At 33.3% G+C, this 71,458-nt stretch overlaps 8 protein-coding genes across 9 annotated transcripts; 2 read left to right on the forward strand and 6 right to left on the reverse strand.

The window, feature by feature from the left end:
- Nucleotides 1–2,790: 2,790 nt before the first annotated feature.
- Nucleotides 2,791–9,184, reverse strand: LOC120267495 (folate-biopterin transporter 1, chloroplastic). 2 transcript variants are annotated; one of them, XM_039275169.1, is made up of 10 exons: nt 8,879–9,184; nt 7,431–7,696; nt 7,009–7,073; nt 6,753–6,915; nt 4,809–4,957; nt 4,478–4,729; nt 3,844–4,012; nt 3,659–3,751; nt 2,935–3,252; nt 2,791–2,847 (listed from the first exon to the last, which is right to left on the reverse strand). In XM_039275169.1, exons 1-9 carry the CDS (start codon nt 9,165–9,167, stop codon nt 2,959–2,961), a joined length of 1,740 nt encoding a protein of 579 aa, XP_039131103.1. In that variant the 5' UTR covers nt 9,168–9,184; the 3' UTR covers nt 2,791–2,847; nt 2,935–2,958. The 2 variants fall into 2 exon arrangements, with proteins under 2 accessions (XP_039131103.1, XP_039131102.1); XM_039275168.1 differs by having other exon boundaries at nt 2,791–3,252.
- Nucleotides 9,185–19,708: 10,524 nt separating this feature from the next.
- LOC120266430 (FCS-Like Zinc finger 8-like) lies at nt 19,709–21,427 on the forward strand. Its single transcript, XM_039274055.1, has 2 exons — nt 19,709–20,802; nt 21,164–21,427. Exons 1-2 carry the CDS (start codon nt 20,156–20,158, stop codon nt 21,255–21,257), a joined length of 741 nt encoding a protein of 246 aa, XP_039129989.1. The 5' UTR covers nt 19,709–20,155; the 3' UTR covers nt 21,258–21,427.
- Nucleotides 21,428–23,751: 2,324 nt separating this feature from the next.
- Nucleotides 23,752–25,883, reverse strand: LOC120266877 (vicilin Jug r 6.0101-like). The gene is given in 6 exon segments (XM_039274526.1): nt 23,752–23,948; nt 24,223–24,348; nt 24,351–24,555; nt 24,653–24,940; nt 25,204–25,388; nt 25,508–25,883. Coding segments are annotated over 6 exon segments (1,377 nt in total).
- A 1,520-nt stretch (nt 25,884–27,403) lies between these two features.
- On the forward strand, nt 27,404–29,307 carry LOC120267145 (63 kDa globulin-like protein). Its single transcript, XM_039274850.1, is given in 6 exon segments — nt 27,404–27,824; nt 27,901–28,076; nt 28,189–28,263; nt 28,369–28,656; nt 28,767–28,969; nt 28,971–29,307. Coding segments are annotated over 6 exon segments (1,500 nt in total).
- A 2,275-nt stretch (nt 29,308–31,582) lies between these two features.
- On the reverse strand, nt 31,583–33,443 carry LOC120267146 (63 kDa globulin-like protein). Its single transcript, XM_039274851.1, has 5 exons — nt 33,023–33,443; nt 32,769–32,944; nt 32,590–32,664; nt 32,197–32,484; nt 31,583–32,083 (listed from the first exon to the last, which is right to left on the reverse strand). Exons 1-5 carry the CDS (start codon nt 33,441–33,443, stop codon nt 31,583–31,585), a joined length of 1,461 nt encoding a protein of 486 aa, XP_039130785.1.
- Nucleotides 33,444–34,094: 651 nt separating this feature from the next.
- Nucleotides 34,095–51,076, reverse strand: LOC120267147 (small subunit processome component 20 homolog). The gene is given in 31 exon segments (XM_039274852.1): nt 34,095–34,517; nt 34,852–34,984; nt 35,121–35,660; nt 36,309–36,539; nt 37,329–37,608; nt 37,693–39,467; nt 40,126–40,191; nt 40,276–40,401; nt 40,481–40,915; nt 41,028–41,209; nt 41,403–41,539; nt 43,107–43,573; nt 44,140–44,574; nt 44,678–44,939; nt 45,099–45,239; nt 45,342–45,522; nt 45,713–46,049; nt 46,130–46,376; nt 46,472–46,664; nt 46,737–47,086; nt 47,172–47,246; nt 47,420–47,624; nt 48,947–49,016; nt 49,018–49,130; nt 49,471–49,577; nt 49,725–49,798; nt 49,883–49,961; nt 50,243–50,266; nt 50,538–50,695; nt 50,785–50,907; nt 51,011–51,076. Coding segments are annotated over 31 exon segments (7,869 nt in total). The 3' UTR covers nt 34,095–34,260.
- Nucleotides 51,077–52,263: 1,187 nt separating this feature from the next.
- On the reverse strand, nt 52,264–56,682 carry LOC120267604 (type IV inositol polyphosphate 5-phosphatase 7-like). Its single transcript, XM_039275280.1, has 14 exons — nt 56,426–56,682; nt 56,190–56,334; nt 55,978–56,065; nt 55,620–55,655; nt 55,453–55,540; nt 55,225–55,329; nt 54,637–55,143; nt 54,395–54,530; nt 54,016–54,209; nt 53,795–53,903; nt 53,522–53,670; nt 53,127–53,450; nt 52,897–53,002; nt 52,264–52,668 (listed from the first exon to the last, which is right to left on the reverse strand). The coding sequence occupies exons 2-12, from the start codon at nt 56,217–56,219 to the stop codon at nt 53,219–53,221; spliced, it is 1,674 nt and encodes a 557-aa protein (XP_039131214.1). The 5' UTR covers nt 56,220–56,334; nt 56,426–56,682; the 3' UTR covers nt 52,264–52,668; nt 52,897–53,002; nt 53,127–53,218.
- Nucleotides 56,683–63,346: 6,664 nt separating this feature from the next.
- Nucleotides 63,347–70,262, reverse strand: LOC120267068 (nuclear pore complex protein NUP88). Its single transcript, XM_039274751.1, has 9 exons — nt 69,969–70,262; nt 68,382–68,533; nt 68,052–68,174; nt 67,052–67,196; nt 66,812–66,873; nt 65,879–66,095; nt 64,840–65,769; nt 63,956–64,205; nt 63,347–63,859 (listed from the first exon to the last, which is right to left on the reverse strand). Exons 1-9 carry the CDS (start codon nt 70,227–70,229, stop codon nt 63,600–63,602), a joined length of 2,400 nt encoding a protein of 799 aa, XP_039130685.1. The 5' UTR covers nt 70,230–70,262; the 3' UTR covers nt 63,347–63,599.
- Nucleotides 70,263–71,458: the final 1,196 nt, after the last annotated feature.

The raw sequence follows: 71,458 nt of genomic DNA on the forward strand, positions 1-71,458 counted from the left end.
TATTATCTTTTCATTTTTTTGTTATTTATTAGGGCTTAGGCCATCATCTCTTTAGAATTAATGGTTCTTCCTAGGTATTCTATTTTGTTCTCTCATTTAATGATAGATTTAGCTTCACATTCAGAGTCTATGGATCAATGATTTGCCAAATGGGACAAATGGGACTTAATTAAAGAAATTATATATATATATATATAAAAGAGATAAAGAGGAGGGAGGGTTTTGTAATGTTTGGCAGTGATTAGTCTATGCATGGGGGCACATGCACCTCCACATGCATTTGTTCTTTTCAAACAACAACCACTTAGTACCAAACCTTTGCTTGTTTCCTCACCTCAATCATGTTCTCAACCCACACTTTGAGAAATCTTTGTCATATAATTCATGAAAACACCAAGAATTTAATTGAGGTTTCATACACCTTATACTTTAGTTTGTCTTAAACACATTCATATCATGATCTCAAATCTTCCTGTTTTCTCAAATTAACACCATTTTGTGTTAGTGTAACTAATATTTAACATTTGTTAATTTAAAAAATATAAATTTAAATATATAAGCTTGAATTTCACGTCTTTTCAGCTGAACTTGTTTTAGTTTGCTTGTAATGCGGCTAATTAAAATATATCAATATGCATTAATGAGACATGTTAGACCAATTACTAATCCCCCGCTTAAAAAAAATATGATGTGTCTCTTATTCTATCATCTTAAATTTTTGGGTTGGAGTTTAATTTGCACCAATACATTTAAGTTTAAGTTTTTTTATCGTAATGTAAATTATATATATATATATATATATATATAATACAGACAAACTATCCCACACACTCTAAATTTGACTATTTGATATGTTTTTGATTTTTATGATTTAAATTATATATTTATTTGCATGAAATAATAATTTTTTTAACTTTTGTTTTAATGTCACCCCTTAATAGGATAGTTGGTTACTCTGTTGCCTCCCAACTCAAAGTTGAAATACTACAAATGGCCTATCCACAATTTTTAATAATAATAAATAAATAAATAAATAAATGGATAATCTACACAAGCAACACTATGTGTGTTTTGAGAATGAAAAAGGTAGAATTGTGTGGAGAGAGAGAGAGAGAGATTGCCAAAGAAGCATTTGCAGTTTACTGAGCTATCTGAAGCAACAGAAGCACATCATGAGTTTATGTCTCAGAAAAGCAACATAAAATGAAATGTATGATTTTGGTTGTCAAATATAACTTAGCCAAAACATGGCCCTGCATGTTGCATATCAACTCACAGGACTAGTGTTCTCATGTGTTTAACTCAAGAACTTGTCTTTGTTCCAAGATATTGTGACAATTTAAACATCTAGTTAGACATGAAAATAACTTGTGTTGAAGAGACATGGAGATGATGATGTCTTCTTTAAACATTAAAAAAATTATTTTCTTTTTTTTTTTAAAGAAAAAAAAACATATGGTTTACCATAATGTTGATGTTTGATCAAAGAAACTTGTGGCAGCTTCCATTTATTATATTCAACACACACCACTCATATATTAAATTTCTTAAATGCAATTAGAAATCCTGTCCAGTAAATTCTGGAACATGTTTTTTTTAAAAAATATATATATATGATTTTATAAGTATAATTTTTATTTATTTATTTTTAAATGAGTATATCCGGATAGACAGATCTAATCCCTGCCCCTTAATGGATATATATACAATACTCTAACAATTAAGAACTAATTAGAAGAGTCTAGTTAATTTTCACAAAGTGAACAAATACTTTTAATTATGTTAAAATATGAGAGGATAATATACTCAAGTAATTAAATTATATTATAATAGATTTTCACACTTTTAGACTATTATTATATAAATTCATAAGATACTATATATAAAATAAAATAAAACATTAAAATTACATAATAATAATTACAATTTTCTAAATTATACATATACTCCATTAAAAAAAAGTAGACTCCAAATATTATTCCAGTAAATGATAAAAGATAAAATAAAATAATAATCAACTAAGAAAATATAAGATAATACCCCAACAACATTTCTAACAAATAAGACTGTTAACTTAGACTCACCAAATATATCACAATCACAAATAACCCAGAGAAAATTAAAAAGTTTATTTTAGATAAAACTGAAAAATCTTGAACTTTAATCACAGGCAGTTGCAAACCCTTTCACACAAAAATAAATAAATAAATAAAAATAATAACAAGCAATTTATACTGCTTTAAAACTACTTCAATCCAAACAAAATAATGCAAAATTGAGATAATCATGGGTAGCTATTTTCATCTAATCATATGGATTAACATCACTCATAAGTCATAATCAAACATTCCAGCAAAAATTTTGAGTGTTGTTGCATGAAATAATAACAATATCCAAAATTTTTGCTTGAATGTTTGATTATGAGTGATGTTAATCCATATGCATGAAATAATAACAATTTCTTTCTAAAAAAACAATTTCAATAAGCTTTGCCTTTATGTTTTTTAGAGCACAAAATGCTCGCATTAAAAGATACTGTACAACATTAGGTTCAAGTTTTGGTCTGATAACAACCCCAAAATAAAAACTAAAGAAAGAAAAGACCAGAAAGACAACACTTACTTTTAGAACTGTTTATCATTTAATTAGTTGGAATTTATCAAATACCTTCTGTTCCTGTGACAAAGAAAGTTCCAAACAGCATCTTATGTTAAAGTCAAAGGCTAAGTTTTTTTTTACCTGATCTACAAAGTGGCTGGAGTGGAAGCTAGAGCCTGATATGAAGCTGTATACTGGTGAATTGAAAGCTGATATCTCCTCTGGTTTGTGCCGATGTGCCGATCATCTCTAGGAGTGAAACCAATAACCGAAATGAGTTCATAAGCGAAGAATGGATACTGGAATTCATCGAAAATGGTGACTAGAACCATCAACCTCTCAGTATTGGACTCTCATGCTTTAGCTTGACTTTACATCTTCAATATCTGTGCTCTTGGCATCTGGGATATCCTCAGGAAGTAGGCCAAGAAGGGGCAGTGGAAGTAAGGAGCTGAGATTGCATATGATTAACAAGGGAGCTAAATTGTTGAAGGTGTCCTTGGTAACACCAAGAAGTTGAGTCAAGCCAGCGCCCAACAGACCGCCAGTGACACCTCCCCCGTTTGAAATAGACATTAAGGTTGCAAACAGAGTGGCTTCAACACCAGGAGGACATATTCTTGCAGCTAGCACCAATACAGGCATGAATGAAGCCTGCAAAAATGTTGGGGATAAGAAGGTAGAAAATAGGTACTGCTTTCTGATTATTCAATAAGGCAAGTCTTACAGCTGCTGCAAGTGATCAGCTAACGTGTTTTACTAATAAATCATGCTTCCTATTGATTCTAATGCAGTGCAATGTCTCATGTGCAGCAGGCAAATATTTACCTCGCATATGATGATCATAGGATGCACACTTTTGGTGTGTAAGAAAATGGTAGAAATTTTAAAAAGACAACGTAGGAAGGAGTTATGTCCGAACAGATTCTGTCTTCTTTATTCTTTATCACAGCACAGAATTGGTGATTTAAGTTATTAATACTGCAGAATAGATATATAGACAGATATATCAAAAACTGATCAATTGCCATCACAAGTAGGTAGACTAATTAAAAGTTACCTGCCCAAGAACTGTCAGGATCAGAGAATCTCCAATTGAAAACCACTCATCACTTATGCCAAATTGTCGGTTCAATCCAGTTACAAGAAAGACCTGGAAATGATCTTCAGATATATCAGATTATATTTGCAAAAGAAATAAGGAGTCGTGGTAAGTAAGAAACTGAAAAACTGTTTGGTATGCACCTGAGTCATTCCGAGGGCTGAACCAGTTATTGTTGTCAACAGAAAAATTTTCCTCAGTGGAACTTTTTTCAGAAATGTATTATACACTGCAACACCAATAAGTGAAGCCACAGAGGTAACAAGTTTGACACGACCGAGAAATTCCGGGGTGAAACCAAGTTTGTTTGTGCTGAAATCCAAAGAGATAAAATGGGGGTTAATAATGCTTCAAAGTTCATATGTTCAAGTCAGGCAAGTGGGCAAAGTAATAGATGGAGGATGATGAAGTTCATTTATATAAACAGGTCCATATAAGCACACAAAATATAAGTTCCCTTCAATTATGCCAACATTTTTGGTAATTATTTTAATAGACAACAAACATTCTTATGCAACCATCTTTGTATATTAAAGTGTCATTTTAATATAAATTCTATAGATTCCACCATGTTAAAGCCTGCCAAACCATTAGCGATAATGCAGTTGGATATAAGAACTAAGAACTGGGTAAAGAATCATTTCTGAACCTCAGCATCTAACAAATCCCAGGTAAAGAAGACTGTCAAGCGTCTATAAAATTCTATAGATTGCAGTTGGTATTATTTTGAATCCATGATAGAAAGAGAAAATGATTAGGGATGGAGGGATAACATACAGAAAGTAGAACATTGCGGAGTCAGACTGTGGTGTTGCTTGCCACAAGAATATGAACAAGGTTGGTAGAAAAATTTCACGCTGCTTGACAGCAGTCCACAATTGCAGGATATGCTGCTTTGAACTCTCTAGCAGCATCGGAGTGGAAATTGATGGGTTATATACTTTGCTAGAAGCCACAGCCTGCTCCTTTACAAGAACAGCAACTGCTGATGTCATCAGTGGAAGAAAAGCCGTCACACCAAAAACAAATCTATAATTGAAAGGATAAATTAGTGATAGTGTACACAACCACATGAAATGTTCATGCAAACTCTAACAGATCAACTCACCTGACACCATAAGCATCTACAAGAGAACCACTGAAGTAAGCGCTCACAATACCTCCAATGGCTGAAGATCCCCAACATAAAGATTGAAGTGATCCAGACATGCTTTGTGACTCACCCCGCGCTCGTTCAACTACCATGGAATCTACAACCTATGCAATGCATTTCAGTTTTTGAACAAAACTTGCAGTACGATGGTACATGAAGGAGGAAAATGCCTCAATAAGGTGTTGATGAGTATAATTTGCACTCAATATATAGACCTTCTTTAACTCATAATGAATTAAATTGAATTATTTTAAACCAATTTTACTCCTAATCTTATTGTTATTTCATAATAGGAAAGAAAGAGAATGATTTGAAGGAAGAACATATAAAAAACACAAAATTGGAGAAAAGAAGAGCAAAGTTTCAACAAAAAAGGAACAAGCAAAAAAAAAAATCTAGCACCTAGGCGCTACAACATTAAGAGGTGCAAAACAGAAAGTGTAGAGCCTAGGCGCTACTCCGAATTCAAGTTATAAAAAGGGCTAGGAGTTGAGACTAAAAGGAGGAGAATTTCAGAGATCAAAAGGCCGAGAGCGAAGATTCGACGTGCATTCATTGTCAAGCTTTAGTTTTTTTTTTGTTTATTTGATTATGAACCTTGTTAATATATCAAGCTTTGCAATTATTATGTTCTAAACAACTTTTTCTAGGGCTACGATGTAGTCAGACTATGAAAACATGTTTGTTTAATTTAATTGATGCTAGTTTCAATACTATGTTGGATATTTTAATCTATGCTTAATGCTTGTGATTGCTTGATCACCAATTGCATGATTAGTAATTTGATTTGAGACCAAGAGGTGATAATTAAATTAAATCTTGGTTGAAATATCTTACAATCATCATAAGATAGAGATATTTATGAGATTATATGCATCATTATAAATTTCTAAAGTTTAATGAATTCCATAGGTTCACAGTTATCCCAGAGATGATGTTAACTTATCTAATGGAATATGCTTTTGATGCTTGAAAAAGATCAATATGTAATTTAGGGAAATTTGATGACAAAATAAGAAACAAACATTGATTGATTAAACTAGATGATCTAGGTGGAATTAGTCTAGGTGAACTTGGAAACCCTAGAATCTCTTGACATTGATTTCTTCTCATCTAACTATCTTTCTCTAGTCCTTGAATTAGATTTTCTAAATTAAATCTCTTCAATCTCATTAGTCATGTAGAATTAGGGTTAGTAATTTTGATAATTAATAAACTCAATCCTTGTGGAACATCATTATATTACTTGTTTGTGATAGCGTATACTTGCGTTATAAAAATCACACCAACAGGTGCAAGTATTGACATTAAAATACAATGCATCAAAAAAACACCTCACTAAAATAATGAGTATCAAATATTTGAAACATTGACTTCAAGTGTTCAGTTCAACTGACTGACTAATCTAGACAATTCAATGGAATTCTCATCCAAAATATTAATGAATGATCAAACCAAGCTATCAAGATACATCATAAGGTTATTATTTATACTTTCTTTTACAATAATAGTCCATTTAAACAGGATCAGACCAGCCAAGATCTTTAAAGTATCCACAATGTTCAAAGATCAACAAACCACATGCTCACAAAGTAAAACAAGATTGCCAATTTGTGAGAACTCCTTTGAAAGGGCTTATCAAGAATCCTCTAAACTAGCATGTTTTTATCAACACTTACGATAGTTCAATCTCGAAACTTCTAAAACATTCATCAATGAGGTTAACTAATGGCAAGAACATATGAAGCAGTATGTAAAACAATAATAGCAGGAAACATGCAAATTATCTCTTCAATAATACTTGCCACTCTGGAAATGCAACAGAGATAGATCCAAGGCAGCTGTAAATTAAGTACTAATAACAAGAAACACACAAATTATCTCATAAATAAGACTTACAACATCTGAAAATGCAACAGAGAGAGATCCAAGAAGAATGCAGAATGCTGCACCATACTTGCTGTCCACAAAGGTGGCCATTAAGCTCCATGAAAGGGCTCCAAGAAGCCCTGACAGAAATAGATATGACCTTCTCCGGTATCCAAAAAGAGGGATAGAATCACTGCAATTGGGGGAAAAAAGGTTCCAGGCAATAAGAAGGCAAGACAGGATGGAGGATTTTAAGCTACAATAGATGAGAAAGACTAATACAAACCTGATAAACCCATAAAGAGGCTTGACCAGCCATGGTAAAGCAGACACACCAGATACAACTGCTGTCTAAATCAGAAATGATAAGATATCAATCACTAGGACAAGAGCAACATCTATGGCTTCATAGTTTACTGGGTAACATTCTCATGTCAAGGACACAAGTGTGCATTGTGCATGCACACGCACACACAAAACAAAAATAGCAATAAAAAGGAGAGAAAAAAAAAAGGAAACCTTTGCTACATAATATAGGCATAAGCAAAAATGTAACTGTTATATGTAAAATACATCTTAAGTTTTTAAAGAAAAACACAAGAATTAACAATTAGCACAGGGAAAATCAAATGAAGCAAATAAGTTGGATCAACAGAAACAAATCAATATTGAAAAGAAGTTATCAGATGATGTAAACAGATATAATACCTCGGCAGGATCTAGATGAAGGTCATCCTTCAAGTAAAAGCTTACAGCAAGCCTGGCAAGGCCTAAAACTCCTTGTACAAAATATACTATAGCAACTGCAATGTTGTCAGGAGACAAGTCCACTCCAAAACATTTTAAATCGTTCAAATAAGACCTTTTCTTCTGAGGAGGAATTTTTATGCTAGATTGGTACATGTCTCCCCCAACATCTCTTGAACGCATGTCTCTGTTATCTGATGCAAACTGATCCCTGGATGTTGAATATCCTACACCACGGTATGCAGTAAAACTGAAAGTTTGATCTTGGTATTTAATTTACTATTCTCACATCCCAAAAACATTTTTAACAGTTTTACTAGTCTGAATTCATAAAGAAAAATAAAATAGAGGACAGTATCAATAACTATGTCAATTGTGAAATTCTCACAAAATTAACAGTATTTTGTGTTGACGCAATGCATTTTTGTTTTTTATTTATTTTAAAATTTACATACTACCAATTCTCCAGAACCAGGCAACAATGTCTCACTATCATGAGTTCTTATTGCAACAAATCAAGAAGAACTAACTGATGCAAAGGGCTCGTAGAAGTGTCATAGGAATATTTTCCAGCATGATTTATACAGTCAATATATCAAATAAGTTGGATAAAGAGACCAACATATACAGACATATACTTATTTATTTTTTATAAATAAGAGTCTTATTTAGTCTTAAACCATGGAGATCAACACTGGAGAAGAGATTAACAAGGTCAAGCACTCCAGAAGTGATTTATCTATTAGATGTGTGTCTTGGGACAACAATTTGACCCTAAATTAGATGAAAGGCATTCAGCTGAATATCAGAAGTTTGAAAAACCTTGAAAAACTTCAAGAGCTTTGTCAGCAAATTGTGAACTTTATGATTCACATACAAACCAAAAATTGCAGTGCATACTGGACCAGTTAGTACCCGGAGGTAACATCAAGAAAGCCATTCATGATGTTGATTGAGAAACAAGTTTCCAATAAAACTAAATCATGAGGATACTCCAAGATAAAAATCAATCTCAAGAAAGTTATTTTTAGGTTTTCCAAGACCTCTTCAACACGGAGACCACCAAACACTCCATGAATATTATCATGAATTACAAAAGCCCACTATTTAAATTCAAAACTGCTAGGAATATCAGGTTGAACGATTTAAACACCAATTTGATACATTTGACAACACTTCCGTCACTTATTACTTTCCCAAAATATACTAATCTAACAATAAACAATTTCCATTCTGATTAACAAAAAAGTCATAAAACCCCCATATTCGCACTAAAAATCAGCATAAAAAACACAAGAATCTAAAAATCAGGCAAATCATCAATCAAAATCACAAAATTCGGCAAGCTCCCGCCACAGGACAAGATTAGATTTACTTCTAACTAAAAAAAACCCAAAACTCACACTCACCCCCAGTAAAATCCGGGAAGGAGAGCTCGATCTCATGTGAATCCACTGTCGGAGCCCTCAAAGCGTTCTCCTCATCATCGTCCCGAGCCCCGCCATCATCCCACCTAGTAGACGGCGCCATGACCTTCTCCTCCGGCGAGGCACGGCGGCGTCTCCGGCGAATGCTGGCTAGCTCGGGCTTAAGGAAGGGAGTTCGAGGGAAACGGGAAACGCCGGGAGAGGGAAACGAGGTAACGGGAGATGGCGAAGAGAAGAAGACGAGAGGATATAATAATGATGACGTGGCCATAACCACTGAAAATGAAGAAGCTTGTATGAAGTCTCATTTAAATTTTAAAAAATTAATTATTTCTTTAAATTTTTTTATTTAAATTTTATTTATTTATTTATTTATTTATTTATTTGGAAATTTATGTGAATCAGTTGTTTAGGAGTGGTTGAGAATATAATTGATGTGGATTTAAAAAATTCATAGAATTTGTTATTATTATTATTAAAAATTAGATTTTTCATTTTTGAAGGGTTTTGGGCATGTGCAAAGAGAAATACGTCTTCTATTTAAAAGTATGTGAGAAATTGTTTTGGAGATTTTATTTAGGGTATTGAAATAAATTACTTGAATTTAATTTGGTTTGGAGTGTGTAATAAATTTCCAAATGGATATTTTAAATCAAGCGCATGAATTGTAATAAAATGCAGTACATAAGCCAAACTTTATGATTTACTAAATTTCTAAAATATTTTTTATTATTTATTTTATCTAGTATTCAAGTAATTAATGTATCACAAATTATCACATAATTCTTAGCCAATAAAATTGACTCTATTACAAAAATATGTGGTATGAAATTTTTAAGAGTCCCGAGTTCAAATCACACAGACGTATGTTGTTATAACTAATCTCAGTGTGGTATCAACTTGCAACCCAAAATCTAGTGTCACTGAATAAAATATATCTTCCACTTTATATAACAAAATATAATATAAAAACAAACTTTAAAAAAACCACATAAACTATATTTTAATAGCTATAATAGTCCTTAACTAAGCCAATATTAAAGTGCATAAGTAAAATTCTTAATTTATTTATCACCTTTACCTATGTAAAGTTAAATTAGATATTAAAGCCACAGTTAATATCATAATGGAGTTATGTACAAAATGGGTAGGATAAAATAATATCAAAACCTTGAAGTTATTGGACATGTATTAATATCTTTGAGCTCATAAATTTGTACTCTCAAAGCCCAGCCCATAAAAGAAGTTGTTGAACATAATCACGAAGTCTTGAAATTCTTTTTAAATTTTATTATCTTTCTATAGCCAAATTGTTGTTCCATTTATTCACAAAGTTAAAGTGTTGAATTCTGTTAAATTTTTAATAATTAATAATTCTTCTCACTGTAAATAAACAATAAAAGAGAGAAATTATATTATTAAATAAAATTTGTAAAAAAAACACATTCCTCTTTTTTTCATATGTAAACTTTAATAAAAATTAAGTTAAAAACAAGAGTTAAAATCATTGTAAGTTCTCCAAAATAAGTGACATAAGAAAATAAATAAATAAATAAATAAATAAAGTGGCCACTCTTCCGTTTCAATTAATCTACATTTTATATTTATCAATTTTTTTAAAAAAAATTAAGTTTGGTTGACATCAGTGGTGTAATTCCAAACTTTAGTTTAGTGTGTTATTTTTCATTAGAAGCTCTAGAGTATTTTCATCTTTTTGTTTCTTCTTTCTAATTAATTTTTGTGTGTATATATGCACAATTTTTTTAACATATTATTATTATTAAAAAAATATGGACAAGCCATGGAATATGTAATACTAGTTTTTGTACCTCTCTTAAAATGTTGGATCAAATATAAACTTTCATTAGATATATTAAAGTCGACAAGTAATAAAGCAAAAGATAAACGAGTAAGAAGATGCACCAATTACGATAGTTTGACTGACTTCATAGGATAAACCCTCCATGCAACTATGGAGGCAATAACGAGATGTAATTCTCACATAGTCACAGAAGACCCAGAAAGTGAATTGTAATTTGAGAGGCTCAACTCGAGACCTTTCAATTATAGGCACGAGTAGTTATCTTTATTAGAACTCCCAGTGGATTTTGTTGGACGATAATTTTGTAATTTATAATGTTGTCATTTGAAAATATTTTTATGATCAACAATCAAGCTCCAAAATTAGAAATACAATTTAATTGATGTCTATAAAAAATATTTTATTTAAAACTTCTTTATGATTAACAAAGTTAAGCATGTACTTGAACTTTTAGAAACTTTAGTTATTTTTTGGTTAATCACAAATATTAACAAGAGTTTATCCAAGTTGAATGTACACTAAGTTGATAAAATCCAATTGTTTATGCTTCTCTTTAAAATCATATTAAAATAAGTTATAATCATTACATCTCAACCTCTTCAAATAAAATATTAGGAAGAAAAATGATTGATCGAGTAGTACACTAATTAAAATTTTAGCCATTAGACTAACTAATCAACTTGTTGTTTGCTTTTTCACTGCTCTCATAATCACATTCAGAAAGTGACTTTAGCACTAAATCTTCATAATATACTTGAAGAATAAAAAATTAAAGCAATAAGTGGTGAGGCCAAGAGAAATTGACATATCTCTTACCACCCCCTCTTTCATATATAGATTATTGATGCAAACTAAGTTGGGTATCCAGTTTCTGAATGATTTTTGCTTTTATTGTTTTTTATTTTATTTCTTATTTGTTAAGATATTTTGTATTTTTAGTGTTTGCATTGCCATAAAAATAGTTATAACTATTAGTTCATATAGTGAATAAAATTTTTCAAATTTCTCTTTTCAATCCATCCTTGGATCCACTGTGTCTTATATATAAATATATATACACTTACTGTATAAGATGATCATATGCATTTTTTTAATTAAGTTGTTTGCCCAAGTTGGAATGGTAGAGGGATTCATTCAAGTCCTAAAATGAACTACAAGCCAAAAGCATGCTTACAAAACCACTATAAACAAATAAACATTGTTGTTGGGTTTGTGGGGTTTGTGGGGTTTGTAGGGAAGGGTTGAATAAATTATAAATTATAAATATATATATATATATATGAAGTACAACATAAGTTATTAGCTAGGTTTTTCTTAGTCCTTGCTACTTGTTTTCAAATTCTTAAATTAATTTGTTTATACTTTAATATGTCAGCATTGAATTTAATATAGTGCATTTTAAATTAACTTATTGGCTATGCTTGGCATAGATTAGGACACCACATTATTTAATAGCTTCACTATCTTAAATTTTTAACCACCATTTGCTTGATTTATTTGATGAAAGCTATGTAGAATTATTAGATTAATTATTATTGAAAATTCCCAAAAAGTTAAATATATTGCACTAAGTCTAGTCTAGGTACATCGTTGGGTATTCTAATGTTTTTTGGGATTATAATAAGTGAATTAAAGAATGGGAATAAGGCAAAGAATCAAATGACATCTTGACTTTTTTTTGTACATATGTGTAGCATTTTGAAACCAACGGATGTTCAATGTATATATATATATTGAAAAAGGTATGTTCAATAATATCATGATGTATTTTGAACAAAGTAAATATATATATATAATCTTTTATTTAACATAGTTTTATTTTTTTATAAAAATATCAGGAGTTTTGCACGCGATACCTAAGTTCTGCTTTCTCATTAAGTTTAAAAACTTGTATAAAAGTTTGGATTCAATTACTATATATTAAATAGCAGAGAGAAGATTCTATATAGATCAAATTTAAAAATTCTCATAAGCTATGAGTCAAATAATTATATTATGTGTGACTCTAATATATTAATCATTATATATGAAAAAAATAAATAATATTGCAGATGAGGTAAAAGTTAAAACCATAATAATCAAAAATCACTTTTTTTTCTTTCAACCAATATCTTGATATCATGTTTATAAATAAGTCTCTCATCACCCTAGATAGCTATAAACTACCATAAATTGTATTTTATTAATTTGAGAAATATCAGAAAAAATAGAGAGAGAGAGAGAGAGAGAGAAATCAAGTTTCTTTAGAACAATACATACAACATATCAATGCAAAAAAACTAAAAACTAGAAAAAAAAAATGGAAAACCAAAACAAATAGAAAGGAATAGAGACCTAATAACAAACTCTCCTTTTATAGTTGAAACACCAATCTTATAAGTAGAGATGGCAGATTTGTCATCTACTCGACGGATATCTCAAGTAGCAGTCTCCGGTCAAAGAGGGTATTACCCTCTTTGACCGGAATGCAGTGAAAATGTACTACCCGATTAGTTTTTTTGAGCGAGTGCGGGTCGGGAGTGAGTATGCCCTCTACCCCTACCCTGCACCTTTACCCTTACCCTACTCCTTACTCGTTGAAGAGGGTGCAGGTGAAAACCCTGCACTGCATCCTTACCCTTTCATATATATATATATATATATAATTTTTATTAAACTAAACATTTACTTCAATATCTATTTTCATGGTGATTAATTTGAAAATAATACTTTCAAATTTTCTCTTAATATATTATTTTTAAATTTTATTTAATTTCTATATTTATATTTGATAATATTATCAAAAATTGAATTTTAGATATATATTAAAAATCATAATTAAATTTAAAAATAAACAAATATAAAAAAATAATGTTATAATAATTTATTCTATAAATTATAAAAACATCCCCGAAAAAAATAAGATCTTAATAAAAAAATCGATTGGATATAACTTATGAGAATTACATATAATATTTTTTTATATTCAAAATCTTACTAGATATTTATAAAAATTTGAAAGATATATAAAAATATAAATAGTAGATATATGAAAAAAATTTAAAAGCAAAAACCAAGATAGTTAAACATGAAACAAGACAAAAGGTAGAGTTACTAATTTGAGCTTTAAATAAATGTCATTTTTATGTGATTATATAATTTAAGATAAACAAATATATATCAACTCGTAATTTTTGAATTTATGGACATGTGTTTAAAAGATTAGTAATATAATGTATAATTAATTTATTTTTATTATTATTTAAATTTAATTCGATAATTTTGAACAATGGGTAACAACGGGTAGCGAGTCACTGCTCGGGTATCCCCAGTACCTGCGGGTAAGGAGTAAGGAGTATGATTTTTTCTGCGAGAGAGTGCGGGTAAGAGTGCGGGTATGGGGTAGGGGGTTACGGAGTGCAGGGTAAAGGTTTTTGGCATCACTCCCATCACTCCCCGTTGCCATCCCTACTTATAAGAGAGCAAGTCATGGCCAACCATAAATGTTCATCATGATCATCACCCAAATTCCAAGCTTAGACAAGAGGCACTAATCACTATGATAAAGATCATATATAATTATAATCTAAGGGCCTATCCATGTTCACCATCATGGAGCATGACCTCATTCATGTCCAATGGGGCCTATAATAATAAAACAAATATACATAATAAAAAAAACAAGAAAAAAAGAAAAAAGAAAAAGAATAAAAGCTTATAAGATGCTTTGCTTCCAAATAGAGCTTTATTTCATGTCATCCAAATAGAAAGGATATGATCAGAGTACCATGCATGGCTAGGACCAACCAATGAGATCTTGACACATGGCAAGCTTGACTACCAACCTAACCCATTATATCACTATACTCCATCAAAGTGAGGTACTTGCCAAATGGAAATGGAGTTATTAAAGTGATTATCTAGTTGAACAAGATGATCAAAAGTTCATGCTTGAGAGTTTTAGACATGATTGAACCCCAAAGAAGTAAAGGTCTCTAATGAGGTTGATTAGGGTGCAATAATATATGCTTTCCTTTGAGGATGGTCACCACCTATTCACCTAACCATACTAGTGATTACAAAAGACAAAAGATATAGATAAATAATAGCAATCAATTTATTGTGCAAACATGTTGCATATATAGACTATTAGGGTGTTTTTATATTAAAATAAATTAAAATAATTATAGGTTATGTAAAACTAATGAGCTTTGGATACAAATAATGGGGACCTATATATATATATATATATATATAAAGGGTTTCTGTCCTCTTATTTGATGCACCATTCATTAGCTAGGGTTTGATGAGGAAGTGGGGACCTTGACTTTTTCCTAATTTGAACCCAATTGGTTGTGAGATTTACCCACCAATGATTGGTGCATTTAATTATTTTTATTATCACAAATATGCTAGTTGAGAAAGTAGATATTTTTTTTTATTTGTTTGAAAATGTTGATTAATTTTAATTAATTATTGTCAAACAAATTAATTTTATCTCTTCTTAATTAAATTGTGAGTAAAAATTGTTGTGACCCACTATTTAATTCAATTATGAATCTTCTCAAAGTCTAGAACAAGAAATAAACACACTCAAACTAATTAATAATTTTTTCAACTCAAACAATGTGATTAGTCACTTACTTCAAACTAGGGTTAGGGTTAGCGACACAAAGACATTGAGCCATGATGAGGACAAAATGTGTTGTAGCTTTTGACTCTAACCTTTGGAGCACTTCATTCCTCCTCTCCAAATATTGTAGTTAATTAAGATGCTGTCATTCTAGTTCCTTGCATACCCTTCAAGTGTATTAGTTTATTCATGCATGTTGTCATGGTTCTTCTAGGGTTAGGGTTAGGGTTCAAATCCCCTTGCTTCAATTCTTGTTTATGGGACCTACTTCTTAGAAGTAAACAAAAAGAAGAAAGGAAAAAGGGCTAGTTGATGATGAAGAGTGATTTGATATGTGCTCACTTATCTTGAATACCATATCTTAAATTGACCAACTTCCATTGAATTCCATACTAATTAAGTAGTGTATCTTTTTATGATTTTGATGCACAATTTTCATTTTTTTTTTATCTTAGTTTATTAGATTAGGTTGGTTGAATGATTGTTAACCACCTTCTATTTATTTATGATCATAGCTAATTTTCTATGTATGGATTAAGAAAACACCAAGTGAATACTACTTTGTTTAATAGTACTCTAGTGAATGAGCTATACCTTGAACCCACAGACTTTTTAATTTGGCTTTTTTTTTTTCATGGAATGAATAAATGTTTTAAACTTAGCGATTTTTTTTTTAATAAGATTCAAAAGGTTGTTATTTAGTCTTGACGTATATTTGAGCGTTCATAAAAAATTAGTTTTTTTATAAATAAAAAAAAACTAATAAAATTTCATATCTGAGATAAGTATGCATATATAATGTGTGTAACGTATATTAGAACATTCACAAATTTTTTTTATAAATAAAAAAAAAACAATAAGATATCATATCTGAGATATGTATGCATATATAATGTGTGAACAGTTCAATATTATTCTATTTTTAACATTTTTTTTTATTTTTCTTATTGTACAACTCATACTATACAGTGCAATACTTAGATAATCAATTTTTATTGTTCATGGACCCAATTGATAAAATGATTTAATACAAAGATCAATCATGTATTTTCATATATGTATATATGGGGTTGGATGCAATGTTTTATTTTTATAAGATAAGGTCATACTTGATGGAAATGAATGGAGAGAGTTTCGCTATATTAACCTCAACCAAACCCAATATCCTCATAATTTAAAAATCCTTAAAGTTTTCTTACGCTTATGATGTTGCCATCCTCCAAAGTTTCATTTTTTGGATATAATTAATGATCCAAATAAAATCAACTTCTCATTTCTTATTATATATATTATATACACAAAAAATTTGCCCATTTTATATAAAAGCATTGAATGCTTTTATATAATTGTGGATGAGGTCACGAAGCATGATAGAGTCAAAGAAACAATGAAATGTTGGTGGACCTTCATGGACATCATCAATGTCCCTACATGTAAATGTGTGTTTTATTATTTATTTATTTATTTTAAAAAATAGATAAACTATTTAAATTTAAAAAATTACAAAACCAAAGTCACTTGGTTCAAATTGTTAGCTGCTGTAAAAATAAATTTCTCGTATGATGTAGACAGACACTTGTCATTATTTAAAAAAAAATACAAGGATATAATATGTGATAACTATATATATCATATATCTCCTAGTAATAAATATATCAAATTACAAAAGACTAATAAAATAAAAATAAAATAAAATAAAATATATGAATACTCATAGGAGGAGATGAGATGTGGTTGGGAAAAAAATATTAAAAGTTTATAAAAATATGAAAAATAAGATAAATAAATAATTATATTTTGAGAATTATATAGAAATTAAAAGGGTTATGGTTGTGACCTTGATGGTTAACCAAATTTATAGAAAGCAATGATGAGCAAAAATAGACAAGGGAAGTTAAAAACTTTGGGTCCACTTCACATTCATGTCCTTATTTATGGTATTATTTGAGAGGTCATGATCATTGGACAAGCTTAAAACCCCCCAAAATATAACTCCTCCATCGTCATTCCCCCCTTCCTTTCATTTTGCTTGATATAACATTTACTTTCATCCCATTCAATAAAATCAGTTCATTCCTATCAAATCCATTTAAACTTTTACCCATTGTGTTTAGACTTGAGTTGTTTTACCCCAAAAAAAAAAAAAATAAAAATAAAAATTTGAAAGTTTAAATATTTATGTATAGAAAAAATTTTCGTTGAAAAATATATACCTCTGTAAAAGACTTATAACACGTCACTCAGACAACGACCCAAAAAATTATTTTAACTTTAATATTTATTGTCAAACTAAAACTTTAGGGTTCATACACTTTTTTTTTTCTAATTAATATCATTTGAGTTTTTTTTTAAGATCAGATATATCCACATAAATATGATTTTGATGAGGATATATAAATATTACTTTATTTGTGATATATACAATTTCCTAATTTTATTGTTATTTTTTTTTAAAGAAAACCAATAAAATTCAAAGGTAATTTGGTATTTTCACTGCATTTTAATCTTAATTAAAGTAAATTAGGCTGATTGAAAAGGTCATGGCAATGATAAAGGCATACATAAGTAATTTTAATGTGCTTTGCATAACCACTTACGAAAAGAAAGCAACACGCAGTGGTTTTGACCCCCTAATAGTGGGTCTAATAAAGTTATGACAAAATTATATATCAGCCTTTAATTTTCATTAAATGAATCTACATTAAAAGTAGTTTTCATTAATAAATGATTCTACGTTAAATAATAACAACCACTTTATCCAGTGTAGTGCAATGTTGCATGAATGATTATTAGACAGACTTATAATCGAATCCTTAAGTCAATAACATTATTACAGTACTATTATACACAATAGAATGCTATATAATTACATTACGTGAATAATTAATTGACAGACTTATAATCGAATCCCTAAGTCAATAATATTATTATAGTACTATATATACACAATAGAATGCTATATAATAATATACTAGTATGATTTTATTCAATGTCTATGATTTTATGTGGGAGGATGTTATTTTTTTTTCCTTATAGAGTTAATAGAGAAATTTATTAATTCAGTTTGGTTCATAAAATATCTTCTAAGTATATATGTGTTAGGACTCTAATAATCATATATGACATCTAACCGAGTTAATAAATTTATAAAAGTTATTAAGTCATTATAATTGGTGCACTACTGTAACTGCATATTGTTTGACAGTCTCTACTAGATTGGTGTTGGTCTTTCTTTGTAAATAATAATAAAAATAAAAAATGAACATTCTCAATAATATTAAATGATTACTAATATGTAATGAAAAGGAATTTACTATTAAGTCATTTCAGTCTTTTGACGGCAAAGAGTGAAAAGTGGGGGACCATGCCCCCACGCTCGGCAGCGCTCGGGGGACACGCTGCTGCCCTACACGTGTACGGTTGGATGGCCGTTTCTTTATGGGGAACAACGCCACTCGAATCTCGGCCTTTAAATATCGCCACGTGTCACACGATGCTTGTTCTCTGGGACGCGCGTGGGTGCTAGCCGAGACAAGCGAAAAGAGAACAAGTGGCACGCCTTCCTATTCTCACGCCGGATATTCCTTCACGATACGCCGACGTTCAACCTCATCCGTCCGATCAACTGGTCCATCTCTTCTTAGTCGTTGATTTTGTCGATCCTTAAAAAACGGGCGTACGAAATCGAAATCCAGAGTAAAATGGGTGAAATCCAAACGGCCTCGGGATCCTCGAGAAAGTTACAGTCTGGGCTGGGGCCAAAAAGTAAAAGTTAATATGGGGCCCTCTTTTGGCGTCAGCATCATGTGAATTTCTCGAATAACCCTTCCAAATTTCAGTTATGCACAATCAGATCAGTGGAGTAAAAACTAAAGAGTAGAGAGAGGTGAGTGGAGGGGTAACTTTGGGTTTTGGGGTGGGACCCGAAATGCGGTAAAAAAGAGTGGAAGTTTAAACTGGGACCCGCTTTGGATTAAGAGTTACAGTACATGTGTACGGGCATACAGGAAAAATTCGTGATATATTGTTTTCTTTCTTTTTTTTTTCTTTTCATTTTTTGTCATTTCGGTTCTCTAACTCGGTTCACTCGGACCGGACCGGTTGTCAAAATTGGACCGAATTTACTCGGTCTAATCTCTGACCGTTCATATCAATATAGTTTTTATTATATATATTTATATAAATAATTTTATTGAAAATTTTACTATTGAAGTAAAAGAGACGTTTCCAGTCATCATCAATTAGGCACTCGCCTTTTCTTAGAAAAGGAAAGCTAACCCGGTTTATAATGCGATTCAAGAGAAAAAAACGGTGAAAAAAAAACCGAACCGGGATCATTTCTCTGATCTTTTTAAATAAGAGTCCCTTGCATCGCATCAAACACTCTATACGCTCACTTCCAAATTGTTTTCAGATCTCCTTTTGATGTTTTTCTTTGCCATTTTCTGAATTTTCTCTGCTTTTCTCTACCATTTGTTTGTTTTTTTATACTTGTGTTGATGGATTACTGACAAACAACCAAACCGTAGTGTTTGTTTCTTTTCTGTATTATTACCAACAAGAACGGATTCCTTCTCTGATTTTCCTGCTTTAATTTTCCTATATACTTGTGTGTTTATGACCTCTTGAATGTTTAATCTCTGAAAGCTTGCATCTTTAGTTAAGTCACTGAGTTTCAGAGCTTTAGACCAAGAAAATAAGAGAAAGTTAGCATCTTTAGAACTTTGTATGATCTTTGAGGTGAGTTGTTGTTGTTTCTTTCCTTCATAATGTCTTTGATGTTCAATTTGTAATAAAAAAAAAGGCGTCTTTTTTAGTTTTTAGAATGTTGGGAAAGAGGTCTAGAGCAAAGCAAGGAGGTTCATCTCTGTTTTGTCCTGTAAATTTTAAAGACTCTGGTGCTGCAATGAGTCCCACATCAATACTTGAAACCAAACACTTCTCAAGACCAGTAGGACTTGGCATTGTTGATGCTCTCACTGATGATGAAGGTCATGGCAATCCTTTGAATCAGGACTCTAGAATGGTACTCTTTGGTTCTAAGCTCAAGATTCAAGTCCCATCTTCCATTAATGGCCCTTTTGGATCTCCTCCTTCTTCTCCTATAGAGTTTGGCATCAAAACTAAAACTTCTCAGCTTGCTCTCTTCTCCCCTGCCAGGAGATCCCCCACTCCTGAGATTCTAATGAGGAGTCTTTCCTCCAAAGAGATTGAGCTCTCAGAGGACTACACTTGTGTGATTTCTCATGGTCCTAACCCAAGAACTACTCACATCTTTGATGATTGTATTATTGAGACTTGTGGTGATGGTTTCATTGCTTCCAGGAAGGAGAATGCTCTAACTGTTGATGCTGCTGCTGCTGCAGCAGCAGCAGCAGCAACAACAGCTTCTTCTACTTGTGATGATTTTCTCAGCTTCTGCTATGCATGCAACAAAGCACTTGGACAGGGGAAAGACACTTTCATGTACAGGTATCAGAGATTGTTTGATTTGAAATTTTTTTTTTCTCTTTTTCTTTTTTTTTACCCATTCCATGGTGGTTAAACTTGTTGCAGTTATTACTGAAGTTTATGATTCTTGTTTGCTTTTTCTGACAAAGACTAGACATTGGCCTTGCATTTGTTATTTAGTTGTAGGTGACAAAACTCTATCCACTGATTTCTTTGTCCTCCATGCCTGTTGAGGTCCCACTCTTTTGCAACTTGTTCTAATTTTTCATCAATGCATTTGTAACATGATTAGTGCTTGTCAAGATGATGTATTTATTCTGAAAATATATCAGAGCTATTGAACTTGAACATGTCTAATAATTTGATTAATGTTTTTTCACAGAGGTGAAAAAGCATTCTGCAGCCATGAATGCAGGAATCAAGAGATGCTTTTTGAGGAAGAGTTGGAGAAATTCTCACGAAATTCATCATGCTGATATCCTTTGTTAATCTTTTGTAAATTCCACCTTTGTGTGTTTGTCTTGTCTTTCTGAAGTTCTTGTAGATGTTTGGGTATCCCAAAGTTTTTGGAGAAGTCTCAGAGTGTAGCTTTGTTGTATGAATTCTCAGAAATCATATTTAATTAAACTGGTTAATATTATTATTATTATTGTTGTTGTTATTAATTATCATCTCTTAAGTTTGGGGTTAATTAATTACAAACATTTATTATTATGGATATCAACATCGCCAACGACTCTGATAACATGTTGATTTTTTCTGCCTTGAAAAATGGAGTTAATTGTGAGCTCACCCACTCGTGTGCTCTGTATTTATTTCATTGTGGTCCTATGGGTTTCAGTCAATCTTCTTCTTTTTTTTTTTTAAATTTAATGTTGGTTGGGTTTGTTGGTAATTATAAGCCTTACAGATCCAGTTTTGGTGTAGACAAATCATTTTCTATTTTTTTGTTTAATTTAAAAATTTTTTGTTTTATCTCTGGTTTGGCACCATAGCTGAAGTTCGTGATTAAGAGTGGTGTATTTTTAATTGATGGAAATGGGCAGTATGACATCAATTTAATACTTTGGTCTTTATATATACATAATATATATTTATATAACTTTTAATGTTGTCCGAATTGGTTATTATTATTATTATTTTGAAAAAGTGAAATGTTGACCTATATAAAATTGTTAAGGTAAAAACAGGTATATTATTGTAACAATTATGATGATTTAATCGACCAATTAGAAATAAGGTTTTTAAGAGACGGATAGATACATTATTGTACCAATTAACATTATTGTACCAATTATAATAATTTAATTGACTATTTAGAAATTTATTAACTCAACTAAAAAAAATTCTTAAGGACAATTAGCTACATTATTGTACCAATTATGATAGTTTAATTAATCATTTAAAAATTTCTTAACCCAACCAAACATGACATGAGGCGAGATATTAGAAGTTTTTTATAAATTAAATTGAAATAATAAATCTCTTGAAGAAAAGAAACAAACTGATTCACTATTCAAGTACATCAAAAGAGAAACAGACCGATCCACCATTCGAAAAACAATCCACAACCGATTCAACATTCAAATCACCATTCAAATAACAATCCACTACCGATTCAACATTCAAATCATCATTCAAATAACAATAGTCTCATCATTCAAATCACCATTCGCAGAACAATCCACTACAGTTCAAATCCACCATTCAACAACAAGAAGAACAATCCACTACAGTTCAAATCCACCATTCAACAACAATCCACTACCTTTCAAATCCACAATTTAAATCATCTACCATTTTACATGACTGTTTCACCGTTCAAGTAACAAATCAATCAACAATTTATCAGTCAAGTACCAATCCATCTTGAATTAGAGATGGGCACAAGCCGGTTAACCGGTTCAGCCCGACGGGCCCGATCTGTCGGGTTGCGATTCACCGGCCCATTGACCCTGACTCAGCTTAGCTGAGTGTAGAACCCAATGAGCCGGATTGGCCCGTGGAACCCGACGGGTGGTGTCACAGGAAGCCGGGCCTGGAACCGGTCCAACTTCCATATTGACCTAGCGGGCCGGCCCAGTGGGTTAGACCCGGCGGGCCAGATCGGGTTGGCCCACCCAATAAAAAACATTAAAAAATTCTTAAAAATTTAGAAAATTAAAAATAATAAAAAATTAGAAAATTCAAAAAATGGTCAGACCCGACGGGCCGGGCCAGGTTGCAACCCGGTTCTAAACCGGGCCAGGCCAACCCGGTTCTAAACCGGGTCTGGCCTGGCTGGTTGATCCGGGCCAACCTGTAACCGGCCCGTCTCCATGACGGACGCTGAACCCGTGCCCACCTCTATCTTGAATCACTGTGTAGTGATTATTAATATTGCATTATTTCATTCTACTTAATCCAAACTTTCTATGAGTTTAATTATAACAAAAAAATCTGATTTAAATAGCAATTCTTTACATGCCAAAAAAAACATATAGTAATTATTCTAAAAACATGTGAATCTTGTGTACTCTCACAACTCTGAAAACTCTCTTATTTTACAAATATTCCATGATAATATTTTATAATTAACTTAAATTAACATATCAATATTAAAAATAATTTTAAAAAAATTCCCAAAACAGAGGCTTCCTCTGTTCTGAGTTTAGTCCGCATTTCTTTTCTACTTTTAATAAAAAGCTAATTAATACTAATTAGCTAATGATCACCAATTACTTAGAAAAGAAAAGGGGAAATAAGACACTCCAGAAAACAAATTAAAAGAAACATCAAAAATACATAAAACAAGGATAAACACTCATTTATTTATCCAAGATTAGTACAACTCTCCATATGGCTCATGGAAAGCTCTTCTTATTTTTTTCTCAAACCTTAACATATATTCACATGTTTACACCTCTTTACAAAATTACACAGCAACTACCAACCAGCCATACTTAAAACCTTACAAAAAAAGAAATTAATTTAAAAGGCAGTAAAACCAAGTAGAGGTTCAAATCTAGAAGTTCCTTCTTTGTTTTCTTCTTTCCAAGGCTTATCTGGACCAGAACAAAAGCCTTGCTCTGTTTGTGCATTAAGAAGTTTATCCACTTGACTTGCTGAATCCCTGAAGACCAACTCTTTGGCCTCCTTCTCCATCTTAGTCCAAACATTGTTCTTCCCTATATAAATAAATAGTTACAATTAACTTAAAAGTCACCAAATAATCAAAATGCATCATAATCAACAATAAACAAAAGGTTTATCTTGAATACCTTCTAAAAAAAAGCAGGTTGGCTGTATCCAACCTGCTTTTTTAAAAAAAAAGCATAATTCTTTTCTAATCATATCATTTTTAGAATACTACTATAAGAGAGATACACAGGAAGAAAATAAGCTAAAATTTCAAGATAAACAAACAAATCAAGCAAATAATATGCATATAAATATATATACCTGTAATGAAGATCCTCTGGTTGTTCTCAGCTCTAATACCAAAGCACAGAAGCATGAAATTTTCATCTCTGGAAGCAATACTAGTACTAGGATGCCCAGCAGGGACAACTACTAATTTGCCTGGAGTATCTCTGTTTTGATACTCTGATAATATCCTCTCCCTTCTTGTTTTCCTTGACCTTCTCCTTCTTCTTCTTCTTCTTCTTGCTACCTTTCTCTTCTATCTTCCTGCCTTTCTGTGTGTGGACAAGCCATCTCTAAATGTCCTCTTCCTCTTATCACCAATACAATCTTGATTGCTTCCGTGTTGTAATGCAACATCATCATTGAACCCTTCAATCATATATATATAAGAATGGTTCAAGAAATATTCTAATTTTGATACATATCTAATAATAATACATATATATGTTTAAATAAAGATGATTACTTTGGTAATGTTAGCAATGGAGATGTCAATATTAAGATCACGTAGTTGCTGGTAATCATGGGCATTGACTTCATGGAGCTTGCCATGCCTGTTAGAAATTGAAGGCCTCTTGTGGAGAAGATTGAATGGCTTGTTTGATTGCTCAAAAGGCCATGGTATTGTTCCACTCCCACTTTCCGATTGCTTGATAATGCCTCTTATCTGTTCATCTGTTGCTTTTACCATTGTATCCTCATCTTGCTTCTGCCGATCATGCCCAAGCACATGCCTTAGTTCACCTCTTTCAGCCTACAAAACCAGATTAGATAATAATATTATTAACTATATATCATGCATGAAAATGAAACTATTTTATATATCAAATCAATTATAATAAGGTTAAAATTATTCAATATATACTCACACACATTGAAAGAAGCTTCAAGAACTTCAGTGCTAAAGCTCTTCATAAAACTCCTGCATTAATATTTAAAGATAATGTCAGTAATTAGTAACAATTTATATTAAAACTGATCAAAACAATGTTCCAAACTAATATGAAATATACAAACCTTAAAGCGACCTGGAATTGATGAAATTGGGTTGATGAGCATTGCAATCTTGAGCTTCTCTTTGTCATCCTTGTTTATCAAATACACTTGTGCACCTGCTGGAACTCTCATAACATCTCCTTCATTTATTTCTTGAGACTCAAGAACATGATTTTCTCCCATTAACATAGATATAACTCCATTCCCTAAATATATATATATATATATATAGATATATATATATATCCATGCATCATTAATTAATTAGTTAGTGAAAAAGAACCAATAATTAATCAATGAAACAAAGAAAATAAAAACAATATACCATTAATGACATAAAAGACTTCATGAGCATCCCAATGGTTTGGCATAACAAAAGTCTTTGGATCAACCTGAAGTATAGCAACCCTATAGTTCTCAATCCCCATCAATAATGGTGACTTCTTTGAGAACCTCTCAAGCACTTTGAAGTACCCATGCTCAGACTTTATCCAGTGCTTGAAGCTCTGCTCACCAAACAAGAATGGGGACTTCTCTTCCTCCTGCTCCCCCTCACCTTCTCTCTCCAAACACAAGAGTTCACATCTCTTTCTCTCATGCTTGTCCAAAGCCTCTTCACACTCTTTGTAGCAGTGTTCTCTCTTAAGCTCTGATGTTAAGCATGGAGCAAAGAGAAGAGAAGGATGTAAGCTAATGAGCATGCCATTTTGTTTGTTAATTGAGCTTGTGATGCTGAGAGAAAAGAAGTAGAGAAAATGTATTTATAGAAAAAGAAAAAGGGGGCAAAATGGGAACAACTCGTGGTTCGTGATTGCATGCAGATGGACACGTAACCGTTGAGGTGTGCATGAAGTCTCTCCACGTGGATGTTCGTGAAACACGTGGCAGTGACTTAGGTAATGTGTGGCATGAGAATATGGACACTGAGGAGCTCACAGATGAGATAAATTACAGGGGTGTTTGGTTGACAAGTTTGGAATGGCCAAATTAAACATACGTAGAAAATGTATATTATATTTAGAAAAATAAAATAAAGTTTCAATAGAATGAGGATATATGTTTTGGATATTTCAAAAATTTTGGGTCATTTGATCAAATTGGAAGTAACCGTGGACTTCTTTTTGAGAATTTTTTTTTATTATAATATTTCATTAATTTTAAGACTAATTAACTTCTTACAAAGTAATTATTTATTTTAAAGTAAGGTTGATGTAAATAATTAAGATGTTTACCTATCTATATATATACATACTATATGAAAGATTTATTTATTTTTTAATTATATTGTAAAATAACCTTAAAAATAAGTAAAGATCTACACTAAACTCTCAGACAATATAAGCAAAAACAAGCAACAATATATCTAACCAAAATATTGAACTCTTACTCTAGCCTTTTTTCACATTAAAACAACTCTAGTTTTTTCTTCTTCCTATAATTTAAGCTATTTGCATAATTTTAATTGGTATTTTATTTTTCTTATAACAAACAAATTAAAGTTTCATATATATGCATTTTTATAAAATTACAATTAATTATACAATTATAAAATTTAAATATTTTGTAAATATACATTTTCCGGCCAACGATGATGGTCTTTCTATTGAATCACTTAACTAATATATTAAAAATATCGGTATCCACAATATTAGAATTTATTTAGAAATTACAAAATATTGCATATCAATGTTATAATTTTTAACGGACTCCAACTGCTTATCTTCAAAGGCACTTATACATCAAAAAGCTTAATTACCTACTAATTTATGTAATTTTAAAATTTTCTTGTGTTGCCTATCCTTTATTTTTCTCTATGAAACCAATTAAAATATCTATATTTTAAAACAAATAGAAAAAATTTCCTCATATATCTTTATATATTTCGCTCTATGACAAATAATACTCGGCAAATAATTATATATATATATATATATATATATTTATCTTTGCATGAAAAAAATCGGTATTATCCAGTGATGAGAGAGAAAGCAATTGGACTATATATATCAGGCCTCATCATGCACAGCAGGCCAAAACTCCATGCAGCACCATCGTACGTGGAAACACAAAACCATGCAGCCTTACACGTGTGCATTCATATATCCCTCTCATGCTTATCACCACTTCCATTATCTCTACTCCATCTCCATCTTTCTATATATACTCATCTTCTCCATCTCTCCAACATCAAAACCGAATTGCAGTCCTTTGCATTCCATCAATGGCCACCTTTCCAAAAACCCTACCTTATCTCCTTCTCGTCCTCTCCATCTTCCTTCTTTCTGAGGGTCTTCAGCAACAAGATTCTGAGAAAAAGCTTCAAGAATGCTATCAACGGTGCGAGAAAACGCAATTGGAGAAGGCCAGCTTGGAACACTGCAAGATACGCTGCCAAGCTGAGCACGGTGGAGATGTTTATCAAGAAGAGAGAGGAGAAAGAGACTACGTTTTCCGGAAAGAGAGGTTTGTGCAGAGGCTCAGGACTGAACATGGGACCGTGAGAGTCCTCCCAAACTTCTACCAATTGTCCAAGTTGTTGGTCGGGGTTAGTAACTACAGGGTCTCAGTTATCGATCTCAAACCAAGAGCCTTTCTCAAACCTCATCATCTTGATGCTGAGGTCCTTCTCTTTGTTGCCAACGGTATGTATATATATATATGTAATGTTCATTAATAAATCTTAATCAAATTTTTAGAACATGTACTATATATATATAGGACGTGGAAGTGTTGGTGTGGTGGATTCGGAGAGCAGGAACACTCATGATGTGAGAGAGGGTGATATCTTGAGGATTCGGGCTGGGTCCATCTTCTACTTGGCTAACAAGGATAGCAATGAGAGGTTCATCATTGTGAAGCTGTTGAATCCAGTCACCCAGTATGGCCAGTTTAAGGTAAGTCTCTTCATAATTTGCTATGTCATTCGATGCATGGTACCCAATCTCATCATGAGATGATTCTAATTAATATGCTATTTTATATATATATATATATATATATTTGCAGGAGTACTTTGCTGTTGGCTTCCAGCAAGCTTATCTTCAGCGCTTCAGTAGAGAGGTTAAAAGGGCAGCCTTCAATGTAAGTATATATACAACTTCCTATACATAACAGTCGTGTTTATTTTCATCTAGACTAATTAAACTAATGGTGGATCGATCTATTATATGTATATATGTGCATCAGTTAAAAGCTGAGGAAGTTGAAGAACTATTTGGAGGACAACAGCAAGGACAGCAGCAGCAACAGCAACAGGGAGCAATCATAAGAGCATCAGAACAGCAGATCAGATCAATCAGAGGGTCAGAAGGTGGCAGTTCACGTCCATCCACTGAGTCAAGGGGTCCATTCAATCTCTACAAGAAACGACCCACACACTCCAGCAACCGTGGGAGACTCATTGAGGCTGACCGTAATGATTACCAGCCACTGAGGGACTTGGACATTCAAGTCACCTTCGCCAACCTCACTAAGGTTATAAAGGAAAACAACGTCTTAATTAATTACTTAAATTAATTAACTTCTATATAAATCCATACCAATATTTAATTGTCTCAAAGTTCTCATCATGTTCTTCTTGACAGAGATCCATGTTGGGCCCGTTCTTCAACACTGAGTCACACAAGATAGCATTAGTAACACAAGGACGAGGCACTATAGAGTTTGTGTGTCCTCATCTCTCTAGCCAGAGACAACCAAGAGAAGGTGAAGAACAAGAGAGTGAGCAGACAAGAGGAGAACATGGACAAGAACAAGAAGAAGAGCAAGAGCAAGAGCAAGAGCAAAAGTGAGCCAAGGTATGAAAGAGTTAGGACTGAAGTTAGTCAGGGTACTCTCTTCGTCATCCCACCAGATCATGCGACCGTGCTGATATCTTCCGACGAGAATCTTGAGGTGATTTGCTTTGAGACAAGAGCTGAAAGGAACCAGAGGATCTATCTGACTGGTCCTAACAATCCATATAGAAGAATGGAAGATGCTGTTAAGGAGTTGACCTTTGGAATAAGCTCAAGGAAAGTTGATGAGAGGTTGGCTCAGCAGAAAGAGAGGGGGATCCTCCCTGGTCCTGAGGAAAGAGAACGCCAGGACCCTCTGTTTTCTATCACTGATTCCTTTGAGGTTTGAATGCTTTATATGTTTTATGTAATGGAGATGAGCAAGTGTGTTTGGTGAGTGGAGATGTAACTAGTTAAATAAGAACTTGCGAAGCGTTGTTAATGGAAGTATGTAATGATAATAAATAATTAAATAAGATCGCCTTTTTCTAGTATTTGTTTTGAGTTTTACTTGTTGAACGTTGAGGTTTGTTTTTTTAAAAAAATAAAAAAAAATAAAAAAAAATCACAATTTATTGAAAGAAAAGGGTCAAGGTTTGTTAATATTGCAAATTAGAACATTGTATATATATATATTTATATAAATCATACTTATTACACTTATATTAGTTATATATACACAGATATCACGGGCACATGCACCACAAAACAACTTTCAAATATTATATATTTACATCAATTCTAGAACATGATATGTCAAGAGTTATTACTTGAAAGATACCTTAAAAACTTCTTTTTTTTTTCTTTTTTTTTCAACGTAATATTATTATTATTATTAATTATTAATTATTAATTATTTGAGATCGAGTTCGATAGACCAAATTTTATTAACATATCATTTCATAATTTTTAGATTTATCTTTTCATCGTTTTACACTTTTAAGTCTAAATTTTTTTTGAAGCATTTATGAATTATTTAATAACGTATCCAATCTTCTCAGTAACACCTAATAGGACTTGTATGCTTCATGGAAAAAACATATAATGATAAGTGGCCAAATGCGCCATGCAAAGGATGAGCGCTACGTGGCCTGTGTGCCACATCTCATGGAGACAGGGAGAATGAATTACACATTTGATTTGTACAAGAGAAAAAATTCTTTAGATGTTTATGATGAAAATTCTTCTACAATTATCGAGATTAGGGTTTGGATATTTGTATGCTTCATGAAAAAAAACATTTAATATATTTTTTTGAACTATTTTTTATACTTAAAAAAAAGAAACAATATAATGTTGTGGAGAACTTCTCAACTAGAGAAGCTAAATATATTAAAAAGATAAGAAAATGCACCAACAATTACAAGGCAAACACAAAACAAAAATCAAAACAAGGAGAGCAACCCTAAAAAATAAAACCCAGCTTGATGAAAGAACGCATCACCCAATAAGGTAAATCCTTGCCACCCAAAAATAAATTGAGATGATGATAGTTGAATCCAATAGAAGCAAGATTGATAGCCGGAGTCATCCAGTCAGCAGGAATAACAAGCAAGTTAGGTTGATTGAAACAGTCCAATAAAAACTTCAAGTTGCTAATCTGAGGGCAGAATCTCCAGGCCGTGCGCAGATCAGGCTTCCAAATTAACTCCCTGACACCATGATGATCACAAAAAATATTTTTGATTCGAATGTTAAAATCCAACACTGTCTGCATAGCGACTTCCAATGCGAAAAGTTCATCCAAAGAGTTATCCAGCATTAAGTTCATCCAAAGAGTTATCCAGCATTGACTGGGATATACATCCTGCAAGAATTACTTTATAATTAGAGTTGGCAATAAAAAAACCTGTCGACCTTACCTGCGTCCTGGAATTGCCAATTGCATGGAAGAATAGAAAGTTGCCATCGCCATAGTTAAAATTATACAAAAGTAGTTTTTTTCCGAGGGTCAGAAAAGCAATTAAACTCTCTAGTGTGTGCAATGGCTTGATTGACAATAGTTGACTGATTAAATGTGATATTTTTGAAAATTGCATTGCACCGACCAAGCCAAATATAATGTTAAGTGGCCAAATTAATGTGCCATTAATGTGCCATGCAAAGGTGGCCTGTGTGCCACGTCCCATAGTTATAGCGAGAGGGAGTTAAACATTAATTTTATACAAGAGAGATATTTACTTTAATAGACTTTGGTCTAATTTATTTATTTATTTATTTATTGATAAATTTGGACACCATACGGCCTGTATCCTCACAGCAACGGGCAGGTTTGAATAGCAAAACACGAACACCCAAGATGACCCAGGAAGAAACCGATATTAATTGATTGATAGTTTGATTTAGATGACAGTTCGTTTAAAAAATATCAACCAATGTGATATTCTGCCTAAATACTATTTAAATGAATGCAACCCATTATTCAATTATTATTATTATCATAAAAAAAACATAGTAATTAACACTTCAAAAGCAAAAAGGTGGGATCTTATTTATTAAGAGATACATACTTCATTAGGTACTTAGATTACAGTCTCCAAACTCTTTATTCAATTACATATATACTTGAACTTCCTCACCTTCATATGCACAACATATATATCCCATGAACCAGCTTAAAGCTCTCAAAAGCCAAAGAAATTCATGATGTTGGACAGTGGGTACTCTTCTCTTTCCTCAGGCCCGGCCATGATCACAGTCTCCTTCTGGAGAGACAACTTCTCATCCACTTCCCTTGCTCTTCTTCCGAAAGTCAACTCCTTAACAGCATCTTCCATCCTTCTCCATGGATTGTTAGGACCTGCAAGAAAGATCCTCTGGTTCCTCTCCGCACGTGTCTCAAAACAAAGGACCTCTAGATTCTGGCTGGAAGATGCAATCTGGACGATTGGAATTCCTGGAGGGACAGCGTAGACATCACCCTCATTAACTTGGGTGCTGATTCTTTCATACTGTGGCTCACTTTGTTCTTGCTCTTGTTCTTCTTGTTCTTGCTCTCTTCCCTTCTCACTCTCTTGCTGTTCACCTTCTCTTCTCTGGCGTACAAACTCTATAGTGCCTCTGCCTTTCATCACTACTGCTATCTTATGTGACTCAGTGTTGAAGAACGGAGCTAACATGGATCTCTGTCAAGAAGAAGAAGAACAATATGAGAAATTAGAGCTAACTATAAATATTAGTTTGCATATATATATATATATATATATATTAATTAAGACGTGGGTTTTTTTTTAATAACCTCGGTGAGGTTGGCGAAGGTGACTTGAATGTCCAAGTCCCTCAGTGGCTGGTAATCATTACGGTCAGCCTCAATGAGTCTCCCACGGTTGCTGGAGTGTGTGGGTCGTTTCTTGTAGAGATTGAATGGACCCCTTGACTCAGTGGATGGACGTGAACTGCCACCTTCTGACCCTCTGATTGATCTGATCTGCTGTTCTGATGCTCTTATGATTGCTCCCTGTTGCTGTTGCTGCTGCTGTCCTTGCTGTTGTCCTCCAAATAGTTCTTCAACTTCCTCAGCTTTTAACTGATGCACATATATACATATAATAGATCGATCCACCATTAGTTTAATTAGTCTAGATGAAAATAAACACGACTGTTATGTATAGGAAGTTGTATATATACTTACATTGAAGGCTGCCCTTTTAACCTCTCTACTGAAGCGCTGAAGATAAGCTTGTTGGAAGCCAACAGCAAAGTACTCCTGCAAATATATATATATATATAATAGCATATTAATTAGAATCATCTCATGATGAGATTGGGTACCATGCATCGAATGACATAGCAAATTATGAAGAGACTTACCTTAAACTGGCCATACTGGGAGACTGGATTCAACAGCTTCACAATGATGAACCTCTCATTGCTATCCTTGTTAGCCAAGTAGAAGATGGACCCAGCCCGAATCCTCAAGATATCACCCTCTCTCACATCATGAGTGTTCCTGCTCTCCGAATCCACCACACCAACACTTCCACGTCCTATATATATATATAGTACATGTTCTAAAAATTAGATTAAGATTTATTAATGAACATTACATATATATATATACATACCGTTGGCAACAAAGAGAAGGACCTCAGCATCAAGATGATGAGGTTTGAGAAAGGCTCTTGGTTTGAGATCGATAACTGAGACCCTGTAGTTACTAACCCCGACCAACAACTTGGACAATTGGTAGAAGTTTGGGAGGACTCTCACGGTCCCATGTTCAGTCCTGAGCCTCTGCACAAACCTCTCTTTCCGGAAAACGTAGTCTCTTTCTCCTCTCTCTTCTTGATAAACATCTCCACCGTGCTCAGCTTGGCAGCTTATCTTGCAGTGTTCCAAGCTGGCCTTCTCCAATTGCGTTTTCTCGCACCGTTGATAGCATTCTTGAAGCTTTTTCTCAGAATCTTGTTGCTGAAGACCCTCAGAAATAAGGAAGATGGAGAGGACGAGAAGGAGATAAGGTAGGGTTTTTGGAAAGGTGGCCATTGATGGAATGCAAAGGACTGCAATTGGGTTTTGATGTTGGAGAGATGGAGAAGATGAGGAGAGTATATATAGAAAGATGGAGAAGGGATAAGGGAAGTGGAGAAAAGCATGAGAGGGATATATGCATGCACACGTGTAAGACTGCATGGTGGTGTGTTTACACGTACGGCGGTGGGACGCCGCGTATCGGGCATGCATGGCATTGGGTTTATTTGGAACAAGACAAGCTCTTGAGCTTATCTGTTAGGCTTTTGGCTGCTGGCGTTTTGGGCTTGCCTCATTGTTTACTGATCAATTGATTTAATTAAGTCTTCTTAAAGAAATAATAATAAATAATAAAATAAAAATAAAATCTCTTCCCAAAGTGACGACTTATGGTTTTATGTAGTTATTATAAGAACTGAAACAAATTAATATGTTGTCAATAACTTAATCATGAAAACAAATACCTCCTAATTAAAAGCCAAACTGTAACTTACATAGGCTTGACTTGATGGCTCAACCAAATATACTTCACGGGAGCTCAACCGAAATGTAAAAAAGTTAATTTCTACACTATAAACTTCGTTAAATTTTGATTAAAAGCCTAAAAGCACAAAAAACGAACAGTTAAATTTTACTCTTGTAAATCACAAAAAAGGCTCTGACACCAGCGCAAAATTTGCTACCTCTACATGAATCCTGCTCATGGATACAAATCTACTTGAATTTTTTTTAATAAATAATAATAAAAATAACAACAACAAAAACAACACCGGAATTACTGTACACTCTTATCTCTATCAAAAAGCTTCAGTAACTTTTCGTATAACTGTAACTACCTCCTCCATCTACCGAACTTCATCAATTCAATCTTCCTCTTCTTGTGAGCTCTGTGCTTATCAGCTATTCTAAGTTTCCTCTTGGCATAGCGTACAGGGTCAGCAACAGCAGCAACTCTCCATTTCTGCCTCCTCTTGTCTCTCTTCATGCTCAGCATTTTCCGAATCTCATTATAAGTCCTAACAAAGTTGTCGACGCCCAATTCATTGCGAATGCTGTTTCGGACCTCTTCCGCTAATTGTTTAACTTCATCTGAGGCACAAATGAGTCAACAAACAGTCAGCATTTCTGCATACTAATTCTGATGCAAAATACAATGTAACCTGACTACAAGTATAGGGCCTTCATCAGCATTTAGATAAAGTGCTAATGCTGAAGAGGATATCGACAAAGTACAGAGTAAAATCTAACTCGAAAAAGATGGAATTTGATCAAATATGGATGGCTGAAGACAATATCAACAAAGTAGAGAGCATAAAAGCTAACAAACAACGATCAAAATTTAATTAAATATGGATGGACTGACAAAAACAGTCATTGCAATAATTAACAAATAGACGCAACAGGGTAATATTTAGAGACTAACCACCAATAACCTTCCCAGCAAACCCTTCACAAACTTTATACAGTGGTAGCAATAAGTAGACAGCATATTCCTGGCAACCCTCTGAACCAATTTGTGAAGCAATCGTCTTAAAGGAATTGAAGATGACAGTCATCTGAGGACAAATTGAGATAAGCCATTAGAAAGATGATGAGGTTGAGTGGCAGGTGGGGAATATCTGAGGGTGCAAGCACAACATACAAAGGCACCAGTTAGAAAAATAAATGCAGTAGAAATTGTTTAATACCCACCTGAGCATTGTCCGTTTCCAAGGCAATCTTTCCCATTCTCTTGAGAAGAGGCAGAACAAGCAAGGCCTGAAGGTCACCCTTGCTCTCCTGTTCAGATTGATTCAATTTTGCTGAAACCTTTGAACTGGTCGCTTGTAGAAAAACACTCCTTGCTTTTTTCGAACCAAGAGATTCAAAAGCCCTGAGATAGGAGTCTTGTTCATGAGGGTCAAGAGTAGACCACAATTCATGCAGGAAGACATTATTGCTCTTTCTGGTGAAAGCATGCAGCCCACACACTGAAAATACTAGATTTTGAGTGACTATATGGCTTGTTGAATCATCAGTTAGAGGCATCCTCAGTTGATTCAAGAAGGAAACAGTTATCGCAAAGAGATTTCCTGGGTTGAGCAGAGACAAGGTTTCAAACTTCAACCTATCATTATCCCCAATACCACCTTCAGATATAACAGAGAAATACAAGGCCACCAGTCGACTGGATATATTCCGCAATGATACATGGGGATGCAGCAATAATTTACAGATCATTTCCCAAATATCCTGTCAAAAGAGCAAATACATGTGCATGAAGAAAGCAAACAACCATCTTCATCATGCTGAACTTATAACAAAATGACAGTGGGTGATATGCCCTAGATTTGTCCCATTTTATAATTCAATCATGTGGATGAGAATGTCTATTATTACTGTGAATGGTTTTAGATTGAATAACAATGATGACAGGTTGATGGCATGTTTTAAATATATAGCATGGCAATGTTATTTTCCAGGAAGTAATTAGAAATATTGTTCTAAAAGCAGATATGATTAGCTCTGAATTGGTTATTATTCTGTAATGAAAAAGAGAAATCTAAATTGTAACAAAAATGTTGAAGAACAGAATTAATAATTGTGAATGATTAATAAAAAGTGATGAGAGGGATGGTCTATATTATTGCAATTCTTAATTTTTACAAAATCCTCCAAAATAAAACCAGTTGTGTGCAACATATTTCTTCATAATGCTCCAAGGCATATTACGACTGCTGAATGTACTTGTGCATGAAAATAAAATTGCCATGTCCAAAAGTTTTCACATATTACAGACGAAATGGTGTTGATGGCTTAGAATCAAATCCAAAATGGACAAAATAAAGATTCCACACCAACTTGGCAAAGAACATTTTATGCTAGAAAAGCCTTTCATACCTCAAGGTCCTTCTCAAAAGCGAGCCTCGGAATATTGAGAAGCATCTTCTCCAACATAATGAGGGAGTGGTAGGCTTCTTTCCAAAATGGCATTATCAGATTATTTGAAGCATCATATGTTTCACCGCTTGCATCAACAGAATGTTCCAATATATTCCTAGTCACATCCAAAATTATATTTATATGCTTCTGAAATCCTTTCTTCAGTACATCAACCAATAGACCAAGAACCTAAGAAAAAAAATCATCAGGACGGATGCCATCAGATGGCCAACCAAAGGCATATACTACACCAAGAAATTGCAAAAATCGAGTTATATGAAATACACCATGGAAGTAATCTGATGACCATGCAGCTCTAATGAAAAGTACACAGTAAACACAACATCACTCAATACAATATTTCAAAGGTAGAACTGCTGAAAGACAGAAAAACACCCATCTGTAAATATTTTGTAATCATTACAACAAAGCTGCAAATGTGTTATGCCATACCATAAGCAGAGGAACTGCACACAGCTGTCTAGTTTCTATCTGCTAATTTTGTTAACAGAGTTTTGTGTTCACCTGGCACTCACAAAAATTTCCATACCTTAGGCTGTTTCACATAAATTCATATCCAAAAGCAATCTCAATATTAAGATATCTTGATATAGGTTCTACAACTTGTCACCTACACAGGATATCCTCATATGACCATACAATAGCTGCGCCTTCTATTTATGCTGACCATGACATATCAAAAACACATCATGGCAATAAAAAAATTAATTTTGCATAACTACTAGGTCAAAATCCATTCAATATATTACTGGACCTGCATGGGCAACCAATGAGAACTCCTGATCAATAAGGACTGAAGGCAATCCCACAGCAGTTGGTAGTTCAAACCATATATAGTCCAGAACCCTAAGAGGTGGATTACACAATATCTAAATTGGTGAAAGAAAGTTGATGAACCACTACTTAGAACATACGTTCAAACATAAGTATAAGCTAAATAAAAATGCCATGAATTACCTGGGCTGCTGCACTCCACAAATGTTGCTTTTCACTTGTATACCATGAAAGGCTATATGCCAAAATGGGATCGAGGGCATGCCTGCTAGTTCGACTAAGCAATTCCTTTATTACTGTGGCAATCATAGATCGGATTTTATCATCATGCTCATTAGCTAAAGCAACCACCAGATGGAGAAAAAATGCATGAGCCTGAGCATCCAAAACACTTCTTGGAAACTTGACAAGGACAGTGTGGAGCATCTCAAGCACGGCTTCTCTTCCAGAACAATGTTCATAGCTAAGAAAACAGAACAGGGGAAAAAAAAGAGTGAGGTCAGGCTAGAAAGGACATCACAATGGCACAATAGTCAGAAACACTTACCTTAGATTTGTAAGTAGGAAATCCATATGCTGCTGCAACCGCTTGTCAGAAAGATGATAGTCCAACAAAAATTGCAATAAAATTTGGCTGCATTTTTTGCGAATTGATTCAGACTGATTTGTTACCATCAATTCTCCAACTCTCATAACAAGATCATAGATTTCATGGACAACTAGCTTTCTGCCAATAATGGACTTCAAAAGTGATAGTGCAACAGGAGAAGGATTGGTTTGAAGATCCACAAAGAGTGGAAACTGAACAAGCGAGTGAAGTTGATCATCAGAAAGTGAGATCCTGCCACTGTGTAACAGCACAGTAAGCAACTTTAGACAAGATTGCACCAAAGTACTCCCCGGATTTCCTGATGTCTGTGCAATATCTAAAAGTAAAATCTTGATTTTAGTAGCCTCAGCTTCAAGTGATGGCAAAGGAAGCCTTACCAATGGAGCAAGGCATCTAAATGAAGCTGAAAGAACATCTTCATATTTGGAATTCAGGCACTCTCCAAGAAGTTTGACAAAAGGATCTAAAAGCGTCAGTAGGTGTTCGTCTTTCTTGTCCAATTTCATATTGTTCAAACGATTGTGCAGTAATCCAAGAGCAAACACAATGAAAAGATGAGACTTTGCTAATCCATGGTTAAAGGATTTCACCACAGATGCTTTGTCAACCTTTGAATCATCTTCATGAATATTGTCTTCAATAAGACCATACACAAATATGAATAGTTCCTCCAGCTGTACAGAAGGATTGCATTCAATTCCTGAGGCTACATGCTGTAGCATCATTTCAAGTTTAGCTTTTGTTTTTGGCTTGATATGTTTCTCTAAATATTTGGATAGTGGGAGAAGAAGTTTCAAAGCATGGGTTCTAAATGTAATCCTTTGGCCAATCAATTTCAGCGTATCAAATGACCTGCTTTTTCTAGTTTCCTTCATTTTTGAAGCAATTTTATCAACTTCCTTCTCCTCAGCAACATCTCCTAGAACATCATTTTCCACTATACAAAGAAGCTCTTCCAAACAATAATCAAGTGTACCAGCAACAGGAACAGTTAGTGTGTTAGATAATATGAAATTAAGGGTATAGCCCAAAACATGCAATTCATAGCCTCTTTTTAATGTTGCTTGAAGAACTTTGACTATAAACTGCAAGTATTCCATACCCAACTCCTTCAAACATGCAGTTAAAGCATGCCTTGCTTCATCACGAATGCTTTCCAGGCGATTTTTCAGAAAGTTACTAATGCGATGAATGACACTAGGCAACTGTGAGTCCATGGTATCAACTGGTAGCAACTTCAGCAGTTTGAGGACAGCAAGACTAATATTAACATTGACTTTCTCAGAATCTGATGTCAATAACTTCTGTATCTTTGGGAGGACAGTCTCATGCAGATAATTCTGTATATGACAAGGAATTCTCAACCCAGAATAACTAGTGGTGGAAGCAATCTTGGAATTCCCGCTGATGGAACAAGAAATTGAAGCTGCAGAATCACCATCAACGACTTCATGACCAGAATTTGGTTCAGAAAAATGGAACATGTCAAGAATAGCAGACATTAAACGTAACAAGATTTTTTGTTTATCTGGCTTAAATTTTATTTCCCGAAAGCATCTCATCAAAAGAGTGCGGTATGAATCCCACTGCATACGACTTGATATAGAAGCAAGTGTCTCAACACATGCATTTCTTAGGTGTTCTCCTTTACCATCTTTCACATAAAATAGCATATTAAGAACCAGAGGAACAAATATTTTCACAGTCACATTCTGCATTATAAAGTTGCAATGATCAGAATGAGAACAAAACACAAACAACGAAAGGAATTAAACTCACAAAGACATTATTGCTTGCAACATCAAATATTGGGGATGTATTTAAGACCAATATATAACGGGAAGGCAGTATTTCAGCAGTTTAGAATGAGTTTAGACCATTTCTGCACCAGCTAAAGTTATATATGTGAAACTATGCAGAATCCACATTTAACAAATCTCTGTGCAGTGGGCTGGCCTTTATCAAGTGAAAATATTTATTTTGCAAAAATACACAAACTTAAAGCAAAGAACTTGGGTACTCCACAAGGCAGTGCTACAATCATGAACATATGAATCACCCTAATAAAATTTTGAAAAAAATAAACAACTGCAAGGAGATAAGTCATAGTTGTATATTGTAGAACCAGAACCTTGGATAAAATTTTTAGGGGATCATCTCTTGTCTATGCCACATTGATTGACAAAATAAGAACCATAAAGAAACATTTTGCTCATAATGACTTGGTCAGTTATGAATTCTGTAACAGTTCTAAAAAGGACAAAATATTCAGATATAGCGACTGGCATAAAATTCCAAGTAATTATATCATGCTTATGACTTCAATCTGAACACATATAATAACCAGGCCAGAGAAAATGCATTGCATACCTCAGATATGTTTCCCACACTGATAACATTCCTGAAATGTGCTAATGCCTTTATCCTCCTGTGTATCTGTACCAAAAAAAAAAAGACATATCTGGTGAAATATTGGCCTACAATACCTCCTGAAAATTAGAGCATGTCAAAATTGATTACCTGTAAATGAAGAATGTTATTGAAAAAATCTGTTTCTACATCCTCACAGTACAAAGGCCTCAATGAATTGAGGGCTGGCTCTCCATTAAAATTATAAACCATGTCACGAAGAAGAATGACCCATTCCTGGAACCACAAAAAATCTTATAATTAGAAACAACTTTATTTGCAGTCCAAGGAAATTAAGAGAATAGAAAGAATTTACTTTTTGCACAGAGATATCCTTCTTCATGGCTTCTCCCATATTGGACAGAAAAATGTTCTTTATGATCTTCTGAATGGAGACTTTCGTCCAAGTAACACTAGTATCACTTGATCTTTGAGTAGTATTTACTTTGTCGCCTTGTGGCTCAAATTTGGAGATTATTTCATCACAATACTTTTTCTCTGAATTTACAATTGGCCCAGCAAACTGTACAAACGATAATAAGGCCCTTGATGCACTTTGCCGGAAGACCAGTTCTTCAGATGACATATCATATACACATTGAGACAGAATTATCAATGCATGATCATCTTTGAGCACGGAAAATAACTCTGGCTTTATTGATCCATAAGCCTCGACTCTAGTGTCATAATCAGGCTCACCAATTTCTAAGGATGATGCTGATACAGCATTCAGTCGACGTAAAAGTTTTGCCTGCATCCCAGCCCAAAAATACCCAAGGCATTAAAGAAACTAAAAAAAACTCCAGAAATTTTCATAAATAAAGATGATTTAAAATGGTTAAAAATGAAGAAACATTTATTACCAGGAAAGTCAAAGATGGGTCATTCATCATTAGACCATCAAGAATATCACATATAAGCAAACGGAGATCCAAATCCACATGCGTAAGAAGTGGACGGATTGCATTTAAAACATTTCCCATTTTTTTGTCATCTAAAACAGGAAGGATATCTTTGATCACATGCAAACCTTCCAAATAGTCATCTGGACTTATAAACAAGAAGAGAATTAGATTTCAGATCTTAATAAAGTAAGCAATCAGCCTTTATTCAAGTCTAATTGAAATGAGGCAAATGATTTTGTAAAGCGAGGACAGATAGCCTGTCCAATATGTGGTAAAGATAATGTTTTAAGATAACACACAATCAACAGCTAATATAAGCAAAATGAGACCAACCATGAATTTTTGCTTTCTGTCTGAAAAACTGCAGAAGAATATCAATCAACTGCCCAGCTGTCAATGGGTCTCTTATGTGTTTTACTGACAATTTGAATACACTTAGTTGAGACTCTCCAGGCCATATCGCTTGTTTCCTACAAGCATCACCATGCAAAAACAAGTTAATTTACCATCAACAATCACAGGATAAAAGCAAAAATAAATAAATAAATAGTGATAATAATAATACACAATAGAGGATTTAGAGAGCAGATATAATGCTTAATCTATAGCAGGTAATTTTAAGAAAATGTAAACCTTTATTCAGAAATGGAACATGATAGTAATAACCATGGCATGTTCAGTCACAACAGCAACAGCAACGTGCAGTTTCATAACCTTTTTTTTTTTTAATATACAGACTATTAAACAGAAAATTTTGAGAAAACAGTCAAAGGCAGTATTTTCACAACCAGGAGAAAATGAAATTTTCCATGTGCTACCTTATGATATTCATGATATTCTGGAGGGTTTTTCCTAAAATATTTGAGTAGTGATATATAATGCATACGGTCTTGTGTAATTCCTACACTGCACAAATCCAATTTTTTCAAACAAGCGCCTTCTGCCTAAAATTACAGTCAACAATAGTGATGATTGACTAGCATAATCATTGCCAATATTTGAGGCATGAAGAATTCAATCTTAAATAGTTATAATTCAAGCATCCAATGAGAGTGTTTGCTAAAAGTCCCTGAGAATGATGAAAATAAAAAAAAATGGAGGGCATTTCACTGTAAGATGATTATTTCTGTTATGCATATTTAAGCACATTAACATGGCATTGTCTGTGTCAAACATCTTCTAGATTGGATCAATTTGTGAATCTTTACTATGAACATCCAAACCACTGTTAGCAGAAGGACCAATAGAAATCTATATGATTCTGCATAACTAAACCATGCTAAAGTCACCTCTGAAAGACTAAGTCAAGCAAATATCCACTCTTAATGCAACAAGAACTGCCATATCCAAATGCTATCAGCCCAACCATGTGTTGAAAAAAATATACTTGTCCACACATAAGTATCCAATGCCATCATTAATTTTATAGATACACGCAGATCATTTTTTATAACTTTGCCCATGTTTTAGCCCCATATTCGATCTTTTTGCCTCACAATGTAATGGCCACACCACTACAGAATGGTGGCCATTTGCGTAGTTAATGAGAAACTACGGGACATATCAATCCTTTGTGCACTTCCAAATTTCTGGTAAATGACTTGAGTTATTTCTCATCTTACTTCTGACAAAGATATCTGGCAGCAGATAGAACCTGCACAAAAAAGCCGATGTAGCTAGCTTGGTCCAGTTAAGCCTTACACACTTCCAGACAATGTGACACAGAGACCACTTGTTAGATCAATTATCCCAATTAAAGATGAATACTTCTGTTAATTAGAGAGTCAAAAATGGTAAGAAATAAAATGTACCATGTCATTATGACCCACCTTGGTATCAGGATCACACCTTGGTATCAGGATCAGAAGTATGACTAGCGCTTTTCTATCATGAATGAATAGCAGTCCGCATGGCAAAGTTGAAAAGTCAAAATATAAGCAAGAAAAGATAACAAGCAAAATGCATCTTAAAAACGCAAATTAACAGAAAATTAAAAATTATATATGACGAAACAAAAGATAGCAGAGTACCGCATACCCAATGACTTCTTTGTGGGTCTGGACTAACATCGATAGATTACTGACGAGTGTGTCGATGTGAAGCAGAAGAATCGCTTTGAGAGAATCATCCACTTGTTGACTAAGATCATCAACCAGATTCAACAAATTCCAGGCAAAATTAAGAACCGCAGATATAATTGCATCAGAGGCGGTCCTCACGGTTAGAATTGAGAAAATATTAGGGACAAGACTTTCCTCTCTATGTAATAACAGGAACATTGTGGGGCTTCTGCTCATTGCAACAAAGCATGAAAAAAGTGAACTAGGCTTTTCACTGCTTGAACCTTCTTGCTTGAAGCTGTCTATTAAGGGCTTCACAGATCTAAAAAAGATATCCCAGAAGTCAGAACCAAAATCATGAGAATCATACTTATTAAGCACAACAGAGATAATCTTCAAGCATACTGATCTTGCATCTTTGTACTGTTTAATTGATATGCTACTCTGCAAGACAACACCATCCATGTTAGGTATATCATGCCTGCCTCAATGAACAGATAGAAAGTTACATAAGTAAATAAATGAACAAAAAAAGAAGAAGAAGTAGCAGGTGTTAAATATTTCTAGATCCTAAATATAGAAAGCCAAAACAGAAAGAACCAATGCCTAAACAAATAATTTGGCTAAAAAGTCAGGGTCAAGAATAAGTAATAAAAAAATAAAATATATAAACCTTTACAGATACAAGAGCCAAAAGTCAACATACAAATGCAAGCACCTTCATAATACTGAACTACCATAGCATATCAAATAATTCATCACAAAGGAAGAAAATCTACAAACACTTGAAATAAATACGAACCAAGTGGCCAAAAAGAGTCTTAAATATCAGGATATCTAGACCAAGTTTTTATAGTCATTATCTGAAACACATTTCTTTACCACTGTATATAATGAAGTTCTAAAAAAACACAAAAGTAGTTTTGATCACAAATCCATCTTGCAAGGCATCATAATCTAAGACTAAATTGCAAAAGTATAATTCAACACAGTAAATCACATTTACATACCCTGACAGAGTTGTGAGCAATAGATTCTTTCTCCTGGGACTTCAAGTCACAACTAGAAATATGTCCAACCAAAAGAGGATTGAAATGATTAGCACCAGCGATATTTAACATGCAGGATTCAAGGATTCGTACAACAATTTCCATCAACAGTTTAAGAAATGGCCTGATGTGAATCTCATCAAAAGCTTTCAAAATATCTTTGACTACATGCAAGAATCCATAAATCTTCTTCCATGACAGATCACCTATTGTCCTTGAAAATTCTACAAGATCAAACACTTGTAAGCCATCTTTAAATTTCTCACATGAGCTATCAGTTCCATGACCGAGGGCAAATAAAGGTTTTAGCAGTAGAGAAAAGAATAGCTGAAGTTCATCAACATCAAGTTGCGCCAAGAAACAAAGAACTGCCCTTCGATGATGGACACCTGCATGCTGAAAAAGTAACAGAACAGATCATTTAGGAGATATTGGTGTAAAAATTCCCTTGAAGAAAACAAAAAGCAAATTTGTGGAAATTAATTCATATGTTATCCACCTTATTTGCAATGTCCGTCTTTGGCTTTCTGACTTTTGGTGTCAGCAATCGGATAATAATAGGAATCAAATAGTCTCTATGTCCCTCTTGAATAGATTGAGATTCCTTTGATACAGCCCATACTGTGAGCTCTTCACGTAAATTTTTTGATGCTACCAGATTCCTGAGATGCTGATCATATGGGATAAAATATTCATCCCTCCAGTTCAATAAGCAGTCCAGAACTTTCAATTGAATGTCTGGATCAATTTCATCAAGAAGCCTGGAAAACAAATAGATGAGATTTGAAGTGTAACAGTTTAACCTCCTTCAATACCCTTGCAGTACTAAAGATCCCAAAAAACACATAATAACAGCAAAAACAGAACATCAACAAAAGCCTGTCAGCTCAAACAAAGAGAGACAATTGTTTCAGACCAACCTGTTAATCAAAACTTTCTTAAGAATTTGGCTTTGATACAATGATTGAGCATTACGAAACAACCTCAGCAGGCTCAACCATTCTTTCAGAACTATGCTCCACTCTTTCTCCTTGGAATTATGACAGTCAAACAAATCAACACTGGAACAAGAGAAACCAAAGAAAAAACAGTGTTTAAACATAATAAAATCAGCTATTGCTATGTCAAACAACGTAAAAATAACAGAAAATGCCAAACAGTACCTCACATCAACACCTTCCCTATAGCCCAAGTATTTCAGGAACAAAGGAATCAGTTGTCGAGAGCGAGATTCTGCGAGCTCAGGGACCTTCTGAAGTGATTTAAGCAACAAAGTCATCACGGTTGCACATGGTGTGTTATCAGAATCAGGGGCCAGAAACCGCTTAAAGTAGTCGCTCAAAGCTGCTCAAACACCATCTAGAATTAAAACGTGCCAATTGAAAATATGTTTATTGGGACAATTAAAATACACACACACACACACACACACAAAAAGGAATACACTGATCTATCATCATTAAATAAAGTTGCATACGAGATTGAACTATAACTGCTAAGCTCATGTTAAAGAATATAAAGAAGTTATCCCTACCATTTTGTTTGGGATATTCAGGATGCAATTTCACTAACTGGTCACATGAGGATAAAAATTTTGACTGATAGTTCCCAAAGAACTGAACAAATCTGTCCCATATGAGCTCCTTATATTTACCAATTAGAACTGACAGACAGTCCACTGCCGGATCCCATAAATTGCAAAATCTATTATGCAAGATTCCAATTATTCCATGTAATAAGAGTGGAAGGTAGTCCTTATGGATCTTTGCCGAGGAAATACCCATCTGCAATCTGGAGATAAGAATGATGGCTTTCCGACTAGTAGAGACTGAAAGAGGAACTTTCTCAACTGAAAGGAGAATATCAATAACCTGGAAAATATAGCAAGTTATATACATCCATATTCACCACAAAAGATATCAGTAACACTTAAAAATGAAAGATGGAATACTCTATACTGAGCATCTTTATTGCACGATTCAGCTGCTTCTGTTCTCAGTTTTTTAACAGGAGGTTCATCTGGCATAGATTGCATTTCATGTAGAACTGCATGATGAGACAAGATCCTTAAGGTTGATAAACGGATTGACTTGTTGGAATTGCTGAGGTTATCTGAAAATGTGCTGATTGAGTCCAGAGCTTTTGGAATGTCTAGTTCTTGAGATACACCCTCAGTCCTACCATCATCCCTCAAATAACTGTCATTATAGTACAAGAATTTATTAAAATAATGAAGCTTGCAAAGTGAGTAAACCCAGAACACTTCATATAGAGGAGAACAGGAGTTCCATACCCAAACACAGAATCCAAAATTTCAGCTACAGCAGACAGTACATGTGGTGAGTTCTTGTGCCTCTTCGCAAAATCCAAAATGTCACAGGTCTCCACTAGTTTGTTCCTATCAAGTAGTAGCACCTTATAGTAGGATTCCAAAGAAGCACCAAGAAGACTCTGCCATGTGAACTTCGAGAGACCGGCAATGCTATCTAAAAAGATCACTATAATCGTAAGTGTTCTCGAATCAATAGTACAGAACAAATAATAAAATGCAACTTTACCAGAATTAGTTTCCAGCAGTTGGTTGAGATTGATTATAAAATCATGCATTGCCAATAAATTATTTTCTTGAAGCTGAAAATGAGGACAACAGCAAAGAGATCCCCACAGCGTGGTCAGTGTAGGCTCATTAACTTCAATTTTTGTTTGACTATCATTTCCTGCTATATCTTTGATTAACTTGGTCCAAGAACAAAGTGCCTCCTCAAAGAATTGGTGTATCTTCAGGACCTGATCTTTTGAAACATTATCCATGATACTAAAATTCAATTGTTCTTTGCCTTGTCCAAACAAGGTCAGGATTAAAAATACAACTTCATCTGGTGATGCTTCAATCAAATTATCCAGAGATCTGCAATATTAAATACATTAAAGAAGCTATGATTTATAAAAATTATCTACCTAACCCAAAGTTGACACCGAAAAGTAGAAATCACCTAATGATATGAGTTCTGAAACTATACACAATTGAAGGATCCTTTTGAACAAGTCCCTTGATAAATGTTAGCAAGCTGAAATCCAGTAGATGAGAAATCATCAATGTAATAAATGTTACCAAACTAAAAATCCAACACATGTGAAATCATCTAAATTAAAAGATATAGCCTACAACACAACTACACACATAAAAAACTCTACATTCGACATAATTTGGTTTAGCAATTTATAATTCTTGACGTATTACCTAGAGTCTCTCAACTCAAATGCTGGAGCATAGAGCACTACAAAGCTTGAAAGATCAACAGATGTAGGAAGAACATCCAGAAGGCAAAGCATGAGATGCAATATTTCATTAACAACTAATGTGCGATCCTCATACTCCAATCTTTCACAAGGCATAATGTATGCCTGAATAAGTAGCCTGACAATTTCAAGCATCCTTTCTTTATCTGCAAGAATGTGAAACATCTCAAAAACTACCAATAGCAGTTATAGTTAAAACAAACGGAAGCTAGAGAATAAGACAATGTTTCAAAAGAGAAGGCATCACCGACCAGAGATTTTGGCCCAATCACTATGGCGAACAATGGAACTAAGAAGAGCCAACAGACGGCTTAAGTGTATTGGACAGCCATCACTAAGGTAGCTAGATATTTCTTTCAATAAGCGTTTATATATCAAACTCAAGTCTTGGTGATCAATATCCTTGCATAATCTCTTCAAAGCTTCACTTACAACCTCAAAAACTAGTATTGAACCTGCAAAAATGTAAAAACATCGCAAGCAATTTCTTTCCTTTGAAACAGCTAAAATGTAATCCCATTTCATGAACAATTAATGTTCAAGATATTACTGATAGGCAACACACAAATTACAGTCATGGCACAAAAATAAGCTATTCATGTACTAAATATCATTCATTCAGTTAACAACAAATATTTTCACAATGGCATTCATTTTCTATTCAATCATTTCACAAAGCAGAGCGACAAATGGAATGAGATAATAATGAAAATAGATTTATTTAAGAAGATTACATGGCCATGGTTCAATTCAATAAATCTAATATGAAAAAGCAGAATAAATGGAAGGCAGCAAGTAGTAGCTAGCATGATAAACAATGTGCATCAAGTAATTGTGGGAAAGATATTCCGTGTATAATTAAGTAATACAAGTAACAACAAAAGGTCTTTTTGCATGCATAACCCTGAAAAAATGGTAATTACTAATATAACCTTGTAAAAACTATATTTGCTGATATACACTTACAAACCATTCTTATTTGCTTATACACCTCTCCAACCAAAAGACAACTATAACAATTTTATAAGCACACTAAACTATCATTTATCATCCTTGGAAAAGGAAAAGGAAGATAAAAATCAAGGATCAATCTGTATTTTGATCAAATTCATAAGTTGACTTTTAAACATACCATTATGTAAGCAAATAAAAGAGTTTGTAGGGGCATCAAAATAAATATAAATTTTTTAAGAGTACATATTAGGAATTACCCACTTTTGTAGGGGTACACAAGTCATTTTCTCAACAAAAAAAAAAAAGGCTTTTATAAGCATTGAGCTATTGTGATGCTGTTTGTGTTAGAAACCCTACTCAGATATACCATAAACATAAAGATGAACCAATAATGTAGACCTATTCTATTAGCATTTCAAAATAGGATAAAAACAATCAAAAGGAATACAAGATAATTCTTAAAAGCTGAGCAAGAAGAAAGTTCAAAATTCTTAACTAAGAGGAAAACTCTTACCTTGAGAAAATTTATCACAAACCATTAAATTTGATCTATCCATTAGCAACTGCAAAACTATCTCTGCCCTTTGAGTGAATCTTCAAATATGTTCCTCTCATCACATTCCAAACCAAGGCAATAGCCCCAATCTTCCTATCTGACAATCGATTTTTCGCCACCTCACGCATAATCTTTCTTATACCTATGAAAACAAAAAAGGTATCATAATACATGCAATTCGACTATAACCTGGATAATTGTAATATAACATTTTCAGCCTAACAGATAATCAGATATGAACTGGTGAAATCATGCCACTCCAAGAATTCTTATTGACTTGTGAGATCACATTCAATTCAGAAAGTCATCATATTGTAGCTGCACAATTCTGCTAATCCAAGTCTTTTAAAAATTATTTATCAAAATGCACTTGAGAGCCTGTTTTGCAAATTGCCAGGCATATAGATGATATGAATTGACGAGGAGTATAATGACAACCAGGAATGTCATTAACTCACTTTGAGAAAACCGGGCTACCATACCTTTAGTAAGTTGGTCAATTGAGCAATTCCTAAGCAAAAAGGAAACCGCCTCAGCCATGAACTCTTGGATATAATCCCTTGGAAAAAACCTTATTCTGCCTGTGATCCTTCAAATGGTAAAAGGGATGATTTTAATTAACTATACTAATGTAAAATGAAGAACCAATCAAATGACTGTATGAAAAAAAATTATAAAATTCAATCCACGGCATATAATTAAAACTTTGTCTTTGCCAGCAGAAGGTTTTACTCACTTGAGAACATAAACGACATCCTTCACAAGATATTTTTGAAGATGCATTATGATACATGACCAAGATGCAAAAACCTGGAAGCAAGAACAATATTATTAAATTGAGTAATGCCTTCGAGAATCAATTTTGTGGAAGATTAAAAGTATCTTAGAACACACATGCTCAATGATTTCAGGATCACGGTCACCACCATTTTTTAGCAGATCAGCCAGAGTATCAACAAGCCTTTGCATAAAGCTGCTCAAGAAAATCTTGTAAGTACCCAAAGTGCATGTTTATGACCAAGCCACATAGGAAATAAAGCAATTTAAGAAGCACCACAACCCACACGATGAATAACAAAGTCACCTTTTGCTAATAAAAGCAAACCCAAAACCTCATCACATGTTAAAGGTAATGCATAACAAAGTACACCAGCTATCCACATACGGTAATTTAGGCAAACTATCGTTATTGATGGCAAGAACATGTTCACATGTAAACCTAAATAATAGCTCCTATTCAAAAGGAGGACTTACGGTATAAACTCCTCTAGTATATCCCTGGAGAAAAGCAGCTATCAACCTGCATAGAACAATACCATACAGTTAAAGAATTGCAGTAAGTGCATCAAATAAATAAAATCTGATAAAAGATGGAAAACAATCAAACATCAAACAGATAATGTATTTGATAAAATACAAAAAAATTAGACGGTATGATGCAGCAACCATAAATCCATGCTTCAAACTAAAATTCAAAACAAAAGTGCAAACTTTATCGGGAAAAAGAAAGCAACAAAATTCCGCGACGTAAATTGCAGGTCCAACAGACATTAGAATAGGCTCGAGTGACAATTTGGCCTTCATATGCAATCGGCTCAAAAGCTCCGAGAAGATCTTCTCCTTGTGCAGCAAAATCTGAGGCAGGGTCTGGACAGACGGCATTATTTCATGGTAAAACGAGATGAAGTCTTCCGCAGTATTCAGTTCCTGAATCAAGATACAAAAGAAACAAAACAAAATCAAGAATTTCACTGATTAAGCTCATCTCACAACCTCACAACCAATTCAGCACATACTCTCCAATAAAAGAGGGCGTCCAGGAAGAAAGAGGACCCATCCGAAGGCTTCGATTTCAAAGGGTCGAGGCTACGGAATACGTTGATGTTGATATCCTCCACTCGTTGGGAGAAGGTCTTAAACTGAAAAAAACAAAATCAAGAAACACAAAAGCTTTGAAATCCGGAGAAAAGATGAAAAACGATAAGAAGACAGAGGCTAGGCTTCATTGGCGCAAGAGCTTACGACAAAGCGGCGGCGGCCGGAGGAGGTGTTGAGGGACTTGACCGCCAGGGACTGGTGGTCCGCCATTGGAGAGCTCTTGGGAGTTCTCAGGGGAAGGGACTAGGGTTTTATATAGAAGGGTTTATCAAATCTTATTTGCATCTTTTAATTATTAAATTGGAATTTTTTTTTTTAATAATTGATTTTCCTTTTCTTTTCTTTTTTTAGTTTAGCTGTAATAATAAAATAAGTAAATAACCTTATTTTAAGAAATTAGGTATAAATATCAAAATGGTCCCTCTATTTTTCGTTTTCCGTCATTTTTAGTCCCTCCAATATAAAATCCGCCATTTTTAATTCTATATATTTTCTTTGGCATTTTTGCATCGTCTTTAATTATAAAAGCTCGTCCCTTTTTAGTCCTCAGATTTTCATGCATTTTCATCATTTTTTGTCCCTTTAATTGACGAATCTGCTCTTTTGGTCCTTCCAGGTGATTAATTAGAGAGACAAAAAAGACAAAAATATGAAAATATGAGGACCAAAAAGACGGATTTTATATTAGAGAGACTAAAAGTGCGAAAACACAAAATATGAATGACCATTTTGATATTTTGACAATTATTTATAAAAAATATAATAACGGTATAATTTTGAAAAACTAAACCTAAGTTATAAACTTATAACGGTATATAATTTTACCAATCAATCATATAAAATCACACTGATTTGTACAATCTAATCTAATAATGAAATTATTAGATTAGATTGTAATTAACTGGGAGTGAAATTAAAATAAAATTCAATTAACACGGGATTAAAACACACATGCTAGATTTCTTATTTATTGATATTATCTTACATTCATTATTTTATAATCAAATTTGTGAAATTATATTTCTTAGTCAGTTAAAAATTAAAAATTGTAAGTAATAATTAATTAATTTGATTGATGTAGATATGTGCTAAATGACAAAGAACACTCTCTCTCCCGGGTTTCGATAGCAAAAGAATTTAGTAGCTCAATTTGATTATTAAAAAAAATTTAAACATACTTCATCACCCCATGTGACGTTTGTCTGAATAAATAAATCACTAAATTAAAGATAAATCATCATATTTGTCTATTTTTTTTGGCAAATCTCTTAATAAGGATAACGCTTATTGCTTTAGCAATTTGTTCGAGTAGAAGTGAGAAAATGACATATTTAGATACATGCCGAAAGGGGATGACAAATTTTCACATCAACGTAAAATATGATTGAGTTAAGCTATTTAAAAAGAAATTTTCTTCATTGCAGCCAAAATAAAATCTCCACAAATACACCATTCGAGATGCCATTTTCCCCCTTTCTCAAATGTTTACAGTTTTTCCTTTCCAAAAAAATATATATATATATATATCAAAATCAAAATTGGGGCAGTACACAACCACCACTGCAAAAGTTTCTTACAATTTCTACAATCAGATTGACAAATGACATCAAGAAATACATTTCATGACTTAATTTTTATTTGTACATAGTTTACACAGAAATAAATCATCAAATATAAATAAATTGGTTTTTGAACAGCTTCATAATATGAATGGCAGTTCAAGTGCCAGAGTCAGTGGTTTATCCGTTCTCTGTTCCATAGTATTTGCCAATTTGGTTAGCAGCAAGCTAAAATGCTCTATCCTGTTGAAGCAACAGCAAGATGAGTTAAAAGTTAGCAATAAACCAATGAAAATTTACAGTTTAAAAGACAAATTTCTTCGAGACATGACTGATGTAAAAATGGCAAAATTTTCATGGTGATGTTCAGTCAGAAAGAGATAGAACTTGATTAGAAAAGTCAGCAAAATGAAAAAAATTCAGAATTGAATGCTTTAGAGTTTGAAAAATAAATTTCTTTGAGAAATTTACCAATCTGCTTATGTGTAGTAAAAGAAATCAGCAGAATTGAAGTATGCCCTGCGGTGAAAGAGCCTTCCACATTGTGTGTCGATCCAAGGTGCGCAGAAAAAAAAATCTGAAGAATTGATAAAGAGGAGTGAGACAAAAAAATGAATGGATAATTAAGTACAAAAATTTATTATTACTTTGCAAATTCTATTAATTCATATATTCAATTGATTGAACTTGATCATACTCACCATAAGGGAAAGGAAAACAGTTACCAACAAGCTTTCCGGGTTGTTCCTTCGATAATTACAGTGACTTCAAAGTTCAATCCTAACTGGTTGCATTAAAAGAAACCGAGTTCTGTGTATCCACTTGGGTGTGAATATGGCAAGAGTTCTTCGACCTCTACTCGAGAACTAGAACAACCCATGCTCTTCTTGATTCGATATCGGTTAATTGATTCAACCTCTGCGGTGAAAATGCTATATACTGGTCTATGATCAGAGAACCTAGACTCTCCACGGACATATGACTCCTGATTCAGACCTTCTCCAAGCCATAGAATTCGATCACACCTTGATAAAGTGAAACAATAAGCTGCATTAGCTTCAGAAGTTCATAATGTCAGCATAATTCAAGTTTTTACCAGGCTGGTGTTCGCCGCTTCTCTTTTGAATGCATGTCATCTCCTGCATAACGATCGGAGTTGTTGGAATATTTGTATGTTGGAGGAAAATATATCATTCCTTCATTCCAACCGTCAAACACACGTCCACATCTTTTCTCAATCCGAAGCTGTCATAAGAAAAGAATCATGACTTTGGGGGAAAAAAATATATCAAGATCTTCATGCTTCCAAAAAAATATATGATATATGAACTGCATAAAATAAATCAAAGTATCCATTTGGGCAAATCACCTGATCCTTTTCCAACAGTGCTCTCCAATTTTGCATTTCTACAAGAGCCTTTGCATGGCGATATGAAAGAGAAATTCGGTAATTCAAATCTCCAAGCCATATTATTCGACTATCATAGGCAGTCATGCACATAAACATGAAGTGAGAATCCATACTCTTTAACAGGAAAAAGGAAGAATTGTGAAGTATTAAATTAGCTAAACATAATATACAAGGCTTACTCATGCTCGAGTATTGTTTCGGGTGATTTTGCATCTCCATGGCCATGAACCCTTGGGAACCTTGTTTTTCGCAGAATCTCCATGACATCAGAATTCCTCCGCAGTTCATCCCCTTCCTTCTGCCCAGAGGTTAAATGACTACAGATGAAGCAGAATGTTGTTTGATGTAATGACATACTAATAGATATTGAGCCCTGAGAGAAAAAATGTTCCTAATCAATACACTTGTTTACTGAAAAATAATAAATAAGACAGCTCGCAGAATTTTTATTAGCAAGTATTACAAGCAGCATCAGTGACCAACAAAAACTAAAAAAAAAAAGAAAATTTGGAGGAAAACCAATGACAAATATATCCATTAGGCAGAGTAAATGTAAACCTTATTTCCGAGATATCCCATCAAGCCCCGGCCAACACATGAAACCTTCATATTCTTCACATCATCTCTTATTTCACTCCGAACCCACACGGTCAGAAATATCCCAACCATCTGCTTACTTGCTACTAGACAATACCTGAAGTTGCCACATAAATTAAGAATCAGAAAAAGGCACACTGAAATACTTGACGTAAAAGACAGTGTCACTGGTTGTTCAAGGCATGAATCATGTGAGGGAATACCTGCTAATGTTCCCAGATAACCTGTCTCTCTCATCCGTTAATGATGAATGAGAACCATAGCCATATGACGTCGGCGAGTAAAGCATAGCATTAGGCGAATCACTACCAGCATTTTCATCGTCATCTGAACCACCCCATCTGTTACTAGGATCAAAATCACTAGGCCTGCTACCAAAAATAACTCTATCACACACACTAAAACGTCCATCAACTCTTGGTTGCTGGTCTATGATGTCGCCGCCTATTCTGAAACTATGTCTCGAGGATTGAAATGATCGGCGGTGAAAGAAAGACGCATTCTTTTGCCTTATCGACGGACCTTCAAAGTCAGCATTGAGTTCCACAATTGGATCAGAAACTGGAGAGGGAACACGGTAACTGCCATTGTCACTGGAACCAGGAAGGTTGTTCAGTGTCTTGCTAATAAGAGCCACCCATTTCTTGGCCGGGCCGTTGTCCTCGCTTCCGAGAACATTTCCAGCATTCAAAGGCACAATTTCCTGAAACCTGAAAGATACAAGAAATTCATTTCTGAAGTTTCATCATGTTTTTTGTGAAAAACAGTTGAAAATTTGGCATGAAATGTACCCCAGAACATATATATCTGCAGGAGGTGATGTATGGAGCCAATCTTCAAGATTCAGATAACTTGGGGGGGATTTCCCTCCTACATTCCATGTTGCTACCAAGATCCTAAAAATAAATAAATAAATAAATAAATAAATAAATAAAGGAATGTAAAAGTGGCATTCCATACATAGAATACATAAAGACGGAAAAGAAAAAGAATGAAGCTTTATGTGAAAACTGAGATACCTGTAATCCATAACATCAATAACTTCACCTGCATCAAGATCATTCTTTCCTCCCCGAACTCGATCTGAGTTCTTCTTAGAGCATTCATCTGAGTTCCAAAATAGAAACATATAAGAAACAATCATTGTGAAAAGGAAAAATAAAGAAACAAAGAGGAGTCCTGTTACCTGTTCTGCTTTTCTTGGCAGTAAATCCATCTCCTCCTGCACAGAAAAACCAATTTTTTTATTTATAAAAAGACAGGAATGGGATCTGAGTAAATCTTCATGGCAACTTTAAGATTTTAAAGAGGAAAAAGAAAATGGATAAACAAAAATAACAAAAGGTGTTAAATTTCTAAAGAAATTAGCAGCATAGGATGCAGATGCACATCAAATCTTGAGATTATAAAAATGAGAAATCCAAGAATCTATTTCACTGCCTTGAAAACACACAGGAAAAGAAGAAGAAAAAACCAATGCAAGCCAAAAAAAAATGACTAAGCTTTAATCACTGGAAGCACTTGAAAGAAAACCCTTTATTCACCTCTGCACATAACATCATCTCCATGAAAATCTTGAGCTTTGTTCTTGATATTGAACCATTTCCTCACCAAAGTCTTGGACCATGAGAGCTGTTTTCACAAAAAAACATCATCCCCAAAAGAAAACAATGTTTGATTAGAACCATAACAAACTTCACAGCATTTGAAAAAATAAAAAAGCAAACAATAATACACTAATAATCAGCTCAAACACCTTGTTTTTCTTTGAATTTTCATCTCTCATTGTTTCAGAACTTCTTCATTCCCAATCTCCAAGCTTAAAAATGGATTGGATCTTCACCCTTTCCCAAAGGAGAACAAGATCAACAACACCACACTGCCATCTCTTCAACTCCAAACTTTATACAAAAAAACAAACAGAACAACAATACTAGTTTAAAAGGAAGATGAAAAGAAGTGATTTTTACTTCATTTTCACAAAATTAGTACCATAAAAATGAGATCTTGGAGGCAAAAACAAACAAGAAGATAAGAACAACAGAAGGGTTTGAGAGAAAGGGTAGGTACACTTGCAATCCTAATCCTCACAAACTACACCAAAGTTCTCTGATTTTGATTAGAAAAACCAAAAACAGTAATCAAAGATGAAGAAAAACATATCAATGTTTTGAGAATATATAAATGATAATCAAATCAGAGAAGAACAACAGAACTATTAAAAGATGCAGAGCAAAAGCAATCAAAAGAGAAACAAAATTGAAGTCATATGACACACAATAAATAGTACAAATTTCTACCCTCTCTTTTTATTTTTTATTTTTCTTTTTCTTTTTTTTTTTTTTTTTTTATTTTTTTTTTTTTATTTTGCTTGCCACCACGTTTGTAATTATTAAATATATAATCAGATGTATTTCTTATTTTGTTGCCCATTAAAAAATAATAAAAGTAATAATTAATTACACTTATGAATAATAGAAATTAAAAAAAACCTTTTTTTTTAGATGGACATTCATGACAACTACCCGGCCAATCTCCATAACTGACTCGTCAGACACATGGGCTGAATTCAATTCCTGTTTATTTATTTTTTTTTAGAAATAACAAATTTGGAAGAAAAAACATGTCTATATTCGTCTGTGCCTTTTTTTAAAAATCTTTTTTTATTCCATTCAAATAGTTTTTGACGTGACTGGAACTAGAGTCTTAGGAAATAAAACTATAAAAATTAAATATTTTAAATATAATATAATATATATATTTATATATAAATATTGAAATTTAGTTACCCTATCTATTTGTAAGAAAAAAAGTTTCTTAGGAATGGCTCAGGGGATCCTAATATATAGGGAAGCCTTTTTCTTGTATGAGATTTTATGAGGGTCCTAAAATTTGAGCCAGTGGTACTTATAAGCTTTGTTTGTTAATAATTTATTTATTTATTTATTTATTTAAAAGTTACTTCCATCTCCTGTAAAGATTTTTTTTATCTTTAACTAACATTGAAAGTCAAAATTCAACTACTCTAGTACTCCACAGTCCACATTTGTCTAATGTCTTTTCCCTTCTAACTAAACTTTCCATTTTACAACTAATTTAAAAAATAGTATAAGAATATATATACTCTTGAACCAATTATAAAAAATCATAATTTAATTTTATATAACAGATTAAACTAAAATTTCCCTGTTTTAATATAATAGAGAGAAAAATTAATAAGAGATCCTTCCAATTTCAACTCTTCTAATTTCATAAAAATTCTTTCAAATTTTTCATATTACCAAGAAAATTAATACTTTTTAAATTACTTATTTTTAAATTGATTTCAAGTGAAGTGACCAAATTACTTTTAGTCATATGAATCAATGGCATGGCGTGCTCACCATTATGATTATGATCAGGCATATGGGAGATGAGCTTGCATCCTTCAAAATATTTGCCATCGAGCTCTAAATCCAGTGCACCTGAATCTGAGCTTGAGAGTGCGAGCTCATCTTTAGGCACGCCTAGCTTGAGCCCAAAACTCTACCACCTGACATATGAGTGTAGGTTGTGATATTACCCGTGAGTTAATTTTTTCAATGATACTCCCTCTGCTTTTTTATTTGTCACAAATCCATGTTCTTTTTTATCTGTCATTTTCAAAAATCAAGAAGGATTTATTATTATTTTTTTCCAAAATTATTTTTAACATTTTATTCAATTCTCTTCTTGTAATTAAATATTAGAGAGAAATGTAAATATAAAAATTAGGGTAATTTTGGAATGATAATTAATTTTTTATAAATTTTTGTGAAATAACTAATTTTTTTGGTATGTGAGATTCGGTTAACCATTACAAATAAAAAGAAATGGAGGGAGTAATTCAAACCCTCATCATTCTGCACGTCACATGATAAACTTATTTTTTGTACCACTAACCACTTGAATCAAGTCGTTAACATAAGTATTTTTAATATTTTAAAAAATAAATAATGAGAATTTAAAAAAAAACAAAAATGAAAAGCTGAAAAAATAAAAATAAAAATAAAAATAAAAAATAAAATTATAGGGCTCGTCCGGAAAGTCATAAGTTTTTTTTTAAAGGAATTGATAGATAATGTTGGCTATAATAAATGTAGGACTCCACGTATTACTTATCATTGTTCGTTCTTGTTTGTCTTTATTCATAGAATCATAAACTAGATTGGCAGGATTTCCAGAACATAAAAAAAATTGAAAATAAATAAAATAATAATAATTATTATTTTTATAAAGTTGGGAAAAAAAAACAGAGCACATAAATAATTATATAAAAATAGTGTTTAGATAGAGAGTAGAACTGTTGACGCACGCTCACACAAAAGTGAAAGCGAAATTTTGGACGGATGTTAAAATCTATGTTGGAGATTAAGCCACGAAATCTCTCCATGCCACACTCCCAATTTAAAAAAAATTAATTAAGAAAAAACCGAGTGGCTTGAAATTAATTTCTCAGGGTTTTAAATTTTGGAATGAATAATAAAATGTTATTATTATTAAAATGATAAAAAAATATACATAAATATTTATTGTTAAATTTTTAAATTTTTATGGTTACCAACAGTGTTTATTTTTGGAAAAATAGTAAGATAAGAGCACATATGTTCATTGAGTTTGCTCTATGTCTGTGATTTTTTTAAAATTTATTAAAGAATTTTAAATTAATAAATTTTTGTTTACATTAATTAATAACAAAATTAATTCAGTAATGCCCTTTATGAGAGTTTCTTTTGTTTTCAAATGGTATTGATAATTTAAAGATCTAATTATGAAAATTAAATTATTGACCTGATTAAAGCATAAAATTGATTAATTAAAAAAAATAAAATAAAAATGAATAAATAATCATATAGTTCCAATAAAGCAGTCCAAATGGTAGGGTTAATAGTTGGACCTTGATGGAGGGTTTGGGCATCAAGTGCATGAGAATCCTAAATAAGAACTGGCCACGCTGGTCTTCTAGTGAACCTTCCACTGCTCCAAATGGACCCCACATCATCATCATCCCTTTTTTTTCTCCTCCATTTCTCCATTTAATCATCCTCCTTCCAAATGGCTCCCTAATATTCACTCATTTTCCTTTAACTCTTTTTTTTAATTTAAAATGTAAAATAAATTTTTCTTAACCATGATTACAATAATATAATCATGTATTCGTGATAATATAATCACGAATACATGATTACAATAATCATGTATTCGTGTCATACTGAGGAGAGATAAGTTTGAATTTCAACTGATATAGAATGAGAACGCAAATATATTAGAAGGCACGTAGTTTATTAATATTTCGTAAAATATATATATAGTTGATATTTTATTTTGTTCATTAATAAAAATTAAGAGTTTGTAATTTGGACGATTTTAATTTTTTTTAAATAATAAAATAAGTATTTAATATTTTTATTTTTAGTTTCACATCTAAATTCATGTGCAGTAAGGTTTTTACATAAGCAAATTATTATATATATTGATCCACTAATTTTTTAGGTGTCACATAATTTAAATTATTTGTTTAAACGGTCATAGTCTCTGATTTTTTAGAAGTCACAGAATCTAAATTATTTGTTTAAACGATAATATTCTCTGATCTTTTAAGAGTCACACGGTTTAAATTATTTGTTTAAATTATCATAGTCTTAGACATCTGGACTAACCCTTGGTGGTTTCTCTCTCTCTCTCTCTCTCTCTCTCTCTCTATATATATATATATATATGATATATCTTAGCTTATTTATTGAGATGAAGAGACTTGGGTATAGTAGTTGAATGAGGGGTGGACAAGTTGAGTGGGTGGGACCTAATAATCCCAATTGCATCAATGAAATGGAATGAGAGAGACCCATCCACCCATCCCTTTCTATCATTAAGCCATTTGAATGGGATTGGGATCTCAAATGGGACTTCCATGTATGAGTTTGGACTCAATAATGTTATCATCATTGTTATTTATTGGTGTCAAATTAACACCTTTTATAACTTTGGGGGGTCGGTTTGCTCAATCCAAGTCCGAACCTGACCCGAAAGAATGAGCCATCGATCTTTAGATTAAAACTAAAAACTAAATTAAAATTAATAACGTCCACGCTTTTTAAAAGTCTCTGTGTTGTTTAAAGTCTAACTTCCCATCCAACGTAGAAAATATTTGCTCATGAAAATAATGTTCATATTTTTAAAAGTCTTTATAATGTTTAAAGTCTAACTTCTCTTAAGAGGCGTTCATTTCCCTGTAAATGAGGAGAAGTCAAAAAGTATAAGAAGTGTCACTTCTCTAAAATGAGGGGAAGTGATATCACTTCCAGAACTTCTGTGTTTATTTGTCAGAAAGTGAGAATAGAACCGAAAAATTTAGGTGTTGGATGAAGTTCTATGAGTTAAAAAAAAATTAGAAGTGAAAAGAAGTTAGTTTTTATAGATTGACTCACTTCGTTTCACGTCAGTAAAAAAAAATACTGAAGTGAGCTTAGTTCAAAATCCACTTCAGCATAAATAAACACCAGAAGTGAAAGAAATCAGACCACTTCCCTTTACTTCCCCTCATTTTCCCTGAAATGAACACCCCCGTAGATGTTGAAATAAATCTCATTTAATAAAGAAAATCCATTCAACCAGATTAAATAAATTAATATCATATAATTATTGAAATATTTTATAATCATTATCATGGAGACTGAAATTTGTTCCCAATTATTCTAGATTCTTCAAATATAAAACAAATTTTTTGAATATTTAAAATCGTCTAAATTATACAAATTTAACGATAAATATATTTATATCTACTCTTAGTTAAAACCAAATGTACTATACAAAATAACAGTCTTCACCTAAATTTTTGCCAAAAATTACTCTAGATCTCAAATTAAATGGCTCATGTTTTAACATAATTATTATTATGACTTGTATTTTTTTCACTTCAGTTTTATAAAACTATTTTACAACATAATGTTATATATATATATATATATATATATAATCTCAATAAAGAGTAAAGTCCAAAAAAAAAAAAAAATACAAGATCTAGCAAAGTGACAAAATAAAGGAACCATTCAAACAACAAGCCAATACAGTCCATTTTCTCCCCTAGAACTATTTTCAGCACTTCATGCCTTATCTTAGTTGTCATTTTCCAACAAATGTGCTTCTCTTTCACATATATAAAAACAGTAAGTACATCACTAAGTTCCAAGTTATCTATATTAATTTATGGATAACTTCAGGCACATCCCTGATAATCATACTGTTCTTCATATTCATATTTATATTTATATATTTTATTTATAAAACAGCATATCAAACTAGTTTCATCTTTCCATGTGTAACATTCTGCTCTCCATCACCATCTCCTTTTGCCCCCACAAAACATCTTTTGATTGATATAAAACATCCTCTGTGGACCACTCTACTTGAAATTAAAGTGACAAATTAGTACTTATGGCCAGAGCATAATTGGATCAGTAATATAATAATATTTATTTGGTGGTCGCATGATTAAGGTTTTTTTTTTTTTAATATAAACAGCATTATATGTTTTAATTTATTAGCTACATTTTGTACTATATAGTGAGTCTAAACTTGTTCTCTTTTACTTTCGCTTTAGTTTGTTAATACAATTTGGATTTAAATATATGAGTTTTTTTTAATGCAATAAAACTTTAAACTGGTCAAAATGAATGATTTTTCAACTAAAAATTCTATCACAGCCATACTGATTTTATTGTAAAAAGTGTAGTATGAAATTTTCAAATGCCTCAAATTCAAATCTCACTGAACGTATATAGTGGCGACAGGCCTCTAGTATGAGTACAAACTTACATCTTAAAATCCCGTATTTTTAAGTGAGGGAGTATAAGTTATATGATCAATTTTTGATTTGTGTATATCTCATTTGTTAAAATAAATAAATAATAAAAAATGATTCCTCACATAATTGGGCGTAATCATTACAATTTTTAATATTTTAATTAGAGTTTTTAAAATTTGAAACTAATATAAATTATTGAGAAATCTTTCAAAAATATAGATATAAATAATGATTTTGGGAAGATTAAAGTGATAATTAGGCTTAGTTCATGCACCCATTTCTTTTGTCATGATACACCTAAGCAAAGTTTCTCAAAAACATTTATGTGCTTCCAATAGACATTGGATTGACATTGAAATTGAAATTGAAATGACTTCCATTATTCCTTTCAAGTCCTCCCACTGAAAATATAAAGATACTACGCACCAAATCACATCCTGCGGAATTCAATGCTATCTGATTATAAGAATAAAAATTAGAGTGGAATCTTAAAAAGAACAACAAAATATAATATAATATAATATAATATAATATAATATAATATAATATCAATAGACCAGAGTTTCCATTAATGGAAAAGACTTGTTAATGGATGGCCCTAAGAAGATAAAGGTGTGAATAACGCTTGAGTTGATGAACAGTAAATGGTGATGCATTGCCAGTGATTATCACCAAACAAAAATTCCACTCACTTCTTTCTTTATTTATACTTTGTTTATCATAATCATGATTTATATAACCCACTTAACTTTGTATGAGATAAAGACTTGTCTAAATAAATATACTTGCATTATTTTCCATCTGATAAAAAATTTCTATTTATTTTTCCATTTCATCAACTATCACTCATCTCACAGCAATTATAATAACAATAACAATGATAATGTGTATATACAGTAAACTGATAAATAACTAAATAAAAAGAGATCAAAACTTTTGGCTTTCAAAACTTATCCGAATCAGATTAGAACATTGCATATCCAAAAATAAAAAATAAAAAAATCCACCTTGGTGGTTGGTGCCATCCATGGCCGGAATCTTTGTATGAATCATGTATTGTAACTGCAATTTAAAAAAGTGTTATATAATCATTTGAAGATTTGCAATTGATACAAATGCTTCATTTTCATTGTTGATATTGTTTCAGTACAAGACTACAACAAATCCAACCCTTTTACTGAGCACAAACCCTCATTGGTACTGATAACCATCAAAACTGCACCTGAAATCAAACTTCTTCCTTTCGGATGTGAATAATTGCAACCACCATTCTTTCCATCTAATTTACAACTTTTCTCATTTACTACTGACGTCGTAGTTTAACAATAATAACATGCTACATCACTATTTTCCTCGGCTTTCCAATTCAAGTTCGATGATCTTTACCTTGTCAGCGATCTCGTTGTTCATGATAGAAAGCTTTTCCAGTGATGATTTTAGCTGTGACAATTGACTATCTGATGCATAGTTCCTTCCGCTTCCGACTGTTCTTCTTGGTGCACTTGTTAAATTAACAGGTGAAGACTGAACACATCTTTTCAACCGCGCATTTAGAGCATCAATGGAGGATTGCAATGCATCCAGCTCCAGTTCAGCAAATCTATCTGCAATAAATAAAAGTGCAAAACCAGAACATAAAGAAAGATATGAGAGATTGATAGGTCAAAACTGGCAAGTTGAGAAAATACAGCCATACATACCAAGTTGGGACTGAAAATCCAGTTCTGCTTTTGATAGTGGCTTCTTGTTTGATCCAGGCAGCTTTTTGAAGCTCTGTAGACGCTGTTCTATGAATTCATACATATGAGAGGCCCGGCTAATCCGATCATTTATGCTTGTTTCTTTGCTTTCCAATGTTGAAAGTTTTTGCATCGCCTCATTTACATGATTTTGTTGGTCACTTATTATTGTCTTCAGATGATCCCCATGTTCCTTGAGCTCAACATAGACCTAGGCAAGAGACCAATTTCCGTTTCTTTTAAGAGTGTAAATTATTGTTAAATTCTAGGATCGGCTGATGATTTTTCTTTGCCAAGAAAAAAGAAAAAGCAAAAAAGAAATGATTTAGATGCACCACCAATCAGCATATATTTTAAAAATTGTTGTACTAGTGTGGACCAATAGTCATCACAACTCTATATCAGATGTAGTCATGTAACATTCCAAAATCTTAAAGAAAAGGGCAACTAAACCATTCTTGGTAGTTCCTCATCCATGTGAGGTAGAATGAAATGAAGAAGAGGAGAGGTTAAACCATGCATGCAGATGGGGAAGGCAACAACCAAAGCCGCAGAATAACCAAATGAAATCTTTTCCGATGGAAACTAGTTGAGAGATAATATGTAGAACAATATTCATAAACAGTAAAATGAAAATCCAAAGTAAAAGTAGACATCATAATCCAGCTTTGATAGGAAAGGATTAGCTCTACATGTGGGAGCATGAATATAAAAAGCAAGCATATAAACAATAAATCTAATTGTAGTAGCGATAAAAGAAACCTTGTCTAGTGCTTGTCATTCAACTAATCATTACTATTTGATGGAAAGCAACTAATTTAATACAAAAATGAGTTTTGTATTACCTTATGTGCATATTCCACATAGTTTTCATGTAAAAGTTTGATGTAGTGATGAAGAGTCGATCGACCTTCTATGGAATCAGCTGCGACAGACCTTAAAGATGGTGGAACAAGGATGACCTTCGGACCAGAAAGAAGCTCTTTGCTTATGATCTCTTTGGTGATATCCTCCTCAGAACCAACTGATTCTGCATGAGTATCAAAATGTAGGGGCAATCCATCATTGAATTTTTTTGTCTCTAGCATAATGCATTCATAAGAGGATGTAATTCCAACTATTTGTGAAAGTCCATCTGAATCATCAACAATAACAAAACCCCAGAGGATTGGAGCAGATGATTTTGTAAGGCATGCAGTCAAAATAGGACAAACTGAAGGCGCCTTGACAACCTTGTCAGCTTCAGGAGCAGCATATGAGAAAGGAAGAAAATAGAGGGTTATCAAATCTACACCCCCAGCATGCACACAATAGAATCGATCAGACACAAGGGGATCAGAGAATAAAGTAGGTGCACAACTGTCAAATGCATATTTTGGCAGCGCCAAATCAATGATAGCCAATCTCAGAAGAGGTGGATGGCCCAGCCAAATGGTATCTCCTGTATTGCTATTGCTAACACATGTTTCATCATTTGGTTGACAGAGATCCACTTTGGAGGGCACCCGCTTGGCTGGCTCACAAATCATGGCAACTGCAACTATACTACCACGAGGATCAACACGAAGATGGGGAGAAGAACCAACATTCCAGAGGGGTTGGATTTCATCAGCAAGCGCATCAATTTGTATATGCCCATCGCTCCATGCAATCACAAGAACCGAGTCTTTGCCAACAGAACTATACAGAAAACCTACTGCTTTGGCGATATCACCCAAACTTGATACTTTAGAAGTGTCATGATCAACACTATGACTAATACTTACAAGAGGCCCCTGTGCAATGAGGACACAGGATTATTCCCATATGTAGTGAAAAAAGGACCTTCCGCTGGAGGTGAGAAGAAAATAACCAGTATATATTTCAGAGGTTGAAAAAGCATACCTGTAATGAAAGAGATGCATCAGGTGGAGCATATGGCTGAGCTCTTGATACTGATACATTTGCTTCATCAATGGGTCGATTTGCTAAATCAGGAAAAGTAATTTCTAACCAAGAAATTGCCAAACTTGAGTTGCCAACAACTTTTGCATTCAATGATTTCAACCCAAATGAGCTAATATCTTTATAAATTTCCTCAAGAAATGCCAGACTACAGAAACTGCAACACAACAAGAGAGTCCAATGTTCAGTACAACATAATACCCTAGTCATGGGAATAAAAAATGCATGTTTCATTTTTAATTTATTCTTGTTTGAGTGTTTGAGTGTCAGGCTTCTCCTATACAACACTGATTACTCCATTTTCCTATCTACATTCTTTAAATGACAAAAATTCTGTTCACTGTGATAACTTAGTTGCATAATGAAAGAAAATTTCCACAAAACATGCTATAAAATAATATTTTAATGACTGCCCACCCCATATATTCCTTAAAATGGTCACCCAGGACAAATCAATTGCCCATTCAACAAGGCAGCTAACATGCTTAGTTCTTTTGGTAGCCAGGGTCAGAAACAGCAGTTGCTGAACCTGGACTTTTAGTTTAGATGTCCATCTTTCAGCCTTTATAAGGCCAAATGGCAGGTCAAACCTAGTCCTTAGGTCAAACAAAAGAGAGATTACACCTTTCAAAGGCTGAATACAAACATCTGAAAAAAAATAAAAAATTCACAATGCATTTCAGCTGTTGCTCTTGGCTCCAACATCCTAAAACTAAACCATATCCATTGGCCAGCTGAGTAGGCAGATTGACATGGCTAGCGAGGGACTATTTAAAGAATATGCTTAGAGCATAGCCATTTAAAGTATTTTTTTTTTAGAATTTTTTGAAAAATGAGCTAAACTGTTCATATTAAAGGGAGAGAAAAGAACACCTTCCAAATGGTACCACTGGACAAAGTACGTAAATTGAACCATCACTAAACAAGACAAAGACCTGCAGAAGCAATGAGAACAAGAACCTGTTGGTTAAGCTGAAGCTGCATAATGCAACACAAGAAGCATATGAATTCAAGTGATGAACAAATGAACTACACCATGAGATGTAAAACAACAATAAAAAGAAAGAATATGTGGCATATTAAAATAAACACTGAAAGGTAAATCATACGCACAGAAAATCTTTCCCACAAATGTTGACCTCCAAATGAGAATGCTACTGGACAGATTGAACCAACATTATGACATTTTCCAGGCTCGACTGCTTCCAGATAATATTCCTGCTCTGGTTGCTCAATGTTGGATAATAAATCAAACAATCTGCTCACAAAGTTTTAATGTCCAGCAATATCAAATTGTCTACTTTAACAAGAAAATTTACAGCACCACAAATAATCATTAGTCATATACTTCAAAACATATAAAGAAAAATAATCAATACCAAAAAAAAAATTATATGTGGGCTAAAAAGTTTTTGTTTTTTTTGTTTTTTTTTGTTTTTTTTTTTTGCGACAAGTGTTATATACATCAGAGGCGTACACATGGACTGTGAGTTAATCATCCAACCCGCATGCCCTCAGCTAGGGATAAGGAGTTTAGCCTGCGAATCTGCACCCACAATGGGCAGCCCATTACGACCAATACTTCCAACAAATCTTGAACTTGAGACTTATGGATGACTCACCCTCGACATGTAGCCAATAACCGCTAGGCTATATCTAGCCCTTGTTTTTCTAGGGCTATGAGCCCTAAAAAAGACTTACAATGATATTTTCAGTGGTTATTCGAAATATATTAATAGGAAATAATCTTTTTTCTTAACCATGGCGCATAGTTTTCCAATTGCTAGAAGTTTTTTACTAAAATCAATAACATTGTCCCTATAGTACTAAGGCCTTTCCAAATCATATTTGTCAAATAATAACCAGTAGGACATACAGAGCTAGAATATTAAACGTAACTCCAAACCATAACACCCGTATGCATCTACTCAACAAAATGACCATAAATTCAAACTCGAAAGAAAATTGAGGTGAAAAAGAAAAATACATAATATGATATTTGTAAAACAAACACATAGTAACATAGTTTTTCTTAAAAATAGCCAAAACTTTTACTTGGGGAGGGATTCAATATCTTCATAAGAAATGCATAACAATCTGAAGAGGGACACACCTGAAAACTGAATCAGAAGACAGAACACCCAAATGTGCACTGCTGTAAGGATGCCATGATGCTTGTAGAGTTTGCAAACCATTGTTGTGGCCAAAATAGATCTTAGAACCAACTAGAAGAGTCCTGTTGGTATATCACCATCAGCAAATATCAATGCAAAAATTTCAACAATTAAGAAAAAAAATTTGTTCAAAATTCCATGAACATTAAAAGCTAATCTAATTTATGACAAGGGATAATCATCTCGAAAATTATGTTATATATTGCACCAAACATTTTTCTGCAGCCGGGATAATTAGTCAAGACAAATTCTCAGAACATCTAGTATACCTGCAAACAATTGTGTCATTATCCGCATAACTTCTGTCATGCAAGTTCATAAAGCTCAATACATCAAGTCCACTCAAGAGCAAAAAGGACCCATCCACATTGAGAGCCAAATGATGGACATCTGATTTTAGTTGATTATCTGGCACCAGCTTCTGGAAAAACCATCAAACAGATTTTTTGAACAAAAAATTCCTAAAGAAAAAGGAAATAACACACTAGCGGGTGAAGGTCTTTACCAAACAAAAATCAAGAAAGTGCAAGAAGAGTAAAGAACAAACTCAAATAAATAAAAATGAGAAAACAAACAACTTAAAGTACCAGCAAGATAATAGAGTAGGTGACAATTTTACTCCTAGGCCTGACACATTTGAGGAATTGTCCACTCTATTCATGGTTTTGTCAAATAAAAAAACCCTCACATACTTAAGTGCAAGTCATACATATAAATGTAGTACATTTCTCTAACTGTATGGGTAACTACTTTTCGTCATTCCCCTTTACACAATCCTAAACCTAATCAAAATCAAGGCCAAGGAACCATTAGGTTTAGTTTGCTTCGTCCTCAAAGCAACTCACACCACCCAATAGAAGTTGCCAAATTTTCCCAATCTAATAGATGGGATCAAGTTCTAATTTTATTTGTAACAACACAACCTAACCTATTCACTGTGGTCCATTCCAAATGAGGTCTTACAATTTTGTCTAATAAAGATGCTTCTTATAGGGAAAAAGCATGAAGCCCGGTATAGAATAAGTCAAAATAGATCATTACGCATCTACTTCTCCTATGTTGCTCCCAATAATACTTCACGCCTCAATTCCATAAACCAAGAATATGAGAAGTAATAAAACAAATTGAAGACAAGACATTTTGTTAAAAATATAGGCATTTCATTTCTTTCTAAAAACACTATGTTTTACCTCTCTCAACCAAGCCTTTTCTCTGAAGTATCAAGTCTAGATTAGTAACAAGTCCTACTACTTTCCCCAACAATAGATAGATGACCAATGAGAACGTTATCAAAGACAAGGTGCAGTTGATGTCCTACTTAAACAGATGTACGAATACTTCAATACCACCAATTCACTTTCTCGGTTGTTATAAGTGACCTAGGGCTGGACAACATAATTTCTTACTCACAAAAGCAATCTTCCTAGAGTCAACAGCATTAATACGAAGAGAAATTCAAATTGGCAATTAAATTTTCACAACAACGCTGCCTGTTTCGAGAATGCAAGCCTATGAATCTCATCCAAAACTCGTTCTCCAAATTAAAATGAGGACTACAAGCATCAACCATCACCAATCTTAACTCTGAACCGAAAATGCAGTGATTTCCGGGCTTGAAATCAAGCTTATTCAAGCCCAACCCTCAAGTACCCCCCGGAGCAACCGCCTATATACTCTCTTCATCTCACCACCACACCACCCTGTCCAAATTCCAATCTAAAATTCCTCTCCTTCATCTCTACCACAACTATCTCCGGAAACAAAAAAAAAATGCACTTTTTGGAACAAAACATAGTCACAAACCCTAAAAACTACAAAGTTTCACTTGAGAACAAATGACGGAAAAGAGCGATGACCTCAGAGGGGAACGCGGCCTCAACGATGGCGGGATCATCGGAGGAAAACCGTAGTGAGAGGCGGTGGACGCAGCGGGCGACAGGGTCCCAGAGATAAAACAGCGAGGATGAGGCGTGCCAAGCCGCAAGGTTCTTGCTCTTCGCCCGCACGTTGGAGCTGTCATCCTTCTCACTATCGTCTTCGGCGAGGTGCCGGCTGAACGCCGGGTGCTTTGGGAGAGGCATCCATTCGATGGTTTCTCTTCGCCGGCGAGGCTCCATCGAGCTCGAAGCGGTGGCACTGCCCTTCCGAACGGGGAAAGGGACTATGAGACTGCGATAACGGGTCGGATCCTATTTGGAAGATCCGAAGTTCGAAACACCAAGCGGCGTTCATGAACGGCCCGGATCGGCTTGGCTCGGCTCGGCTCGGCTTTTTTTTTATTTAGTGATTTAAGTATAAACCTAAGTATATTTATACCTTAAGAAAATTCTAAAAATGATTCAATTAATTTGAAATTAATATTTTACTTGATTTTTTATGGGTTAATTATACGTTATGGTGTGATCTAGATAAACTGATCCAAATATATTTATATTTATTTTTTTATTATAACAATTTATGTATGTTCACACCCATAGTTCAATTATAGAAAGAAAAAAAATAACCATAGTTTTTATCATAACCATAATTTTTTTTTGTTTTATGTTTAATTATTGATAAAAAAAAAAAGACAGATGGAGAAATATTAAAACTTTAGTAATACCATTTTAGTCCACTATAACTATAATAAAAAAGTAATATATATTATTTTTTTCAATGTCATTTAGAAATTTTGATCATTTCAGTAAATAGTTTTGAGTTTGAATAAAAAAAACACATGTTGTGAGATATCCATCGAGACTCTTAATATCTCACTATTAATTAGTTTAGAGCACAAGCTCATGGGAAACCAAGGGATCAAAAACTTGAAAAAAAATAATTAAAAAAAAAAATCACAAAAAGCCTAATGCCAACTTGGAATGAAATGGGCCTTGGCAACCCAAGAAAAGCTTGCCCTTGATATATGTATAGGTTTTTTTTTTCTTTGTTTACTTTCCATCAATATAAAGTTCGTTAAAATCCCCCAAGTCTTGAAGGTGTTGGAAATATATTTTAGTGCATGTTGGATGGATTCCTCTCATTAATTTGATTTTGACCACATTGAAGATGAAAGCAAAAGTACATATGTATATATATTTTTAATAATAAATAAATAAATCTTTAAGTTAACGTCTAACACACTTTCATTTTAAATTATTGAAATAAACATACGAGTTCAAATTTAAATAGAATTAATTTCTCATTATAGTATTCGAAGTTAGTGTCATTAACCACCCGTATTAGGTAGTTTTTGGTATGGACTAAAATATATCACTCATTAAAAAAAATAATTAAAATGTTCTGTAAGACTAAAACATCAATGTGCGAGTTGATTGGCATATAGTATCATTCTTTTTAATTAATCATA

This window comes from Dioscorea cayenensis, chromosome 8 (genome assembly GCF_009730915.1).
Source record: "Dioscorea cayenensis subsp. rotundata cultivar TDr96_F1 chromosome 8, TDr96_F1_v2_PseudoChromosome.rev07_lg8_w22 25.fasta, whole genome shotgun sequence".
NCBI lineage: Eukaryota > Viridiplantae > Streptophyta > Magnoliopsida > Dioscoreales > Dioscoreaceae > Dioscorea > Dioscorea cayenensis.

What these genes read in the sequence shown, in the direction of transcription:
- LOC120267604 (XM_039275280.1), bottom strand. Translation starts at nt 56,219, where the DNA reads ATGAGAGATGAAAATTCAAAGAAAAACAAG. An exon ending in TGGGATATCTCGGAAATAAG is followed by an intron (nt 54,210 to 54,394) that starts GTTTACATTTAC and finishes TTTTTCTCTCAG; the next exon opens with GGCTCAATATCTATTAGTAT. An exon ending in CACTGTTGGAAAAGGATCAG is followed by an intron (nt 53,671 to 53,794) that starts GTGATTTGCCCA and finishes TTCTTATGACAG; the next exon opens with CTTCGGATTGAGAAAAGATG.
- LOC120267068 (XM_039274751.1), bottom strand. Translation starts at nt 70,229, where the DNA reads ATGGAGCCTCGCCGGCGAAGAGAAACCATCGAATGGATGCCTCTCCCA. An exon ending in TCTTCTGATTCAGTTTTCAG is followed by an intron (nt 67,197 to 68,051) that starts GTGTGTCCCTCT and finishes CTTTGTGAGCAG; the next exon opens with ATTGTTTGATTTATTATCCA. An exon ending in CCAGTGGTACCATTTGGAAG is followed by an intron (nt 66,096 to 66,811) that starts GTGTTCTTTTCT and finishes GTTGTGTTGCAG; the next exon opens with TTTCTGTAGTCTGGCATTTC.
- LOC120267146 (XM_039274851.1), bottom strand. Translation starts at nt 33,443, where the DNA reads ATGGCCACCTTTCCAAAAACCCTACCTTATCTCCTTCTCGTCCTCTCC. An exon ending in CCTTCTCTTTGTTGCCAACG is followed by an intron (nt 32,945 to 33,022) that starts GTATGTATATAT and finishes ATATATATATAG; the next exon opens with GACGTGGAAGTGTTGGTGTG. An exon ending in TTAAAAGGGCAGCCTTCAAT is followed by an intron (nt 32,485 to 32,589) that starts GTAAGTATATAT and finishes TATGTGCATCAG; the next exon opens with TTAAAAGCTGAGGAAGTTGA.
- LOC120266430 (XM_039274055.1), top strand. Translation starts at nt 20,156, where the DNA reads ATGTTGGGAAAGAGGTCTAGAGCAAAGCAAGGAGGTTCATCTCTGTTT. An exon ending in AAAGACACTTTCATGTACAG is followed by an intron (nt 20,803 to 21,163) that starts GTATCAGAGATT and finishes GTTTTTTCACAG; the next exon opens with AGGTGAAAAAGCATTCTGCA.
- LOC120267495 (XM_039275169.1), bottom strand. Translation starts at nt 9,167, where the DNA reads ATGGCCACGTCATCATTATTATATCCTCTCGTCTTCTTCTCTTCGCCA. An exon ending in TTCATCTAGATCCTGCCGAG is followed by an intron (nt 7,074 to 7,430) that starts GTATTATATCTG and finishes TTTCTGATTTAG; the next exon opens with ACAGCAGTTGTATCTGGTGT. An exon ending in TCCGCAATGTTCTACTTTCT is followed by an intron (nt 4,013 to 4,477) that starts GTATGTTATCCC and finishes TTTGGATTTCAG; the next exon opens with CACAAACAAACTTGGTTTCA.